Here is a 72,089-nt window from a genome sequence, read left to right on the forward strand (position 1 = left end):
CGAAGCACAGTTTTGGGAAAGACGTTGATGCAAGGCCATCCGGACACCGTTCTCGTCACTACTGCCGTTGCTCAGTGCGTTTCAAACGTGTGCTAACGATTGACTGATAGCGGTCCCATCTGCAGAAGACAATGTGTGAGCAGGCATGCCCTCATCATTTGGAGTCTTGGATATGTTTTGCTTCTGCCGACAATTGACGGCCGTTTGTTGGAACTCACGGGTGAATTGGAAAGGAGTGTGCAATTGGTGCAGGTAGTCATTTACTTGTAAAGATCGGTGACGTCCGCGTGGTCAAGAGGAAGTATCCACAAACCCGTTCGCCATGAAGACAATGCGGTGCTTGACGTCGTTCTCCAAAGAAGGTCGATGGAAAACCCCGGAAACCCAGTGACCCTGCAGAGACGGACAATCCGATGGCACTGCTCGGCTGTATCACTGAGTCCGGTTGGGGCAGCGGCTCGTGACGTCAGACAGTTATGGCTACAGACTTCGGCGTTGTGCCATGCGCTGCGGGTTCGTCTGCTGCGACTCTTGTTGCCAACTTCTTTTGGGTGGCGCTAACTTCGCTTTGATGTCCATGGACGTCGCTGGATTCTGGGTAAGGCTTACGGCCTTACTCTCGGTTTTCGACACAAGTACGTGCTCACTGGTTCATGTAGGTGCTGCCATAAAGTTCACAATATGACCTAGAGATAAATCTGGCGCCACTCTATGTGCTGTGTCATCATAGGATGGGAGTTTACGAAGCTTGTGTCGAATGCGTCTTGCCTTCAGGTATTATCATTTTCGCACGTACGTTCTGTTCTCACAATGGAGCTATCATATAATGTATTAATTCGTCTGTAATACATAATTCGTGGTTGTAGCAAAATCATTACCCTCACCAGTCTTTTAGTAGTAATCTGCAATTACTCTGTCCTGCGAGCCGAGGCTGTTTCCGTCTGTTCAGGCAGTCCGTTCTAGCGTGTTACGGCACAGTAGCGACTTCGTCGCCCGAATTCGAGCCGTGCTTATTGTACAATCGAATCGGGGTAAATAGAGCTGAATGCCTTAATTTCAATTCGTTCAAGCTACCGGTAATGTGCCAGTGAAGACAGTCAGTCAGTAAAACATGGCGACAGATATTTCGTTCGTCTTGAGCCATTCATCGTAGTCAATAAGCTGTTTTCTATAAGTTTTGGTTTCTGCATTGCTGGATTTATCAGATTCTTTATATTAACATCGTCCTTAGGGCGACTGTCAGTGCGTCTATCGTGGAGGTGTTTATGTCAGACCATAAGACAGGACCAGTCACATACCATGATACTTGACATACGAGCGCGTAACACAAACAGTGACTTAGGAATACCCTAAGTTCCTGTTTAAGCAAGGGCTGACTTCTGGCCTTGTTGGTACGACATATCTTGAGTGTTGAGCGCAGAATTGACCAAGACGGGAAAGACGAAGGGGACACACACAGGCGCTAACTTTCAATAAGACTTCAATAAGACATCATTGGTCCTATTGATGTGCCGTCAGCGAGGGGCCACAGATATGACCTGTGCCTCGTTGATCTTTGTACTAGATGGCCTGAGTTGGTGCCGCTCAGATCGTTGAGTATAAAGGCCACATGCGAGGCGTGACTTGAAGTTTTTAGTTGCACAGGTGTGCCGAAAGTGATCTGTTCTGATCAGGGCACAGACAATAAGTCACAAATGACAAAGTTAATGTTGGAAAAAATGGGCTGTTCACCTAGGTCTTCCACCTCTGAACACCCCGAGAGCAATGGTGTGGTGGAGAGATGGAACATAGTTCTCCAAAATATGCTGTATCATGTAATGGAACGCGACAAAAAGAATTGGGACAAGCTTGTCGCATTTGTGCTGTGGGCATATCGCGAAGTGCCACATGATATTACAGGAGTGTCGCCATTCAGGCTGTTGTATAGTAGAAACCCGACTGGGCCCCTGTCAATTTTGTAGCACACTTGGACGGGCGAAGTCACTGTGCCGGCAACTCTAAGGGACAAACCATCAAAGTACTTGCAACAATTGTGTGAACAACTAGAGCTTGCCGCGAGTGTGGCAGAGTTGACAAGCACTGCACGCCAGGGCAGATATGCTGAAGTCTACAATAGGAGGGTGCAAAGTAAAGAATTTAGTGTTGGAGACCAGGTACTGCTGTTTGATACAGGCAGGGCAACGATGACGGCGGCCAGGTGGTTGGGGCCATTCACGATAACGGGTAAAGAGCGGAAACACTCGTATCGCCTACAAATGAATGACCGAAAGTCCTCTGTAGTGCATGCAAATCGGCTCAGGCCGTACTATATGCTATAGAGTAAGCCACATTGGGGTGGTTTTTGAAGATGACGAAGAGTTTGGTGACCTGGAGTACGCGCCACAAGTGGTGTCCGCTGCGACTAGATAGAGTGTGATACCTTCCGAAAAGCTGGATCATTTGCATTCTGACGCGCGGAGGGACATTGAGGGAGTATTTTAGAAACATCGCTGTGTTTTTGATGGAAAGCCTGGAATGGCGCAAGTAGATCGACACCGCATTGAGTTGGAGGAGGGTTGTAAGCCCAAAAGGACATTTCCTTAGCGAGTGCCAGAGCTGGTAAAGAGAGAGGTTAGTCGGCAGTTTAGGGAACTTCTTGATCTGGGGCCTTGCCATTGCTTTCGACCCAGAAACCGAGTATGCGGGCCTGAGTAACCTCGGCTATGGCATGGCCGTCAACCTCTAAGTTTATGTCGCCGTTGCTTTTGTAATACTTACTGCGTATTCTTATGAGCTCTGATTTTTCCGGCGCGCAGCTGAGTCCACTATTTCCTGCGAACTCCGCCACGGCCGTCGCGGCAGCCTGTAGGGTTTGCTCTTTTAGCGCCAGCGACCCTTTCGTGGCCCAGAGAGTGATGTCATCCGCATACAATGTATAGCCAAGATGCGGGATTGCGTCGAGCTTACGAGCAAGTCTGCGCATGGCGATGTTAAAGAGCAAGGGGGAGATCACTGCCCCTTGAGGTGTTCCCTTATTTGGCATCGAGAACGGCACCGACCTCGTTTCACCTATCCCGATGGTTGCCGTCCGCCCAGAGAGGAAGCATTTAATGTAGTTAAATGTCCGCTTTCCGCAGCCGATTGCGTTGAGCTCTGAGAGAATGGCCTCGTGCGAAACGTTATCAAAGGCCCCTTTGAGGTCGAGGGCATGAAAGGCATGAAAGAAAAAGATACCCTCCGGCTTGTCCAGGCCTTGGTTATGAGCAGAGTGACGTATGGCCTTCCGTACCACTTGCTCGACAGAAGCGAGGAGAGCCAGGTGGATGCCCTTATTAGAAGCGCTTTTAAGGTAGCGCTCGGTCTACCAATGAGCACTCCGACCCAGCGGCTCCTAGATCTCGGTATACATAACACTTATGCTGAGCTAAGCGCGGCGGTCTTCATCTCTCAGAGGAATTGCCTAAGTGAAACTTCTGCAGGCAGGGCAATACTCACTGGGTTAGGGATCTCGCCTCACCCCCAGCACATTGATGAGGAGCTGGTCGACGTAGCCCAAGAGGTACGGAGTCAGATCTCGGTCGCACCGGTGCCCAAAAATATGCATCACGACTTCCACGCTGAGCGACGTAAGGCCAGAGTAAACTGGCTCCGAAAGCAGTTCGGGTCAACTTCTAACGTCACGTACGTCGATGCGGCCAGTTACGATTGGCAGAGACATGTAATTACGGTAGTCGACAACAACATGACGCTGCTGACGAGTGCCTCCGTGCGCACGACCTCGGTCACAAAGGCAGAGACAACGGCCATAGCCTTAGCCGTAAGGTTTCAGGAGCGCAAAGGCGAGCCGTCAATTATTCTATCCGACTCTCAGGAGGCCTGTCGGCTCTTTTTAACCGGCCGCCTTCCCGCTATGGCGCTCAGGCTGCTCACACCCAAACTCACTCGCCATCATCGGTTGATCTGGTGCCCAGGGCACGCAGGGCTCGAGGGCAACGAAAGAGCGGACGCTCTGGCTCGCGCATTTTGTAACCGAGCGGAGAATCCCTCTATTTCGTTGACCGTACCAATTCTACCTAGGGAGATTCTTGCTCACCAGCGTCTCACGCGACAGAAATGTGGTACGCCTCACAGATCCCTCACTGGGGAAGAGGCCGCTGACCTTCGAAAAATTCAGACGGACGTATTCCCGCATCTACTTAAATTACACGCGATACATCCAACGCTTTACCCGGCCGTGTGTCCGTGGTGCGGCGGCAGACCGACTCTATACCACATCTCGTGGGGATGCGATTATAAACCAAGTGATTTAGCTAATTTTCTCGGCAAACCTCTAATACCTGGTACGGAGCAGTGGGAGGCACAACTCGCCAGCTCGGACCCGGGAGTGCAGCTAGCGCTCCTGGATCACGTCCGGCGGGCAGCTAAGGCCAGTGGAGCCCTGGACGTAGGGCCCCAGCCATAGAAGCTCCAAGATCCCCCTTTCCCCTTTCCCTTGAATAAAGTTTCACTCTCTCTCTCTTGATCTGGGGCTTATATACCCAGTGAAAAGTGAATTCGCACACCCGGTTGTGTGTGTTGGTAAGAAAGACGGATCAATGCGCATGTGCATCGATTATAGAATGCTTAATGGTGTCACTCGGGTGGATGCCATTCCAATGACTAATCCGCGAGAGCTAATTTTCAGAGTGGGTCGCGCAAGTTTCATAACTTTGGTTGACCTCAGGAGAGGATACTGGCAGGTGCCAATGGACGCCCAAATTGAACACCGCACTGCATCTGTGACACACAATGGGCAGTACGCGTGGGGGTAATGCAATGCCGTTCGGTTTAAAGAACTCAGCGGTTACCTGTCAGCGGATGGATAATGCATTGCTATCAGCACACCAGGCTTATGCATCAGCTTACCTTGATGATATAGCAATTTTTCTTCGCGAAACGTTTCTTTGTCAAAGAATAGGTGAATGACTAGCCACTTTAATATTACAGCTCGCCGGTCTGATCTTTATTGCCGTTCACGACGAACAGCGGCGGACAATGCTTAGTCGTGAAGTTGTGTGTTCTGAACTTTTTTCTTCTGTTTCTTTCCTTTTGTTCCTTGCCGTGACAGAACTGTCGACTTGACGCGAGATTCAGAAAGATTAAGGCAATTAACTAAACGGTGATGTCTGGGAGAGGTGAGCTATAAAAGAATGAGAGAAAACATTTGTGCGACAGAAAGGAACGAAAACCTTAAACTGATGATCAAGACGCGACGATATGTACGAAGGTTCTGAAATGAGTTCCTGTTCAAGTAAGTTATTTTGCTAAAAGACTTTTTGAAAAGAAAAAAACGCCCGGCCTGCTCGTAACGCGCAGCCGTAAACTGGAGCAGCGGTCAGAAGGTGTAGGTGAGCCTTGCCGACGGGAGACAGACATAATTTTGCATTTGATAGAATTTAATGTAGCCATGAGCACCACACTGAAGTGCTGTCTAGGTCTGACTGATTAATGACGTTATTTATTTAATAATTTATTAATTAATTAATTTATTTATCTACTTATTTATTTTTAGAAAGCCCCCTAAAGGCCCTCACTGGGAGGGTATTACATAGGGGGGTAGGCAAAAAAAAGATACGATGCAATAGAGGCATAGCCAGCATGAAAAATTTCAAATATAACAAAACTTTCTTAAGTATAACGAAAAAGGCAACGCAATAACACAACACATATTCGAAATATTGAAAGAGATATTTAAAAACACAACGCAAAATAACGGAATAACATAATAATAGAATACACACACACACACACGCACACACACACACACACTAAAAAAAGGGTTGTTCAGAACAGAGCAGAACACTAAACCTGGTTATCATTTTTTAAAAGTTCAATAAATTTCGAAATGTTGCTTTCTATTGCAATAATTCGAGGCAACTGGTTCCATTCGATGATGGTTTTTGGAATGAACGAATTAGCAAAGGATGAAGTACGGCATGTGTTGCGTTTGATCTTGAGAGGGTGATCGCGGCGTGGAAAGATGGCTAAGGGTGACTGAAAAAAGTCGTCATGAAGCAACGGATGATGATAAATTATATGAAAAAGAGATAAACGGGCCAGTTTACGACGATGGGAAAGGTTAAGAAGACCTGCACGAGCTTTTAAGGCAGTGACGCTAGTGAAGCGAGAGTAATCAGAGAAAATTAAACGAGCAGCACGGTTCTGCAGGGATTCGATGTTATCAATGATATATGCTTGTTCCGGGTCCCATATGGCTGAAGCGTACTCGATTTTTGGGCGGATTAGGGTGATATACGCAAGTTTTTGCACATGCGCAGGAGCATGACACAGATTATGTTTTAACACACCAAGGCAGCGGTTAGCAGCTGCAAGAATGTGATTGATGTGACAGTTCCAGGATAGGTCGGATTGGGGGTGAAGTCCTAGATATTTGTATGATGTAGCTGACTCGACGGGCGTGTCGTTAAGTGTATATGTGGTCGGGAGGCGACTAGAGTTTCGTGTAAAGGATACAAGTTTAGTCTTGGAGTGATTTAGCTTCATTAGCCATGATGAACACCATGAATTGATGGATTCGAGGTCAGATTGCAGGGATCGGTGGTCCTGGTCACTTTTTTGGCACGATACCATAGGTCGGCAAAAAATGTGGAGCTCACTCAGACTCACTCACGAAACATATCTTACCCTTAGGGCTCACTCGGGCTCAGACTCACCAAACTTTTCCTCATTCGGACTCACTCGGACTCAGACTCACTATAATGTTTTTCAACCGGACTCACTCGGACTCAGACTCACCAAAATATAATTCACTCGAACTCACTCAGACTCAGACTCACGGCTCGATCTGAGTCTGAGTGAGTCTGAGTGAGTCGACTCATGAGTCCACCAGCCTATAATTAGCCTTTTTCTACCATAATGTCAATGCTCTTCAACGCCAATATCTTGCATAATCGGTGCGCTACTTAGCCCCTTTTGATCTCGTACCTTCAAATACGAGTTATCTGAGTTTGTAGTTCAATAAGGACCTTTTTATTGAAAGAGATGACTCACACGAGATATTTTTATCAGTAACTTCCCGTGAAAAAGTTTGCGGGGGGGTCAATGCACCTCCTCTCCCTAGGCACCTCCTCTCCCCAGCCAACATAAGACTGATAGTAATGCTGAAGTTGAGTAGACAGGACCATAGGTCGGCAAAAAATGTGGAGCTCACTCAGACTCACTCATGCAATATATTTTGCCCTTAGGGCTCACTAGGACTCAGACTCACCAAAATTTTCCTCAACCGGACTCACTCGGACTCAGACTCACCAAAAATTTTCCCAACCGAACTCACTCGGACTCAGACTCACAAAACTTCTACTCACTCGGACTCACTCAGACTCAGACTCACGTCTCGATATGAGTCTGAGTGAGTCGACTCATGAGTGAGTTTGCCGACCTATGCACGATACACAATGCAGTCGTCAGCGAACAATCTAATTCGAAAAGAAATGCCATTAGGTAAGTCATTCATGAATATTAAAAAGAGCAGAGGGCCTAGCACGCTCCCTTGAGGTACATCGGATGAGACCTGCGCCATTGAAGAGTTAGAGCCGTTAACGAATTAGTTGATTAGTTATTGCACGGTGTAGTACACGCTCGTGGGCAAAGATTATAATGGAACTATTAATTACTGAAGGTAAACCACTAATATAAATTAGAAATAGCAATGGGCTCCAATTTTAAATAATGGTGCTGCTACCTTGCACTCCCTGATGCTACTTTCTTTTCCGCGCCGCTCTCCTACTCCAGCAAAGGCCTTCGAACGATGGTTAAGTAGCCGTAACTGATATCACATCTCCTAACTTGGAATTACTGCCAATTCTCCTGGCACGTCTCCAGGACGCTTCAACGAGCCCAAACAAGCTCCTTGCATCCCCAAGAAAACTGCTTCCCTTGTGGCCCCGTGCAAAGGTTCTTGATCGGCATATGCTTAGACAATGATGTTCACGCTTGTAGTGGCTTTTTTGCATTTCTTTCCGCACGATAGGAAAGAGCTCAAAGTGCATAAAATTTTTTAAATGGGAATCTTAGTTGCAGCTTATTGGTAATAAGTTATATTTGCAGAGATTCTCTGGTAAAATTAAACAAGGATAAAAGAACACAATAAGCAGGACCGGCGCCACCTTTCAACTAGTTGGCGCCTGTCCTGGTGGCTGCGTTCCTTTGTCTTTGTTTAGTTTGAGCCTAAAAGCTTTCTTCAAATATGAATGGTGACCAAATAGCCCTAACCGAGATTCTGAGGCCCCCTGCACTTACGGCAGAAGCACCATGTGAGTAATGGCGTACTGACAGGTTCAAGTTTCCATAGACCTGCCTCCAAGTTGCCTGTCACCATGTGTCCCGATGTTTTCCTACCCTTGTATGGCGTCGTGCAGACAAAAGAGCGAACTCGGGCCCATCACTTGACACCCGGTTCCGGCTGTTCACGCGCCAGAACCCCCACAAGCCTTACTTCTTGGTCGCCGCAGAGCGCGACAGCATCCTGAACTCCACGTTCAGCGCAAAATGGGACACCAAGATATACATCCATGGATACCTCAACAGCGGGAAGCTACTCGCACCAGAAATGGTGAGTGCGCCGTTACAGTAGTTACAGACGCATTCATCCGTCCAATGAGTGAATCAGTCAATCAATCAATACGATATATTGGACATTCATTAAAGACGTTCGCAAGGGGAAAAATTATCGCGCGTTTGCCGTCTGACATAATTTGGTTTGGTTTCTTTGGTTTCTTTGGTCTCGCCGTCCGACGAGAAACCAAAATTATGTTCGTGCGCTGCACACGTAAATAGCTGGTTGTCAACATGATTTAATGAAGCGCTTGGGGTGCGACATAAAAGAAAAAAAAACCAAATATGAAACAGGGAACCGGACACCACAGGAGCGGTCTCTAATGTCTTTCTTATTTGTGTTTGTTTTTATTTTTCACTTGAATGGACCATTCAAGGGTGGGTAGGGGGGGGGGGGCGTTACTCCTAATTATCTAAGGAAGGCGCCTAGCCTGCTTCACACATTTACTCATCCCGTCCTTTCGTTGTTTAAAGTTCGGGGTTATGGCCACGCAGATGTTTGGCGATGACGGCGGCCTATTTTGCATTTTAAGTATTGTTTACTGCTCATCTTTAACCGCAGAAAGTCGGCGACCGTTGTGAGATGTCCATTTTCATTTTCGCATCAATTGCAAAGCTTGCTTGCTTTTGGACTCAGAAAACGGAGAGGGGGAGGGTGGCGTTGCAGTGAAACTTGCCCCCTCCTCTCCCCCCCCCCCCCTAATGGAGAACCCTGCGAACGCCTATAAGAGCGACTTCATGAAGTATTACCCGAATGGCCGAAGAACAAGTTACGCCGGCTGATGTCAGTGAAGCCATTGTTGGACGATCACTGAAGAGCATCCCAGTAAACTCGCTGAAGTAGAGCACCAAGTCGGGCTTCTTGAATAAAGTTCATCGTAAAGGCTTTTTAACTGCGCTGACAAACCTGGACATATAAGCATAAAGGAGGTTGGACATGCGCAGACCCACAACTGGCAGGTGTGAGCTTGCGTACGTCCAGTCTTCCCCCGTGTTATTTGTCCGTGTTCTTAAGCGCAGTTAAAGGAGTCAGGAAACTCGGCTTAAACTCGCATCACCGCCCGCACGCCTCTTTGAAAGAGTCAGTTTCGCAGCTAATCAAGTTTATTCAATGAATGCGACAGGAGCAAATTGGAGTGTTATACGAAGTAAGGCTAGGAGCTCCCTGCTGTAGCATGCGACCTGGCCTAAGGACGAAAAAAAAAAAACGCTGGCGTTGAAAAGTGAGGCCACTGCAGCGAGCGAAGCGACCTTCGTTCTGTCTGTGGCTTGAAGGCGCACACTTTGCGATGAAAATAGAGCATGCACAAAGTGAAGGCGCGTCTGAGCCGCCTGCTGATCGCGTCTGAAGATAGTGGGAGAAGGCACAATCTAAAGATTGCCGGAGGCTGAGCTTGTCCGTCCAGCTTGGACGCGCCAGCCAGGACCCAGGATGTTTTAAAAACCTCCTTGGCCAGGACCAGCCGCGTCCGTCAGCGTCCAGGCCGAGTCCCGGCCTTGGCACCCGCACCACCCGTGCACTTCAGCGTCTTCTTCATCTGGCGGCCAAGGTACGCAAGATATGCGGTGTGCACGACCGCGGGCGACCACGACCGCTCAGTGGAAGTACGCATTTATTGCCGGAGCCACGCAGCCCTCCTTCCGATAGCACGGAAAATACGGACGGGGCGTTTAAACTCTGCTTGAGCGGCGTTCGCCGACAGCGCTACCTGCGCGCTTTCACTCGCACATATACTCACCTCACAAGTAGGTTGCAGCTCTGTGCAGACTACCGGGCTGCTTAGCCAACAGAGCTAAAATCCGTCCCGATGTATTCATCCGCGCTGCGTCACCTGCTTGGCGCCCCCAGGCCGTGTGCGCTCACGCGCTGCGCGAGTGAAGCGAACAGACGGCATCAGCCAACGCTTTTGTCGTTTGTAAAGACGTTGCAAAAAAAAAAGAAGAAAAGAAAGAAAGGAAGAAACATCAAGAACACGGCGGCACCCGTTGAAGCTGGTGCCGTCCACCTCGAATTTATAATGTCATCATCGTGCGATGTGTGGCTTGTAGGTTTTAAACCCACCGCAGTGTTTGCGTTATATCACCTTCGGCAGCGGTGTGTAGAATTGTACACGTCAACTTCCGAGGCGCGTCACGCCCCGCGTGTTTCTTCAAATGGCATAAAACGCAGTGCGCACATTTGTGCAGGCTTCCTGAATAGACAGCTAGAAGTAATTTAACTTCACTGTGCTGCGTATTGCTGCAGAGGATCACTTTGCTGGAGCCACTACCATGTTCAACGATCGTTTGACGTGCCGCGTTCCAGGACCAACGTCAAGAGTATTTTTTTTTCTTTGCTCGAAACGAATACAACCAAAATAAACGCTAGGCCTGCGCCGAAAGCGCAGCACAGTCACAGCGAGAGCTGGAAGAGCGGTGTTTCTAGAGCCCGTTGTGAACTCTCTTGGGGCTACTAATAGAAGCACACTTGCAAGGTACCCACTACTCAAAAATTATAATTTTTGTGAAGTCGGGAAGCAACTACTACACCATTATTCATCATTCTGCGGAGAAGCCAGGTACCTGATACACATCTGTATACAAGACATTATGTGGACTTTGTTGATGCGGCGGCTGATGACGATAAAAAATATGGAATGGGTTGGAAGCTTTAAACGACCCTCTAGTTAAGTAATTCGCATTGTGTGACGCCCGGTCCTTTATTTCACTCTCCCGCCACGCTATATACCATACCTTAACGTGAGAAAGAGAGAGAGTGAGGGAAATAACTTTATTGAGACCATAAGGAAATGGATTATGGGGTCCTTATGGGCTTCCTCGGCAACCATACAAGTGCACTTGCGAGGTATCCACTACGCTATAAATCACTAATTTTTGTAGCAAGACAGAAAGGCGAGCTAGTTGGCACTGATTCATACTTGCATAACAGAAGCGCAAAAAGGACAAGGACGGGAAAGTGCACAACAGGACCCCTTACTCACAACTGGAAGCTTTATTGCTTGAAAAGAAAATATATACCTAAACTCGGCCTAACACTGCTTCCAGTTGTGAGTAAGGTCTCGTGTTGTGCACTTTCTTGTCCTTGTCCTTTTTGCGCTTCTGTTATACAAGGAGAATTTTTGTGAAGTAGGGAAACAATCACTATGCCACTTTTCGTCATTCTGCGGAGAACCGTGGTACCCGCTAAACACCTGCAAGGCATTATTCACACTTTATTGATGATGTGCCTGATGACGATGAAGAATTAGGGCAGAGGCCTTTGTAATGGGTTTCAAGCATTCAACAACCCACTCGTTGCGCAATTCGCTTTGTGTGACGCCTTGTTGCTATTTTACTCTTCTACGACGCTACATTAAATATGGCTATGTGGTTCATTCCCGACATGAAGCCTGTATAGGGCCTTTTTGCAAGGGTTTTTCAAGCACCCGCATGGCTTTTTGGTAGAACCATATGCGTGCGCAGAGGGGGGGCAGGGGGGCGGTCGCCCCCCCCCCCCCCAGTGACCCCAGAAGAGGGGGCGCAATGCCTAGCCCATACATTGACTTAAGAGGGGGGGGGGCGCCGCGATGAACCTTCGCCCCCCCCCCCCCCCCCTTGAAGGGTAACCCTGGGCACGCCTATGGGTAGAACACCGGGCTCCCACGCAGAGGGCCCTGGTTCGAACCCAGTTCCATCCCGGGTATTTTTTCTTATGTCGTTTGTTTTTCCTATTTCGTGCGATTGCGGTTACGGACACCGGCGGCGGCGGCGGACAACTGCGGCGCCAAAAACGGCCATTGTTGTGATCTCATAACAGCTTTCGCTGTTATGAGATCACTTCTTTGCTTTTGTGCCTCTCTGGCTGGTTGGCCATGAACTTTGAGGTGTATTTGTGTGTGATCCGCGTTTCTGGAATATTCGGCATTTAATCTGATCAATACAAAATTTTCTGGTTCGCATCGCATGCCAGCGCTTACGGGAAAGCCTTCGACCTTGTCGATTGCTCTGTGAAGGATCTCTTGTTTTTCGCTAGTGGAGCATTTGGAGGCTAATTGCGTTATATCATCCGCATACATTTCTTTGCCTAGCTCGGGTCCCTCCTTTAAGGATAGGGCAAGCTTGCGCATCCCTACATATTAAAAAAAATAGAGGGGCTAGAATTGAGCCTTTTTGGGTTCCGCGTTTGAATATTGGCGTTAACGCGGACTGTGTCAATCTGGTGCCGATTGTAGCCGTTCGGTTTTTAGAAATGAGGTTGTATAGTTGTAAGCTCTTTTTCTCCACACCAAATGCTGCGTAGATTCTCGAGTATTGTTCAGCAAGATATGAAGTCGAAATCTCTTTTCAAGTGAAGCTTGTATTGACTGACCTGTGAAGCTAGTGATGATGTTCTAAAAAACCCTCCTCAGCTACAGCTGGTGCAAACCAAAGAAATGATAAATACAACTAAGTGAATTTTCTTTCCGGGTTGGGTTTGAACCCGAGTAAGAGGAAGAACCATAGAACCCGATCATGTTTGAACTACCCTTTCGGAAAGTTTGTACTCATGCACGATGTCAGAGAGATCGGTCCAAGGTTCGGTAGGTTATTGGGCTCTCCCGGTTTTGGTATTAGTATTACTTCCGCTTCTTTCAATTCGCGCGTCAAATCTCCATTGGCCCATATTATTTCGTTGAAAAAGTAGACATAACAGATCTTATGGTCGAGGTCCCGATTGTGAAAGGTAGCAAACCTCTCTCAAGTTTCGAGCCATGTTTTGGGATCTTCAAGTAATGACCGATGAAAAGCCGGTGGCTCCCTGGGCTGGTGCGCCACGACTGCCATAGGTGACCAATAGATCGTTCCTGTTGCCTTGTTGGTCATGGTTGTTGTCCTATCTAGTAGACTTCCGTACTCCGGGTGCAGTCCGTGTAACCGGCGGCTCGCTCGATGACCCGGGATGGCGTTGGTGTCTTCTTTACGGCGAGGGCTAGGCTCACAGCTTGTAGGGGGTGTGCAGTCTATGAATGGACAGGCATTTCCACCAGATGTCACGCCGTTATGACGGTGAAAGAGGCAGTATTCGAACTGGTAAAGATTGAACTCCTTATTGACAGCACGCAGAAAATGAAATAACACTCAGTAAAATGATAGCTGTAAGCACCATACGTTGTCGGTAACCTGATGACTTAGTTGAAACATTATCGGAATTTATGGATTGGGCATCGTACATTCCAGCGTTATCGCTGGTGCTTGCGTAAGTTCCAGAATATACCTTACTGGCGTTGTGCGAGGATTCTCATTAGAACATTCGAAAACGCTCCAGAACGTTCTCTTAAATTCTGGTGCGGCCGGCGCCGCGCGACAGCGCTTGTAGGAGTTTTAGCCAGTAATACAGTGCCACAAAGGAAAGAAAAAAAAACTAGTACGCGTGGCAAAAGTTTCTGCAGGGTTAATAAAGAGGTTACAGGAGCCTTTAATATGAGGCAACAGGGATCGCAATGTGTTACCAAATCATCAATGCCCCTACTTGATAAAGAAGTGTGGTGTTTGGTAGGTTATTTACCTGCGGTGCAAGTACGTTGTTACATAACTGAACAACTCACAGGTCACCATGCGGATTTGCTGGATTTGCTGCTGGCGACGGTGCGCTTGTGTTGGTAGTTTTGGCGTATAATGTTTGAGTTTGGCTAGGAACAAGTATCTGTTGGTAGTTAGCGCCTGTCCTGTCTAATAATGTGTTTTTTTTCCACCTAGTTGGCCATACCAGCAGATCTTACCAATTACTTCAAAGAAAATATTGTTTTTTTTGCATTTGTATAACACTGCGTTTATTGTATTTTATGCTATAGAATAATGTTGCGCGCCTTCGTTACATGTGTGTTGCGTATTTCTAGGACTACGCCCATTATATCTGAGCAGCGGTGTTAACTATCATTAATGTAGAACATTTTATTGGGCTAGTTGGTGCATGTTTAACGGAAGGAAAAGGCGCCATGTCACTTCTAATGTTCGTCTCGTTTGCGCCTTTTTCCTTCCATTAACTATAATTTACTCGGACTTCCTCACTGAGAGCTCTCTCGCGGTGCCTCTCGCTGCACACAAACGAACAGTGGGCGCGCCGGCGGCAAGAGTTTGATAATAAAATAAATTGAGTGAAATAGGGCTGAGTCCATAATTTCCTGAAAAGTAAGGTGGTTTCTGTCTGACAGGTGGTATTACCGCGTCTAGCGTTCTTCATACGATGTGATGAGGAAGCGTCTACTGTCTCCGCGAGTACATCCGCATGGTAGGCATGCGCATCCACAGCACGAGTACTACGCCTCGTTACTCTGCGTCGCGCAGGAGCTGAAGGACCGGTTCCTTGTTCGTGGCGACTACAATATTATCATGGTGGACTGGGGCCGCAAGTCTCAAGACCTGTACGGCCGCGTGGTGAACCTGGTTGTTCCTGAAGTGGGACAGCAGCTGGCAGCCTTCATCCGTGTCGTGCAGGTAGTACGCTTCGCGAACATTTTTGCCAACTGGCACGTATGAGTGTGATGCGAACCTTTTTCCTTCTCTCAAAGAGAAATATTATAATCCCACCGTTTGTAGCATGAAGTTACTAGGAAGTCAATATGACTTCCTCGGGAAGAAAGGTCGTTAGTCGGCGAATAGTTCATTCTTGCCCTGAAATGGAACAGCGGAACAAACCGCAACGCGGTGCCAAATGGCAAAGCGACAGTCCTGGAAAGGCCTTGATCCCTCGTTTAAACCAGGATGTATTTTTGTGAACTAAGAAGCTTTCTTTGTGTTCACACTGGGAAATTTACGTGAATTTTTCTGTAATTTCACGCTAGACGGGTGTGGAGGACAATCATGTATTCGCTTTCTTGGGGCTTCGTAATGTTTGTTAAATCCTCGTTCAAGAGCTGCACCCGTGTCTCTAGTAAAGTGGCTGCCCTTTCCTTGCGGACGACGATTGTGAATGTGTCCAGGAATGCGGCACGAAAAAATCTAATGTTCGAAATTTGGGTTCTCGAGTCAGGTTCTCGAGGCGGACGTCCTTTAGATAGCAATAAACATAACGCAGCTTCTTTTCAAAATCCCAGTTGTTGACGGCGGCGACTCGTTCGGATGACTCCAGCCAGCTTTCCAGGTCTTGAAAGGATGATTCGCGGAAGGTCCGCAGCTCCCCAGTCAGGACCGTTGCAGGTGATACAGCGGCCATCGACGGAGGAGTTGTTTTTGTCATCGTGGCTGTTGCGTTAACGGATAGGGGCCTGTGCTCCAGGTGCAATTCTTGTATTCTGCGACTAGCTCGATTTTCCGTGATGGTTTTGGTGTCTCAACCGCGGCGTGGGCTTGTTGTCCGGTAGGTGAACGCACATGTACCGCCACCGTGGTTCTAGCGGTGAAGAATACAGTAGTCAAACCGATAAAGGTTGAAATATGTATGGGTAATCTGTGCTCAACAATACAAGTAAGACTCACGGAAGAGCAGCAGTCTTATCGACTGGGCTGATTGGTGCATTATTCAAGGGAACAAAATAGCGCTTTGGACAAAACAAAGTGAAGACGACATAGAAGGCGCTCACTAAAAAACGGGTTATTGCAAAGCAACTGCAATATATAGGAAACAGGAATCTGCGCAGGCAAGAAAACGAAAGCGGAATACGCGCATACATCAAACAGGCTATACAGCAATCATATATCATATCGACCACTTTCTGAGGAAGCTGTCGCACTAATTTCAATCTAATTTCACTGATATGATGGGAAATGAAGCGCACGCTTGCACAAGAACACTATGATGTATGTGAAATGCTTGGCTTATCTGGCGTGCGCGCTGCTGACCGCGCACTTGTCAAAATGTCTAAGGCAGTTCCACCCAGAGTTAAAGGGATCGACAACTGATTTTTCTCGACGCAGTTTTTTACGGCGCGACAGGAAGCCCACCCTTCGTAGCGTTTGTAGCTTCAGTGGTTTATCCGAAAAGCACGTAGTTATTTTATAAGCAGTATTTTTTCGATCTGAAAGGCTCCAAACACGCATGGAGGCTTGCTCCAGCAACGCTGAGAATCGATAGCGATGCCGCTAGCCCTTGCGAAAGCTGTCGTTGTTCTGCTTTCGCAGGAGTTACTTTAACTATGCTTAACCACCTTTATTTTGAGCTTTCCAACCATTTTTGAAAATAGCAAGCTGTTACAATGAGATGTGTGGCTTTATACACCTTCCCGGTATTTGTACAGCGTTGTGTGCGCCTGCGCCCAAGGTTGCCTGCGCCTGTGTCATGGATGGCTTGTCCCGGCGTCGTTACTCTCTCGATACACGAGCCAAGCCAAGTAATCGAAAACGTAACTGTGCATATGCACGGCCGCACCGAGTAGCAGCGCGCGTCATTTCTGAGATGAAGTGTAGGTAGCTAAACTATGTCGCTCCAAAATCTTAGCGACCTGGAAACTGCGTGCACGGTTGCATGAGCACGCTGAAAAGTTGCTCAAGACGCGCTGACGAGCATGGGATCATTACGTCACGCGAAGGCAGCGCCACTTTAATGCATACTACTAACGCAGGCCTATATGTACATTATTATGGAGTAATACCTTTTAATATAAAGAAACGAACAATATTTCAATACTAACAAAAAAATCGTCAACCGCGCGCAGTAATCAATGGTCACGTGGCCGTCTTCATCGGATCATTCATGTTTTTGCCGCCAGAGGTGCCACAGGTCATTTTTCGCGACTTTCAGTTCAGAAATAAAAATATAAATCCATCTCATGAAAAAAACAGGGTTGGTTTGAGTCAGTGCGACGGACAATCTTTACATCAGTGGAGTCAACTCATTTTATATTCTGGGCAGTTGTCGGTCCCTTTAAAGCTGTACGAACGGCGGATCATTGATTCGCCTATGTTGCGAATCAATGCATCTTGCGTTTATCTGCTCTTTTCGTGTGATTATGCGATGTTTGATATCCTTTTGCGTTCTTTTCTTGTGATTATCTGATTCGTTTTGCGATTATCAATTTTCTGTTGTATGGTTTCCTTTCCACTGTTTTAAAGACGATGGTCTTTCTTGGGATACTTGAACGCAGAAATTTTCGTCTGTCTGTCTGTCTGTCTGGCTGTCTGTCTCTCTGTCACAAGATTCAGCCACCCGGCCAAAGTTTAAGCACTAACTGAACTCCCAGCCATCTTGAACTGGTAGCTGCGTTCATACTTGTGAACATTGTCGATCAAAAAGCAAATATTACGCATATCTGAGGCGCAACATCAATACATAACTATTAGGTAGTGTGTTCCTTTACTAGAAAATACATAGATACGTAATTCTAAAGACCATAGTGTTTCTTAGGCTGCACTGAAAATGCGACGCTATGCACGAAAATGCCCTCTGCCAACGATATGGTGCTGCCACCTGGCAGTGGCCTTGGGTTCTGCACATGCTCATGTTTCCCGACGCCACTGCCAGATGACGTCCATATCTCACGCAGCGCCTCTATTTTATCAATGCCAGCCAGATGCGGCCGATTCAACATAGAGTAGGCGCTGTCTGAGGCAAGGCAAAACATAAATAACATAAATGGCAGAAGACTATCGTCTTTCGACGACATTTGCAGCGAAGCACGCAGCGCCAATTTTTTTCTACTGTTTGCTGCTCTGAGCGCGGAGCGTCTAAATCTCGAGGTCGCGGGATCGAATCCCAGTCGCGGCGGCTGCATTTTCGATGGAGGCGAAAATGCTCGAGGCCCGCGTGCTTAGATTTAGGTGCACGTTAAAGAACCCCAGGTGGTCGAAATTTCCGGAGCCTTCTCATAATCATCGTAGTTTTAGGACGTTGAACCCCAACAATCATAGGCGTGCGCAGGGTTCCCCTTCAGGGGGGTCGAAGGTTCAAGCGCCCCCTCCCTATTAAGTCATAGTATGGGGCAGACTTTGCGCCCCCCTCCACCTAGGGGAATAGGAGCTGTACAGTTTGATGAAGTTTTCTGTAGCGTGTGCAAAGACAGACCGAAATAACACACATGCACACAGACGGCGCTAACTTCGGACAATGTTTGAGCGTGTTCTTTTGACCTGTCATTTACTCGCGCTACGGAAAATTTATTTGAAATGCAAAACCAACAAGGCCACATTACAATTCTTGCGAACTGCACCGTACACGAAAGTGTTGATTGCTCAGTATTCTTAAATCAGGGAGGAGATATGTTCAAGCAAATTGAAAATGCGTTGCTTGGCCATGTATCATTATGTACTAGCTGAGTGTTCAGTTAGACGAAATACTAACGCTAATACGAATAATACAAAACTATGAAAAATGCTTTCCGAGTTTTGACGGTGCTAAAACTCGATGATCGCGTAAAACTTGACAAAAGCTCAACCTGAATTGCGAGCGGGAGTGTCAATAGTATAATAATAACTGAGGTTTAACGTCCCAAAACCACGATATGATTATTCGAGACGCCGTAGTGGAGGGCTCCGGAAATTTCGACCACGTGGGGTTCTTTTACGTGCACCTAAATCTAAGCACACAGGCCTCAAACATTTTCGCCTCCATCGAAAATGCTGCCGCCGCTGCCGGGATTCGATCCCGCGACGTTCGGCTCAGCAGCCGAGCGCCATATCCACTAGACCACCGTGGCGGGGCAGGAGTGTCAATAAGCTGAGATCAATTAACACGTGCGAAAGCATAGGGCGGTCAAGTGTGACTGCGTATGTGAAACCGAATGAAGCTGTGGTATGAAAACACGAGAAAGTGCATGTGAATGCGAAGGGCGGTAACACCAGAGCGCCTTGGTGCGACCATGAATAAATTGAAATAAAAAGTATGCAGAGATAAGGCACATATCTGCCGAATCGTTATTGTCACCTGCTTCTAAGTGACGATAAGAGTGAATAGCTGACACAGACACGGCCATCTTCACTGACGTTGCGGCCAGTTATCTATGTTCCTCATTCTGTAGAAATAATGAATAAGGGGAAACAACACTTGTGTGGCTTGCCTCCTCAATCATTGCCTTGAATCTATATTACTCTTATACGTATGGTTCGTGCACTGTTGGTATTATAGTCTAAGCTCTAGGAAAAGCAGTGTATATTGACATTATGCCCCAAAGAGGTATGAATAGAGAGCCTTTCATTTTTAAGGACGGCCAGTCCCGCAAGAAGTGATGAACCGCAGCGCAACTACTGAGACGAGGACGATAACAAGGACGAACAAGGCACTTCTTTGTTCTTATTTTCGTCATAGACTCGATATTTGCTCTGTGGCTCACCATGCATCCCCAAATCGCCCAAGTTTTCACGTTATTTCACGTAGTGCAGTGTTTCTTCGGGAAGTCGTTTCTTATTTGCAATTAGGTTCGAATTAGAATCACTAAGAAATGGACGAAGTGATGTTATGGTACACACCGCCGCACAAGGTATATGTTTAAACGTGGTTTCAGTATATGACTACGGCACGTTATTGATTTATGAACGAAACTCACCCGACGTAATGAAACCGTAGAAGAGAGAAGTTCAGAGGAAGAGGAATACTTCAAGTGTTGAAAATCGATCGAATCGGAAATATCGCTGGAGCCAACGTGCGGACAAGGTGAACTGTCTGCTTAGAAACCAACGAAGACCTTGTCGAAATCTCGGTTCCAGGGACATTTCTCGCTCGACGATTTTTCAACCTTGCCAGCAGTGTCAACTGCGAGCACACATTGCCTTGTGGTGCGTTCATTTTACTGTACTGGGATTTTAAAAGTATGCATGGGTCTGTTAAGTTTTCGCAGGAAACACATGATGAATACGTATTTTGTTTCTTTGCAGAACGTGACAGGGGCTAGCTGGAACAGCTTTCACCTGATTGGCTGCAGCATAGGAGCCCACGTCGCTGGCTTTGCGGGGAAGTACCTCAACGGTCAAATCGGACGTATAACTGGTACGCAAGAATAGTTTAGCCATTAGTAAAGCGGCTTACGTGGGAGCGCGCATTTCTGCGGCACTCACCATGGCGCTCCTTGCAAAAAAAAAAAAAAAAAAAGGTTCGAAGAGAGAACGAATATGAAGAACAGTAGAGAGGCAGAGAAAGTGTTCCGGTATTTTTATACTTTATTCACGGCGGATGAAATGAACTAGGAGCCTCACCAGCAAGCATACGGAGCATACGGCTGGCAGTGTAAGCGGTATGTCAACAAAAAGCGTTGAGCTAAAAGTCAGACAGTCGGTAAGATTTACTGAATAGCAGGGATGAAAAAAAAAGTCACGAGGAATTTCCTTTGGCAAGTTGTCTAAGTGATGCGTACGAAGTTGCGGCAGTCCCTGGAACGCCGTTTTCGGGCGGCATCGGCCACGGCCGGGTTAGGGGCAAGGCGCGACGCTTACGCGCACGTCTTCCCTCTAACCCGGCCGTGCGTGTACAGCGCGCTCATTTAGGTCACATATGTTGAATATTTTGGAAGCGTTGATGAGTAACGCAGTGGCTAAGACACTCGCTTTCGAAGTTCGAGGGTCCGGCTTCAAACCCAAACATCGGAGTGAAAACTTATTTTCCTTCATCAGTGGCACGGGTATCGAGTGTGCTATCCTTCCAGACCACCCTGTCAAGCGCCGGTGAGAGTTGTCCGCGAAGCTTCATGAAAATGAAGAATATCAAAATGCAACGAGTTAAGGTAATGTATACATGTGACAGAGTGGAGATTAAGGTATGTCATAAGTTAAAATTGGACTCATATAATTAGTGTAAGTTAGTATAAGCAGCAATTACATCTAAGAAACCTATCGGATCAGGTTCGTTGCGGCTCCTGGCAGATCAGATCTCAACCACGCGCTTCTCGGCAGCGCGCGTAACGCAAAGGTTTCCATAGAGCACGCCAGCGCAGGAGATGTGTGTAGGGTGTTCCAGCTAAGTAAAGCCAGAGTTTAAAAATGTGCCGATGCACTTTATGACGACACGACCAAATGCGTGTTGCGCACTGGAGTAAGTCACAGTATTTTCTGTGCTCTGCTTAATTGCTGAATTAAGCAGGATTATTTAACTCCCTTGTAAAGCAATGAAGCTGGGCGAAAAAATGCAATTGGAAAGTTGCAGACAGGTAATACACGGAGCGCCATTTCCAACAGTGTTCATTCAGAAAGACCACAGCAGATATACACCGCATGCTGTCGCAGATCATCAATATACAGTCGCATTCAAGTAGAAAAACTGATTTGGTGATATTGAAATTGATGCCATGCTAACACACTTAGCACCTGCTTCTATAGTTCTGTTCGCTTCAGTGATTAATCTCGCCCATTTATCGTGGCTTCTGGCGACTACACAGCCGGCGCGTAAATTCGGACTCCACTGCAATCTCAGCTACAAATTGCCAGGTGGCCTTCTCTGCCATTTCTAACCTTGTGCTGTCTCAGTCTATCCTTCGGGCATTGTCCAGTATGGCTTACGTACCACCTACCACACGACAAGGGAATATCGTCGACCACTACCGTCTGGCAGCTGACATATTCATCTTCGTGATTTACGATGCAGGCTGGAGCTCTTCGGAGACAAGGGTTATTCATCCTGCAGAGCCTTGAAAGCTTTCATGGGGCAGAAAAGGCCACCTTTATATCAACGTGCTTAGCAATATTTTTCACATTATGGGACACGCGATGGACATAGGGAATCACGGCTAGCTTTACGTTCTCCTGAGGCGGCTCTTGAAAAAAACTTAGAAACTCAATGAGTTCGTTCAATGAGTGTGAGTTTTACAGTTACTCAGTCCTTCTCTCTGCAGCTGACCGGGGTTCGCAGTTTCGCGCCGCTGCCGTTTCGCTTGCGATTCCCGTGCTCAAAACGTAGCATTTGCGTAACCGCTGTCGGGCGAGCTATTGCAGCCGTTCGCTCCGTGCGGATTGCATGGAGCGAAGGGGCCGCGAGCCGGGGAAAGACCTGCCAAGGTATACGTAAACTGGTAGCGAAACTACCATAGAAGCCCATGGGTCAAGTAGTTGGCGGGTCGTTGCCACCGTCGCCCTCTACGTATTGTGGGCACAACTAACAGATAGCAAGCGAAAAATCAAAAATAAAATATGACGTCATAACCGGAAGCGGTAGCGATGTCGCGCATTTGCACTACATGGCGCCAAATTGGAAATGTTTTTAAATTGCTGATCTTTTAGATGCCTTTGATAAATACGCGATTTTATTGCGTCTTTACGGCTCGCCAATGGCGTGTGCGAGAGAAATGGAAGATCAACAAGAAACACTAGGAAAGCAAGCTTGTTTTATCATACATGAAAAAATCACGATACAACGGCTCACCGAGCACAATAGCACAATAGTCGGAAAACTCACGTTGCCCAATCGAGGAAAACCACCGGAGCGAGACAGCACCCTTGAAAGTATCACTTTGGCAGCCTTAACAGTGCAGCGTTTCTTCGTTTAGCGTGCCGCATTCAGCGTCACGAAAGGCGAGGACACGCCGGCTGTGCGCCAGCGAAAGCAGTCTTCAGTCACAGGAGCGGTTACCTACACCATTCTGTGAGCTTGTTTAGCTTCTCTCAAGTGTCACGCTAGTAAAGAACTCATAGGCCAATAAATAACTTACGGAAGATACGCTCAAAGCCACAGCACAAAAGCGAGCGATGCCTCGTAGACCCTGCAATGCGCTGAGCCCACATAGCAGACGGCGTGCATACGCCCCGCATTTCTGGCGCTCGACCAAAAAATATGAGCGAGTCAACTATTTAGGCAAGTGCCACATAAACCGTAAATTACATTGATAGTTGACTTTCACATGTGGCAATAGTTTTCGACCAGTTTTCGTTCCAATTTCTTGACCGATGTGAATTGACCTTGCACCTGCTCTTGCAGGGCAAGGTATTTGGGCTTGTTGGTACACCATTTGAACAGCTAAATAGCGCAAACTTCAAGGACGAAAGACAGCAGAATGCGACACACACAAACGCTAACTTCCAACTGAATTTTATTAAAGAAAACACACGAATGTAAAAGGTAACCGCACGCCTGCGCAGCTTCACATCCACCCTGCAGGCACCCTGCAGGGCAGAGGAGAACCCGCCCTACTACGGTGCCTCGATAGCAGCGCCGCCGCTCACAGGGTGCAGACACCTTTTGATCCATCCCGGGCTGCTTCTTCGCGGGGAGCCATGTTGGTCCGAAAGTGTTAGGCGGAGTGCAGTGGCTGGCAGGTTGACGGGGCTGTAAAGGCGTTGGTGTTTAGGTTTTTACATCAGTTCTTTGACCAAACACCATGAAAAAAATTTTTTTCCGAGCTTGCTGACGCGCATACCACCAGTCCGTTACGAAGGGGAGGCTCGTTGCATCCTTGTGCCCATCAATTCACGTGGTTTATGGCCTAAAAACGTCGTACTTACCGTCTGGGATTAAGAGCTCTTTTTCTCGATGCTCAGAGTACATGCTCTTAGCATGGAACCTAACCAAACGCGGAGTGCATTATGGCTCTTCTAAAACGCAGGTCTGGACCCCGCCTCTCCACGCTACAAGAATCTGCCTCCGCAAAAAAGGCTGTCACGGACAGATGCCCAATTCGTGGATGTCATTCACACAGACATCTACGGCGTGGTGCCCTTCGGGGGCTTCGGTAAGTTCTATGCATGAGACGCCGTGCTGCCGTCGCGTGAGTGAATCGATTTCTTGCAGGTGCTGCTCCACTCATTCTATAAACGTTCGTGCTTTGCATTGGTGGTAATGGAAACTTCAAAAGTTCGAAGCATGTGATATGTTCAAAGGCATTGTACTTATACGACGCTTACTGGCGGAATGCACTATACAGGTTGTCCTACGCAACTTTAGCCAACACTTTAAAAATAAAAGACGACCAGGAAGTGAATTGAGCTGAACGCGTACCATTATCACGAGCCTATAGTTACACAGCGAAACGGAGCGCCGCGTCGGTGCTTCTTAGCATAACTCCAACCGAAGATGTTTTATTAATTCTTTATTGGCGTCTATCTAGAATTTCCGCTCACGGACAACGCACATTTTTCGCTGACGACCAACGACGCCGACACCGAAATTTATGCGAAATGAGCTCTCTAACGCTGTCGTGTTAATATCAAAGCAGCCTGAGCAACCATAGGCTAATAGCATGCGTTCAATTCGCTTGCGACGTGCCTTTCATGGCTCAAGTTGCGCGGGACAACCTGTATAACCACCAGTAAAGCTTAACCTAATCCCGTTGTGGTAGCCTGGGGACTAAGGTGTTGGAATACTAAGCTGGAGGACGCGGGTTCGATTACGTGCCACGGCGACCACGTTTCGACGGGCGCGAAGTGCAAGAATACCCGCGTATTTATGTTGAGATGCGCGTCAAAGCATCCCAGACAGCCAAAATTAACCCTGAGCGCCCAACTACTGCGTACTTTAAGAAAATATCGTGGTTCTGGCACGCAGAACTCCGAGAAATATACCTATTATAGCGCAACGTAATATCAAATGAGACGTTTCGCTTGAAACACGAAGTAGATGCGGTGACTTAGAGCAACTTTCGTCATGAGCCCATTTTATGGCCGCTAAAGCGCGAAGACCACTCCCAATAATCTGTAATTTGTTCTGTACTGCGTGAGCTCATCCGATTTTATGGGGGCCAATTGCGAAGTTTCATCACCTCAGCTAACCCTCTGCTGTGTTTCTCACGTCTTGGTATCCATTCCGTTTCTCTCACTGACCATCTCTTGGAAAAGGGGTTGCCAGCGAGTACACAAGAAAAAATGTAACGCATCTCCACGAAGTGAATGATGACGAGTGGACGAAGCTATGTCCTAAGGTCCATAATGTCTACGTTGCAGTCGCAGACTAGTATAATGGGCTTGTGCTTGTAGGAGTTTTATATTGTTGTGTCACAATTATGATTGATGTTAGTGTACTGTTCAACCTTTTTTGTGTCTCACATATGTTACCTGAGTGCTGCCCCATGTAATGTAAATTGAGTGGCATAAAGTGACATAAAGCGTCGACGACAAAGCTCGGTCCTAAGTCCATGATCAACACTTTTTGTGCAAAATTTTCTCATACAACGGACGAAACAGACACGGACGGGCGCAAGGTTCATAATGTGTACGTTGATGTCGCCGACTAGTATAAAGAGTTCGTGCTTGTGGGTGTTTTATATTGTTTCGTAACCATTATGATTGTTCTTCTTCTATTGTGAAGCTTTTTTTCATTCACATACATACATATGTTTCGACTATAGCACCGGTTTTCTAACCACCATGACAGCGGATAGGGAGCGTGACGACAAAACTAGGTCCTAAGGTCCATAATTTCTGCGTTGAAATCACCGACTAGTATAAAGGGTTTGTGCTTCTAGGTGTTTTATATTGTCCTGTCACAAATATGATCGACAATAGTCCATTGTTAAACCTTTTTAGGGGATTTTACACGGTGCTGTGCCGTGAGCACGGACACCACACAACAGACAAGCCTAGACCCTAAGGTGCTTCGCCCCTAAAAGGCGTTCGACAAGGGCGAACGCTGACTTTCAACTGTGCTTTATTGGAATGTACATTGCTGCACAAAACACCCTAACCATGCGCGTCCTCATCCCACGACACGTAAAGTTAATACCGCGTTTTGCCTACCCGCTGGGTGGATGACAATGACGTGACACATGGTCCACGACAAGTGTGGAATACGACTTAAGAGCAGCCGTAGAATCAGTCGATCCCGCCAATGTATTTGCCAAAGGCTTTTGTTTACACTGACTGGAGGCGTAAACACGCTGATAACTCCTATATTTGTCGAGGTGACGCATCGGAATTCTCGACAACGACTTCGCCTTTGTTCAAGTTCATGGATTATCGACTGGCTACTAAACGAACAGACCGGAGTTGCAGGAAAATTTTTTTCCGCCGTCGCTTCCAAAAATTCTGGGCCAGAAGCTTTCTGAAGGCATGTCGACGAATGTTATCCGGTCGCTCGAGTTGCCGTCAACCTCAACCGCGTCGTATTTCACAGCAGTTAGCCGATGTCCGACGGAGATTCAGTGGAGTCATAGTGCATGGTTCCGCTTCGTCTGTCCTAGATATGACTAGAGGCCTAGAGATATAACTGATTAACGTGATAATTTGGCCGTGTTGCTAACCCATCGTCAATAAAATTTCAACAGCGCGGAAAAACACGAACGGACGAAAAGAGTGCTGACACGGACAAGTGCAATCCGTGTCAGCTCCCTTTTCGTCCACTCGTGCTTTTCCGCGTTGTTGAAATTTTCTTGAAGAGGCCTAGAGATGATTACTGCTTCGATCTCTGCCATCACTGTGGTAACTTCTTCGAAGTTCAGGCAGCCTCGGCCGAGAACCTTACACAGCGAAGTCTTTACAGATATGCTCAGTCGCTCTCAGCATCCACCCCACCAAGGAGCGTTGGACACTGTAAACTTCCACAGGATGCCGTTGGCGGCGACATGGTTCGCCACGTGGTTTTCTGCGAACATGTAAAATAGTTTAAATCCACTGACGTTTTTAGAAAGGTGCTCTTGTTGTCCGAATAGATAAGCCTGGACAGTCCCCTTCGGCCGACAAACCGTTTCAAGCATAACAGGAATGATTTAGCTGTCATGCTACAGACGAGCTCGAGGTGAGCGGCTCGCGAAAACAGCACACGTGAATAAGTACTACGCAGCACTTTGCGTCACCATGGTATGTGCGTGCGAACAGCGGGCCGGGGACATCTGGACTGAGAACCTCGAAATGATTCATAACATCCAAAGGTATAGCGCATACAAAAAGAGAGAAAGCGAATGACACATACACAGCGCTGACACATAAACACACATGCACATTAAAGCCCGCGGTTTAACCTCAGTTGAAATGGTTCCTAGGCGTTATCCTGTGACTTGGCAAAGGAGCGGTTGGAGCACTTCCTGTTCTAGTGGCGAACCGTTTGCACACATTGCAACTGGGCATAACGTTTTTCATCAAGGTACACCCTCGACAAATCCAGCAGAACTCTCTGAGCTGGGTAAGCTTCTCTCGTACACCTCTGTGTAAGACTTTTTGCTGAGTTCTAATGACCACCAGAGTGGAGTAATGATGATTTACTGGGAGAATATCGAGTGTTTGTCTCCTAGTGGTGAATTCAGGAGTGATAAGCGTCCGCCGACTCTGAGAATTTCGCCGGTTTGTATAAACGGGCGGAGATCGGCACTGCGAAACGTGGGTTCTAGTGGCCGTCCGCGTGTTTGGCAGTTGAGCTCCGCATAAAGTTATTGTTTTCTGACGTGTTTAACTGAGTAGTGCTCCGCCAGCAGGGCCTTCTGCCACCTTCAGTTGGCTAATTTCTTCTGGTGTGTGTCGGCAGCGGTCTGTGAATCTATACACACAACATGTGACTCGCAACAGGTGCTGAAACCTGCTGAAACGCTCGATGCGTGCAACCGGACTGAATGTTTCTGTGGCTTTTACTACTTGAACTGCTGCTGTCTTTTTGTCCATTGATCGGTGTAGCCGGTCTGGATTATGCCGTACATTGAGCTGAAAGTCGCCTCGCCTAATGCCACTCCTCGCATTAGTAAATCAGGTGGGTTCTCCAATACTGGGAGATATCTCCACAGGTACGATTCTGTTCTGCACTTAATGTCCGCGATACGATAAGCAACAAATTGCTTCCATCTCGTGCAGTCTCCTCGAATCCTCGGCCATACAAGTATAGAGCCGGTCCACAGAGTGAGTATTAGTAAGTCCCCTGCTTACGTCTGTCAGCAGTCTTGCGCCAACGAATGCACCTAACACCTTCAAGCGTAGTATAGCGTCATTTTCTTAATGGGACCACACATGCCGTAGAGATGGGTTCTGCAGCCATTGTTGTCACAGCGTAGACTCCTGCTGCGTACGCAGCTGGGCTGCCATCGCAGAATGCATGCAGCTGCATTTAACTTGGCAGCTTCCTTCCTCCGCCGAGAGATTCCTGTTTCCTGCAGTTGCAGAAGCCGCCCGACTAGGCCTTCCCATTCGTCTCGGAGGTCCTTGGGCAGTTGCTGGCGCCACCTTATTCTACGTGTCCCGAGTTTTTGGAACAGTCCCTATAGCAGTCGTGTACGGTCCAATGATTCCCAGTTTATCAAATAACATGTACACCACTGTTCGGTCTACTTTCGGCTAGTGTCGTGTAATGGTGCATAATGTTGGCGAATCGGTAGCTATACTGGCTCCTGTTGGCTGGTGGTATTTAAGTGTTGGCTAACGGTCACTACTGGCGTTGTTTGCTAGTCTTGACAACCACTGGTTGCTTGAATTGTGTTAGCTAACGCAGGCTACTTCTTACTTGCTAGGAATTGCGAAAGATTCTTCTAAAGCAGCAATGAGTCGCTGCTTTAGAAGAATCGTAGTCGTCCACGTAGCCATAAATGCCCGAAGAGTCAATTAAAACAGCACAAATTCGGATGTAAATGCTAGGTAAAAATATGTCTCTAAATATATGAGCAATGAATGATTCAATACACATACCCTTGAGTTGGATATAAAGCTTCCCGCTGTGGTTACTGACTGTTGAGCGAAGATAAAGCTGTTTAAAAGCGTGATGAAATTCTCCAACTTATGCCTGCTGAGCCCAGAGATTCTCGTGCGCCTATTCCATTGATTTATTAACATATAGCAGCCAAGAACTTATCATGGGCAAGCGATCAAAATGGATCCTCAATATCGGCACAAAACCCGTTGGCGGTATTAAAGCTTTTTGTTGCTGACCTTTTTTTTTGCCATTGTATAAAGCCAGTATTTTCTAACTAAAATCTTCAGTTGGGAGTTCAGCACTCGTCTTGTCTGTGTTCGTTTTGGATTTCTGTCCTTGTCTTTTTGGCGCTGCTTCAAGTTACGTCAAAAACAGACAACGGGAAATGCGTACAAGCAGGTAGTGCTTCTAATGAATTGAATGTTGACTGCTGTGAACCATGCACAGAATATGCGGCCGCCACCGCGTATTCACATGCAGAGATCTGAAAAATTGCAGCTCCTTTTACAGTAACGAGGTAGATGGTTCAGGCATACAGTATTGTGCTTGTCAAGGTTACGTCAGTAATCGCAAGCTGCCAACATGAAAAAAGCTGCCATTCTCCACGTCGTAGTTGTGAGTACACCTTAGGCGATAGTTGACGCATCAACTCGATTCACTTGCATAGGCTCATTACAAAACAGCCGTTGAGAGCTTTATCACAGCCACGGGGAGCGGGACAAGAGAGACACAGGAGACAGAATAACTTCCCATGCTTTATTGGGCGTACAATAAACAACCTCAACGCTAGAGCACAGTGCTGTCTTTTTAAGTGCTGAGGAACGCAGCGAATATTGGTAATAATGAAAAAGTTTGGTCGTTACGTGACCGCCTGCGTAGCGGCTTGACGCTTCTCTCTCCTCGAAAGGACATCAGCCGCATCTACGGTTAAGATTTGTGTCCACTGGAAATATTGTTTCTGCAATAAAAACAGCATTACTTAAAATGAAAGCGTACTGCGAAGAAGCCAACTTCAGAATGGCTCTTTTTACATATCTTGAATGTACTGATTTACAGGACTGAAGGAGCCGATCGGCCACATCGACTTCTTTCCCAACGGCGGTGACAGGCAGCCAAACTGCTCCAGTGAGTCTTGTTCTACTCATCACAATGCCCGCCCCTACACATGCACGCGCGTACACACAGGCACATACGAGATGCATGCACGAGCTCACGCACACACGCACGCATAAATGCGTGCGTGCGTGCATCTACGACGCACAAAAATTGGGAAGGGGCGAAGCATGTAGGGAAGGGTGTGTCAGCTCCACTAACGTGAAACCTGTGGACGGGCGAAGCATGCAGCGTGCGCCGGTAATTCCCACCGCAATATCACTGCTAAAGGGCAATGAGAGACAGAAGAAAGATTAGACACAGAGACCCGCAGTCCGCTTATAGTTAACGTGCAGGCTGCCGAATCTTTATTGTTCAACAACACATAAGAGAAATCTCCCACCGGCACTACATTGCAGGTCAAGATCCAGTGCCCGTATATACGGAGTGGCAGGCGAATGGTTGTGCAGCGCGAGCAGTCGGTTTTTTCAATCAACTCGCTAGCAGACGCTGCCTGCGTCGGCGTTGTCTCTCGCGGGCGAGGGCGCGTTCTCGTTCCTTGCGAGCTGGTAGTTAAGCGTTCATCGCAGAAAGCGCGTTTCCATAGTCAACGCGCGCCGTTCGCTCTCTCTCGCCACACGGCGAGCGCTGAGGCGGTGGCGCCTTCTCTTGCGTTCAAGCAAATGGACTGCGCTAAGCAGACGACGATGCACGCCGACAAGCCTAGACCCTAAGGTGCTACGCGCAGGCACGCACAGGGAAGTAAACGCAGTCCTTAGCTAGGTCACTGTAAGCATTTATTTACTTGAGATCGCAATGCATGTAATATGTATTTTTATCCTCGCGCTTGTTTCACCTTTTGTAGATTTTACATCTTTTTGCAGTGATTTTCAGCTGAGTTATTTAATATTAGCTATCTCAGTATCCAGGGCTTTCCAACGTCGTTTAGGCTTACGCTGTTCGAGCAATGATTCGTTCTTTACTGATACCCGTAGTAAGGATTACACGAAGGTGGTAAGGAACATCAGTGCCAGTGATGCTATAAATAAGAGTCTAAGGAATGGCGGCTGGAGTAGCGTTCTCTCCACGGCACAAGGGAGAGAAAAGTGCAGATGACGATTGCTACAAGCTGCGCTAGCGCGAAGCGTATGCAAGTCCGCGCACAGCATGTCACAGCAGCGTTGGTAAAAGAATCGAGGACGCGGAGTTAAATATTTGTCAGACAACTGACTCATTGCTTTGAGACTGAACAGAGAAATGTGCATTTTTTTAGTCTGCCTCAAGCTCACATGAATATTGGAAGTCCGCGAGTGGGAACCGAAAGTGACCGCAAGACCGGAAGTGCCTAACAGTCATTCTTTTCTCTTTCCTTGCTGTTTATTTGGTCACAAACCGGACATCGCACATCATACGCCGTTGCAGAATGTGGGTGAACCAGGCCTAGCACTTCATTGTCTTCGATATGCGACTCGCTTGCCTCTTGCAGGGGCGGATCTTCTGTGCGAACACTTGCGTTCGTACGACTACTACATGGAGACGATTGCGACGGCCGCACCTTGCGCCATGGTGGGCTTCGTGTGTACGGACTGGCCATCCTTTGTGGCTGGTCGCTGCACCGACTGCGGGGCGCGCAACGACCGCTGCCTGCGGTTCGGAGAGCCCGCGGTGCAACACCGGGAGCTGAGTGACGCTTCGCGCTCGCTGCTCGTCTACCTGCGCACTGCCGGGTACTACCCGTACTGCGGTGAGGGCCGACTTGGGGTCACGGTGTAAGATATATACTTTTCAGGTGGGCGGGGACACTTCCTGGCTTGTGTGCGACGCGCGTTCGACCAGATAAAGTACCAATGGCGCGCATCCGCTGCTCCGGTGACGGCAACGGACATCTATCGGCGGGACGATGCAACTGCAAAGACAATGTTTTCTCTACCGTTGGTATGGCAACGGACGTTGTCGGCGGCAACGGCGATGTCGCCCGCATGTCGCGTTTTGCGCTCGCGAAAACCAGGGCGTGCGTTTCCGCTTTAGTTGCTAGCTTGCCAAAGCAGCATCCCCTGACTAGGAAGTTCACATTTCCTGCAAAATGCCGGTTCCTAAGGCAAAACGTTTTGGTCTTGGAAGTTGCGTCGACCCACCGATATGTATCTGCTGCAGTCATCGGACCATTGCGGCGTTGTTACGTTATCTGGTCGATCGCGTCTGGCGAGTATCCTCACCTGAAAAGTGACCGTGCGATGTCAAGAGTTTGCAGCGTTTTTTCGGAATTACTGCATGCCACCGTGCTTTCATAGCACGCTGCGCAGAGCTCACGGTTCTATTCAGTGAATTAGTCCGAAAAGCCGTGAGTGGCTGTGAACGTTAGCAAAATGTATATTAAAACACTGACCAGTCCAATGGCTGAGAACCTCCCCGACTTAAACAAGCCGTCTGTGCTGCAAACAGACGGTAGGGAGTATGGCCTCGGCTCTGCCTTGCTACGGGATTTCGAGGGTGCATTGCGGCTACTTGCGTTTGCCAGTCACCCTAACGCCAGCGGAAAAGATTTATGCTGTCACCGAGCGCGAATGCCTCGAGATTGTATTTGAACTCAAGAAATTTGACATGTACTTGGACGCAGGACTTAAAGTAAGGGGGGGGGGGAGCGTCTGGGGGGCTCCAATTTTTAAGGAAGGGATCGACCCCCCCCCCCCCCCTCGGCAGGTCAACTGTAGCACTGCGGCACCCATTTGAAAGGCGCTGGAGTTGATTTTGTTTTGGTAATAGTCCTTTGTGCGGAGGAATTATAGGTCTCCAATTCTTTAAAATAATAATTTAATCGCAATTATTCCGTCTACGGGGCATCAGCAAAAAAAAAAAAAACATGGTTGATTCCTCGGTCATAGGAACGCGTCTTTACAAAATGTCGTTGAATGTTCACTTTCTATTGATGTAAGATAGCTTGCACAATGTCTATTGGTGTTTGGCAGCTACAGCACCGTTTAAAGTGGATGCACCCACGTTTACGCTTGATGGGACATCTCAGTCCCGGCGAATAACGTCCTTCATCAAGGAAGAGACAAACATTTGTAGTAGCTGTAATAATTAACGATGAGAGCGTAATCAGAGACAGCCTAACTAACTTGGTCGCGCGACCGATGCCAGTCGCAGGTGTGAATGCGCTAGTGATGCAGAGCTATCGGTAAATTGACTATCGATAGTATCGATAGTTTCTTTGAAACTACCGATAGTGTAAACAAACTATCGATAGTACTACTCTTGATAAACTACCGATAGTCGAATCGGTAGTACCATCGGTAATATTACTAGCGATATTACTGCCACGCCTGTTTATCGCTTTGTTTTGATGTATTCGGGTTTCACCCACAGACTGTTATATGTGTTTGACGCAGACCACGCCGCAATGTTTAAAAAGCTTCGCGATTGTTTGACATTTTAAGATTACGCGCCGGACGCGAATATTCAAGTTTATTCAAGAGCTTACGTGAGCACCAGCGATAACGCTGGAAGGTTTGATGACTGATGTATGAAAGACGAAGCGTTCCACCGGTTATCAGATTACTCGACGGCCGGCGATTATTCTCGCCGCAATCAGTGCGCAGCGTCTATCGCTTGTATTTTGAGTTTTGATTTTCTGGGCTCAAGTTCGACCAAAAAAAAGAGCTTCGTATTTCCCAGTCTTACTGGAGAATTCTTCACCGCCACAACCACGTGACAAACTATCCATAGTGGTGCGAATAACGATGCTGTTGCTGGCTGGCCAAATTGCCAAAATATTTGCGATAGTTTACTATCACATTCGCTTAATTTATGAGCAAATTTTTATGGAGATAAATTATTTGCGCAGTGAAAATGGCGGCATATCTCCATCAATAAATTAATATTTAAAAGCAACCAGTTACATCTTACAATTAGCAAACTTAGTTCTTGATAATTTTTTTGTTTTGAAATCATCAAATGCAATATAAAACTCAAGCCGCGCAGTTCTACCCCATGTAACGGCTTCCTTTCCGCTACAGCCTGCTCCTCCGCCTCCGCTATGTACCACGCGCGCGGGGAACCAAATTTATTAGATGCGAAGCAGCTTTTGCTCGGGGCTGTGTCCGTAGGTCCGCAGTTCCATTGGCGATCGTCCGCTTTCTACCACCTATTCGCGGCGAGATCGACCTATAGGTGGCAGCGCCGTCACCCCGCTAGTGTGGATACTGGTTTCGTGTGGTGTGTGTAGAAGTGCACGGGACTTCTGTTTTCACATCGTGATTTTGTGTTCCGTACCCGCAGAAAACTCTTTGTTATCGATGGTGAGGTTTTGTTTGGTGCCAAAATGCCGCACATACTGCACAGAGCTAGGGATAAGCTTCCATTTTTATCCCACCGACGCGGAACGTCGCCGACTGTGGCTCGTTAGGCTTCTTAACGGCAGGACGCCTTCCAAGTACGCGATGGTGTGCAGCAAGCACTTCGACGACGGTGCATTCGCATTCGCAGACGAGAAAGAATGCTGAGTAAGCGATTACTTCGCTAATGTGTACATTTATAGGCTTGTTGCTGCTGTGCACTACGAGCGTGAAGACTGTCGCAGTACGCGAACTCTCGGGGAAGCTTCCCTGTGCTTTGATTTTCCTACACTTCCGCAGGAATATTAAGCGAGAATCAATCGAGAAAGAAGAAAATTAATTCATGGAATTTATTCTTTGTCATTCATGTACCGTCTGCGCTGTGAATGAAAAGTCCGTTCGCGCTTGGCTATGAGTCTGTTTAAACGAGAGTCCCCGAGCCCTTTTGTAGTTCGCGCATGTTCCATTGTGTTTACACGGCCGCGAGAACAGTTCTCAGTATTCCGCAGGGCAAGTACGTGCACCGAAACGCGGCAAGTCTGTATGCATGATCCGGTACATAGCAAAGGGTATCGTTTTATGAGCGCTCACACGCCACGTAAGTGATGAAAATGCGCGAGCGAGTTTATCGCCACTGCTTGTCTTGATGAATATATTTTTCTCGCTCGCTCTCTTTTTTTAAGGGTTTTCGCGGAAGAGATTGAGGCCTGACGCACTTCCGACACTGAACTTGCCACAGCGCATATTTGACAGGCATAAGCTACCTCGCAAGTACACGGGTGTCCTTGTATACATTTCGCCACAAGTTATAATTGAGCAAGGCAACACAGTTTTGTGATTTCCGTGTCATTCCATTTTCTGTTGTGTTTAGGGGATAATTTAAGTACCGAAGTGTCAGACGTGACTTGACAGAAATATTTCTCTGCCGTGGGACCAGGACCGTACACAACTAAAGCTCGTCGCGTAACCTATAAACGACAGTCCCGAAGTTATACACCTAACCACAACGCGCAAGTGCATGAGAGCCTTTTTTTTTAACCACCGAACCGCTAAAAGGCTATATTCACATGAGATTTAATACTTCTCATCTTTAGGACAACGCCAAGTGCACTTTGCAAAGCGCTTGAACCACAGAGCGGCACCTACACTGATATGACTCTAGTGAACGGACGGTACGACAACTACACACAGCACTCTCGACAAGTGCACTCACTGATCCTATTACAGTACATATAAAGCCGATCAAGGCCAAATGCTTCTTTACATGTTGTTAGGCATACGTACGAGCGGTTAAAGTTACACCAACGCAACGGACCAAACCACCTTTTGAGGCCCTGCATGACGTACGCGCACATGCAAACACAACGCGGCTAGCAGACGACGCATGGAGCAATCCACACTAGGCGTGCTTCAGCCAGTAGCCGCCAGGCGGAGACTCCGCTCGATCTCGCGGCCAATAGCATAGCCATATGAGTGCGCGCTTGCGCCAAGGAGAAGTCTTCTTCCTCTTGTTCTTCGACCGCCTTGACGATGATACGTGCAGAGCACTTTAGGGGCCCGGGCTGCTGTATGTTGTCCCAGCTTGGCGTAACGCAGACAAAACCAACGTTACTAGAACAAACTCAGTTTCAAAGCTCCGTATCTCCGCCAGCGGAGGAGGGTGGTCCGAACGGCGGTCGCGAGAACTAGCGGCGCTGCAGTTCCGTCTTGCGCCACTATCGGCGCGTCGTCTGCTGCCACGGCATAACGCTGCGATGCGCCGCGCAGTTGCTCGTGGCATCTGCGCGCCAGCTTTCTTATTGTACTAGTTAGATGGATGCTTAGGTGGATATGCATAAGGTCATCTGTATGCATTGGCCCGCGTGCGTTGTTCATTGATTGGCTAAGAATCGATGTTCGGTCTATATTGCCACGTCCACTTCTTGTTTTATTTTGATGTATTCAGGTTTGACCAGCAAGCACGGTTATCAACGCTCGACGCTGTCCGCGAAGCAGTGTTCGAGAAGCTTTGCGATTGTAATAGATCGTTTTGGTAAGATTTCGCGCTGCACGCGAATGTTCCAGCTTTGTCGAGAGATAACGCCGCCACCAGCGATATCGCTGGAAAGTTCGATAGCGCCTGTATAAAAGCCGACGCGCTTGACTGCTTGTCAGTTGATCGACGGTCGACGCTCTGTTCGCCGCTATCAGTGTATTGCTGTAGTTTGACTTTCAGTTTCCCGGCCAAAAGTTCGGCCAAGTAAAGAGTTTCATCTCGGACCTGCTGACTGCTGCCTTCGTCGACTTCACGACCCTTTGAGAATATTTGAGCTGTCTATATTGCGCTTAATTTCCAAGCATAGGTGTTTCTAAGCGAATGAGGGTTTTCAGAGTATTTTTTATAACTATTACCATAATTTTAGCCGCTGCCGTCTTATCTAGATCAAGAACAACCCAACACATTTGTAAAAGCCCTTATAGTGCACAAAGAAGCGTACTTACTCGAGATACAAAAACGTTCTAGAGAAACAGTACTCATGTTTCTACAATTTATTGAAAAAAACTTTCTCGAAAAACATCACCAATGCTTTGCAATGTTTACAAGACACGTTTTCGCGACGGTTAAAGGGATACTGACCCTAAATCGGAAAATTTTACGAGAACTCGGTAAATGAAACCTCAGTGTGCGATTACATCGAATAGATGTCTTCTCTGAGCAATTATTTCAGCGGATTGTTTTTTTTCCCGTGTCTCATCTTTCTACGTCGCATCCTTCTTCGCTGCCTTAAACAATTCGAACAGATCGGCCGTGATGTGAGCACCGAGCAGTTATTCGCGCGTACTCTGTCGCTAGAAGAGTCGTCAGTATTCAACTTCAGTTTTTCAATTTCACCGAGCAGATGTTCCATGCCCGCAGCACTCCTTACACTGTACGACAGCCATTTGCGTTTCGTGCTGTAGCCGTTCACTACGCAGTTAAATTGGCTCGTCAACTACAATTATCTTTTGCACAAGTAAGTCTCCCTTCCCGAAGCAAAGTGTGGGATTAGGCTAGTTGGTATTTCATTATTAAACTGCTCAGCGCAAAAAATTTGACACAGTACACATAGAAAAGACGAGGACCAGCGCTGGTCCTCGTCTTTCCTATGTGTACCGTGTCAAATGTTTGCGCTGAGCAGCCCGTTCCTGAGCTGGCGAGTGTAAAATATTCCGCACATCTTGTTCAATACCTCGTCGTAAAATCTCTAGAATATCCACTGCTTCGAAGGCATAGCGACAGCTGACAACTGATCGAATGTCAGTGTGATGCAACTCTCATTCTCGGTAGCGTATATATGCAATCGCCTGCCTTTCGTTTTGCTGTTCTATTTCTGGCGGCTCCTCCAAATTGGGCACTGGGCTTTCGCGGGACGCCGTGCGTTTTGGGGGGATTTGCGCCTAAACCCCCAACATTTTGGCTTTGAAATGTGGGGTGGAAGTGCTGGGAACAAGCGCGGCACGGCACCTGGCGCGAGTTCCCACTTTCCACGAGGGATCAAAACTTCTTGTCCCGCAACGACACGACGATAGTGCTTTACAATGTCGACACTCTCAAAATGAACGTCACAGACCTTGCATTTCGCAGTAAGCTTTCTATCTTTGCGATGCAAAGCTTGAATGGCGTAGGTTCTTTTGCAGGTCCGAAGAAGTGTCGTGAAGCGGAGTCGTCGTTGCGGTAGCCGCTCTTGCAGCCCGGCGCAAAGCAAGTCGGCATACCGCTGTGAATCTGTTCGCTCTCGTTACGCTTCGTACATAATGCACGTGTATTCGTGCAAGACGCTAAGCCTGGTCAAGAACAGTCGCAAAAATGACGAGCTAACAAAGCGCAGACGATGCTGCAACCCACGTGCGCTCGTACATCGGCGGCACCGATCACAACAAGCGCCAGCCGCGGGAGCTAGACTAAAGCCTGCTAGAGCTAGACGTGACTGCAGCGCCACTAGTTCTCACGACCGCCACGCGGACCGCCTCTCCGGCGGAGCTTTTAAACTGAGTTTGTTCTAGTAACGTTGGACAAAACCATGTGTGCTGGCACGCGCTAGCGCGTTCGGGCCTGTGTAAGGAGCTATGTAAGACGCTGTGGCCTCTCCCCCTTACACTCTTTCAGCAATCACATGAGGGCCTCGGGGAACGAGATTCTGCGATGAACCCGCGTGGCGTACTTCAACAAGAGTTCAGGATGCGTAACAGCAACAGCAACTACAGTGAATCATCATGGTGTGCTCCACTTGCAAGGACGCGTTAACATCGGGCAAGGTGCCCGTGATGGACGGAACTTGAAGTCGACCCATGCGCTGCTTCGCATCCCCGCATGGTTCCCTTTAGTGGGAGATAATGTAATTTTTTTTTCTGCAATGAGTTCGCGCTGTTGATTTTAAATTATCGATAGTACTTACTATCGGTAGCACTATCGATAGTATCTTTTACCATCGATAGGTGACTCAACTATCGATACTATCGATAGTGCCATCGATAGTTCTTCACCACTAGAATGCGCCTTAAGAGTACAGTGTTCGGCGATTGGAAAGCGGTACTTGGAGCGCGTGGCTGCTGGCGGTGAAGGTGACAGTGAAGGCTCTTGTGAGAGATGGTGAATGCGTCCGGTAGACAGCTGTTCGGTCCGTGGTTCTTTGTGGCACCGGCGGAGCGCCACTTGCAATGGCTACACAACACTGTTCATGTGCCGCGCCGCGCGAGGCGGTTGTAGCTGGTGGGCGTGCGTTACGAAGGATTGCAGTGCTCCGCCGGCACCATCGAGAACCACAGCCAGAACGACTGCTTACCGGATGCAGTCACCGTTCGTGAAGAACGTTCTCGCCCTCGCCGTCACCCTCACCGCCAGCAGCCACGTGCTTCGATTATTGAGTTTCAGTTGCACTCTAAGAAAAAAAGAGTATGCGTGACTCTTCGAAGAGTTCTGACTTGCCACGTATAGGGCTCTCTTTAAATAGTCACGGTGACTCTCTTGGTGGGTGAGGATTGGCTCGCTCCAGGAGAGTCCCCAGACCCTCTAGGAAGAGGGGAAAGACTCCCATCCGAAGGATCACGTTACCGCCTATAGGGCGACTCTTGCCGGTAACACTCCGACGGGGGTCAAGTGACCCACACCGAAGCGTCAAGCGACTCCACAAGTATTTTAAGCTACTCATTGGACCCTTGCTCTACTTTTGCGCGACTACTGTTGAAAATAGTGGAGTATTCATTTTAAGCAAGTCCAATAATACTTGCCTTTCTGTTCAGCGACTGTAAAAAAAGAATAGTCCAGTTTTAGCATTATTTTAATAAAACTCGTCAAAACAACACGTATTTTCCAGCAAAGTTATATGGAAAGCACGAAAAGATGGTCTGTGATTTCCAATAAAGAAGTTTCGGTATTCCTCATATACATGCTTGTATGAGTATAGCCAACTAAAATGTGTGACTGTGATGTGCACAGTGTAATATGGTGATAAATAACCAGAACAAATCGGCATCATGTTTCTATATTTATTCCTTATGATTAGGAATCAATCAAAAAGTGGTGACGGCTGGAGGAATCAGACTTGTGGCTTGCTAGGTTGTCGCTCCTGTTCAGCCTGAGCACCATGAAAAACGGTATCTCAAAAGCAGAACGTGATATTATGATGAGAAAATGAAATTGCAGTAAAGGTTTGCAAAACCTACACAATAAGCGGTTCACACAGACATAATAAAGGCGAACAACAAAACAACAAATGCAAACAGGCATGGTATGGAACCAAGTTTTTTGCCGTTATCGTGTAAAACAAAACATGCAAATAGTAGCTTTTGTAACACGTTACTTGGCGTCAAACTTGCAGCACAAGACGATGTGAGCCTCTTTTAAACAACAAAAGAAATTGGTTTAGGCTCCTTTGCGTGGATGCCACTCACCTCTTTTCCTACGTCGTCTTGTCCAACGAAAGGAAATGTAGGACCGACTGTCTCGTTGACAGGGCGAACGCCGCTGTTGATTTTCCCATCACGAGCGGTGAGGCGCCAGACCAGAGCGGCACCTTCGTTTCCCCGAGTGTGGCTGTCAACTGGAGTGAAGAGGCGGGAGAAGTAATCCGGGATTCTGGGAATAACCAAAACACACACATTGATTATTTGTATTTAAAACCACCCTTTGTTCAACACACCGTTATTGTACACACTTCTGCCACGAGTGTTTCGTCCAAATTTCGCAACAAAAACAAATTTTCCCGTAAAAGGCAGCGGGAACCTGGTTTCGCAATAGGCACTGGCTATACACGAATGCAGGCACTTCTTTTCTGAGAAATCGCTTCAAAATTTGGTTTCAGAATAAACACGGCTTTGCGCCGGCATATCCCGACACCAAAGCACATCCTCCGGCAGTCAGGGGCATGCCGTGAGCGGTTACTGACCGCATGTTTTACAAACGCAACCAATCCTTAAATACTCATATGAACACATGCGAGTACGATGGCCCGAACGACAAAAGCGCGTGCGTATGCCGTCTACGTCGAGATGAGACATGCCATATGCTAGAATTACCGCACATAGCTCCCACAATCACGTACACTCACTCGATTCTGTTATAACGCCCAACGTCATCGCAGTGTATGCAAACCACGAAAACAGCAAACAGAAATGAGGGAAAAAGAATGCACGGCGGCGGCCGCAACAACGCGCGCCGTCGAATGTATGGAGCTTTCCCGCCTTACCGGCGAGACGTATCCAACTAGAATGACTACCGCGTACGTTCTGGAAGCACCGTACTCTATCTGCACCTCAAACTACCCGTCTTTAAGCCAACAAAAAAAAATCACAGCATATCCACGGAGTGAATGATGATGAGTGGGCGAAGCTGCGGAGGTTCATCGGTAAACCGTGAATCTTCCGTGAATTCTGCCCAGTACATCATCACCGACGTGAGATCGGGCGCGTTTATACTAAAGGTTCGATGAGAGTTATGACGACTTGCAGCTCACTTTAATTTTACATGTACGCTGTGAATTTTCATTGTTTAATCACGCACAGGAGAAATCGCACACCCGCACTACCTTGGAGGTCAGAATCCAGTGCCTATATATAGGGGGTGGTCAGTGAACGGTTGTGCAGCGCAGCGGTCGGTTTTTTCAATCAAGACGCTGCCGCGACGCTGCCTGCGTCGGCGCCAATGCGCCGCGAGGCAAGATAGGGAGGGGGGAACCGTAGGAGAGGAGAAACATCTGGCGTCTTTCGTTAAGCAGCTGGCGTCTTTTCATTTTGCTTTAGAAACATCTGGCGTCTTTTCGTTTTGCTTTTAGAAAACATCTGGCGTCTTTCGTTGGTTTATTTTATCAATCAACGGCGTTTTGAACAAAATTTTTATTGTTTAATCACGCACAGGAGAAATCTCACCAGGCACTACCTTGGAGGTAAACAATGGCCGCTAATGGGAATGAGAGACAGAAGTCGGCTTTTAGCTAACACTTACACTTCTACTTCTACTAACGTTTCCTACTGGAACATGCCAATGGCTGCTAATGGGGAATGAGAGACAGAAGAATTCGGCTTTTAGTTAACGCGCACGCTGCGAATTTTTTATTGTTCAACAACGCACAGGAGAAATCTCCCACCGGCACCACCTTGGAGGTCAAGATCTGGTACTAGCGTTAAGACTGGTTAGGCACTACGACGGGGACGAACGGGTGCCGCTTTAAGGAGCTGCGCCCCTAAAACCATTTGTGATGAGGTGCCCTGACGCCGCTTAGAATACGACGAAGCGGCGCCGAAAACGCGCAAGCGCGCACACTGAAATAAGAGTGTTTGCCCATCCTGAAGAATTCTCTGCACGTGCCCGCGCGGCGCGAGAAAAAGAAGAGAAAGAACAGGCCACGTCGGCCGATCAGACGGAGCCAGAAGCTGCAGCAGAGAAGACGCATTGGCTTGGTCGGACGTCAGCGTTCGAGAGGCCAACATCTGTCGGAGGGACCTGGTCGAGCGTCAACGCCCGAGGGACCTCGCAACGACAGTCTTCTGTCCCGGCGCCCAGCGGACGCAGAGGAACCTGCGACATCCCGCCTGGCTTCTCTCGCACAAGACCCACAACGTAGCCACGACCGCCAAGTCAAGGCCCTTGGAGTGAGCGTGGCGTTTCACTAACTCCTTTTTAAAGACGCTTCGCGTGGTTATTGTCTTGCTGCGCTTTGTATTTGGGTTGTTTGTGTATTTTTATGTCAGAATATATGTTTGTGTGCCGTGCCAGTTGCGTCCTCTTCCTTGCGGCCCTCACAAGCGTCTCTGACACCACGCATTAAACCTGCTCCCCGAACCCATATCGTAACACCATTATATATAGAGCGTCTGAGCGTTCTGTACACAGGCATTTTTTTGACGTTCCCACGCGCGGAAGCACGCTGCACACTCAATTATTATGAAGTAGACTAAAGTCCATCTCAAAACGACATCTTGCACATTCAGTAGTGCAGACACAACGTGCGATCAGCAAAAAATGACCCGTGATAATTGTTTGCATCGCTCACTATAAGGGAGCTTGCACAGCAACGCGCATAACGGTGGTAACTCGTTAATTGACAGCTTCATTTGGGCATCCGCAACAGCCCTGCAGACACAGGCTGCTGTTGGAAATGGCTGGCAGATAACTTCCGCAGAGCTGCTGCAGACGCCCAGCTAAGGCTGTTTAATTATTACCTACGAAAGCAGTACACTCACCGTTAACTGGCGCCCGTTGTCCGTATCCGTAGCACCATGAATATTCCGCCGTACAAGCGTCACTTCGTGCACGGAGCCGGCGTCAACACCACCGAAGACGCGCATGAACAGACACGCAACCAGCGCAACCAACGCAACCACGCAACGCATTCCAATAGACGAGGAGACTGAGAGAGGAGGCAGAAGCGGCGCGCCACCCCGGCGCCGTTGTGGCGCGTTGTCTCGCCTCCGTCGGCGAGCCAACGCGCCACAACGGCGCCAAAGGGCAAGCGCACGATATGTATAGCGTATACGGCGGCGCCGCCAATCGAAACGCACTTCAGGAGAGTCCCGTAACTCCAGCCGAAATGCTAACTCTCTTTCTCTGCCTGTACCTTCCAAAAGGGGTCAGATGGACACCCGAAAAGAGTCACGCGGCCGTGACCCTCTTTTGACTCTTTTTTTTCTTAGAGTGTACTGACCACTGTACCTCTTGCTGTCTAGATGGTGAAACATCACTCTGAAATGAGGGGGGTGACTTCAGCAGCGAGACCGCGTGCTCGACGAGTTAAGGAGGTAAAGCACTCATAAGAACTATTGCTCGTAGCTGTTGTTAAGAACCTGTTGCAAGTAACAACCAATTGCTCGTAGCTGCCATGATAGACGTTGCGTCGTCCGATTTATTGTGCAAGCAATTCATAACACGGTAGCTAAGCAATAACACAATTGAAGAAGTCATTCAGGCATCCTTTGAATTCTGGAAATCTTGCGTGACAGATACACAATGTGGTTACGAGGCACGCCGCCTAGAAGGGACGCCGATGAACTTAAACAAGTAATGTTCTTAGCTTGCATCTAAATCTAAGGTATTTTAACACGAAAGTGTTTTATGCCGGGGTCCACCATGGCTCTACTATTTCCGTCACGGATATGACGTTGTAAAATATAAAGATTAACAGTTGGCAAAGAAAAACCAGGAGAAAAAGTTCCGTCACCGGGAGTCGAACTTAGACCCCTCGCTCCGGAGCGCGGGGCGCGAAACGATTCGGCCACAGACGGTACGTTCTTTGCCATGCTAACGGCGGACTATTTATATACACCATTTGCCGGTGGCGGTACTCGGAGATCGGTGGTACATCAGCTTGTTTTCGTTATCACTAGCGAGATGTCGCGAAGGGCTCGAGGAGCGCGCTTTAAAGGTCGTCGCCCCACGCGGATGAGCGCGCACCTCTACAGACGTAGTCGCTCGTGGGCGGCTTATCTCGTGATGGCGGTGGTGTGTACGTCTTGTGCTCTCACCGCAAGTTTGTGTTGAGAGCACGAAGGTCACTTCGTTCACCGCAGCGGCCGCTTTTGCGAAAGGAGCGCGCTGCTCACACAGAAATAAGTTACAACTGTGAAAGTTAGTTCGCGCTCATCCTGTGTTATGTTCGTTCCGTGCTCCTTTTCCGTGTTCCGTGCTGCAAGTTTCGAGCTGCTTGCCCTTCTTCAGGTGACATTGCAATTTGTTGCTCTAGCATTCATTCCTTCTCCCTTGGGGCGAAAGAATGCACAACAAACGCTCAACTACGTCTGTGAAGACACATTTCACTTTCGTGTTATACCGATTCACATGACAGATGGATCAGCCATGTTTTTTTTTCATTGCAGCCGCATATAATTGCGACCGCGGTGGCCAAAAAACAAACTTCTTTTCTCAGTGTGTCCTTAGCAGCGCGGCACCTAAGTAACTAAGATACCATGGCTGGTCAAGTTGAAAACAGAACAATGCAGTTGCGCGAAAAACAACATACGTTTGCCGGAAAAGTGCCCATGCTGTTACCCTTGTTTTGTCTTTGCCTTTCCGCGCAGTTAACTGCTGCCACTGAACGGCACCACATAAAACACAATAATAATTTTTTGGGTTTTACATCCCGAAGCCATGATATGATTACGAGGGGCGCCGTAGTGCAGAGCTCTGGTACGTTTGACCACTGGTGTTCCTTAACGTGCACGTGAATGTAAGTACACGAGCCTCTAGCATTTGGCCGCCATTTAAATGCGGCTGGTGCGGCCGGGATTCGATCTCACGACCTTCGGGTCAGCAGTCGAGCGCCATAACCGCTAGACCTCCGTGGCGGATGGCACAAAGACACAGGGACACAAGAAACGGGAGGACAGATGAGCATTCGTCATTCGTGTCGTTTCTTCCGTGCCTGCGTCTTTGGTTGCTGCAATTCACGAGTACCTTGTACCATCAGAACTGTCAGGTGGGCGAGTTGGTGTGCTTCCAGCTTGAACGAATATTACTACAACAAAAACGAGGACGAGAATAGAAAAGACAGACTACAGCGCTGTACAGACTACAGACAGACTACAGCGCTTGTACCAATTAGCCCAAGCAGGCAGAATGCTCAATCCTGGCGTCGACAACACAGCGTGTACCACCAGTTGGTTATTGTAAGGCATTCTAGTAGCTCAAGCAGGAAGGCAGACTGCGCAAGGAACAAATATCTTTGTGTATCATGTGTGTTTTTCCCTGCTTCATTTTTGGATTCTTGAGTCGCAAGTCGTCCCAAAAACAACTAGACTTTGTCACTACGCAGTGTACCACTACGAGGTGAGGTTGGAGGTGATTGCTGATGTGGCCAGGCGGTATAGCCTGCACAACTCGTCGCTGACAGTCACGCTGGGACCGAAAGTACAGCTGCACGTACCTCTCGTCGTTGATGCGTAAGTGCCACCATAACCTTTACTGCTTATACCAGTCCCTTCCAGCTACGCTTGGCTGGTTCAATGCGGCCCAGACTAGGACATGGCGTGCGCAACATTGGCGGCAGGAAACCGCGCTGTTGTACACAGGTAGAAAAAGGTACCATACGCAACTGTGCATATTACTATCGGAGGTGCTATTGCATCGGGTAGTAGGCACGACGAGTCGCTGGTGCCAGGTTACTTAACACTGTTTCACACGATTAGCATTATTACGATACTTCACAGACTTCGCGGTATCTGTCTATCCGTTTTTCTGGCCACTTGGGTATGTGCTGTTATGATGAGGGTCATTCGTCTGATGTACCGCTCTTCAGCGAAGCGCTCGTGCCTATGGATGTGGGTGTATTTCTCCTGCGTTGGACGTCATCGAAACCACGCCACACGCCCAGCGGAGCAGCCACGGCCGATTGCGATGGTCATGCACAACTTAGAAGGGAAAAGCTCCGGCAGATCCCACGCATTGTGGAAGTCGATATGCGAAGCAGTCAGTGTAGGCAGGTCACCGAAATTTTTTTGCTTTTTTTTCACCGAAGTTTTTTTGCTTTGAACAAAATGTGACGAGGTGTATCGACGTCTTTGTGCATTTTAGATAGTGGGTGTGCATCGTGGGCATGCCTGGCAAAAATAGGGAAGACTTGTATTAATTGTATTAATTCAATCTTGTATTAATTCTGCCTCTCCTGTACTGATTAAAAATTCATGGAAGGCTGACAGTACTCACACAATGAAAGCTAAGGAAGCTTGGCGAAAAACACTGCAGAACACGCAGCACAGTATTATGTCACGAAATATAAGAAGAAACGACGGGCCTAAACCGTGCAACAATCTGCACACAGTTGCTACCTTGCTACTTTGGGTAGCAATGTAGTACTTGCTGCCTTTAGCGTATAGTGACTACGCCCAGTTGCACCTCGACGTACATTTACTAGCTTTTCGCTATATACACACCGTGGGAGCCCAGCAGTTAGCTTGTGGCATTGCTAAGCTAGAGGACGTATGTTCGGTTCCCGGTCACGGAGGCTGGATTTTGATGGCAGTGAAATGCAAGAGCACCCCTTTACTTAGGTATAGCTGCATGTTAAGGGATCCCAGGCGGTCAAAATTATTCCTCATTACAGCGCGCCTCAATCGTATCGTGGTTTTGGCTCGTAAAACCCCAGAAGTTATTATTATGAGCTTTTTGCAGCAAATTTACTAGTAGTGGTATCCATTCAATAGTAAGTTTAGTATTTTGTCTTGCATTTTGTGTATTAGGGCTTGTTGTGGTGGTACAACGCGGCATAGACGTAATATATTGGTTATTTTAATCTGGTTGGTCAAGAGTCCTACGTTACGTCACCTCGCACACCTAAACAGATTGTACGTTATATATATATAGGCGGAATATTTTATTTATTCATCCCAAAGCCTAGACTGCTCGCAGGCACCAGCTACGTTTCCCTGAGGTAGGGCCATAAATACTCCTGGCACCGCTTATGAAGCACACGCGTGACGTTGTCGTTTGCGTTACGTATGTGCACTGTTCTCATTCGTGACCATTTGTGTATAATTACTTGATGTTATACCGTAATGTTGACGCTCGTAAATTACACCATTATAAAAACCGGGCGAATCGTGAGGCAAAATGATCGCGGTGATTACTTGTTCTTCGGTAGCAACCGTTACTACCTCTATTATACTAACTAGTAAACGACGGTGAGGGTAAGAACCGCCCCTAAATGTGGCTGTATCGGCAAGGTTAGTAACGGTTACTACCCTTGCCGTTGCTAACTGCACTTACTAACAGCTCAGTGACATATGTGAAAATTAGGTAGTAAATTGAGATTAGTAAGTAATACAACCTTTTCTTCAAGAGTGTATTGTTACAAAAGCGGATAGCCAATAATACCGCCACAACTGTCGTTACGCCGACGTGACGCTTATAGGGCGTCTTTTTCCGAAGCAGTTTCAAGCCCTGGCGTGGCTCTGTGGTAGAATATACTCGACTGGCACGCACAGTGCCTGGGTTCGATTCCGGCTCGAACCATGATTTTGGTTGTTTTCGTATGTTAGGATAGTTCGCTTACTGACAACGCCGCCGACGCCGGCAGCGGATTTTCTGCGGTATAGTTCTCTTAACGCTGTCGCGTTAACATTTGCAATGTTTCATTGTGAATCACTTGTGGCGCATACTCGCATTCTACGGGCCGTAGTATGCGGGTATGAGCGACAGCCCGTAGAATGCGGGTATGAGTGACACGTGACTTAAGGGAAAGAGATTCGTGACGTACAAGATAGGCATATCACGTTATTCATGTTATGACCTGCTAGTTGTGTTCGTCATACACTCAAGTCAACCTATGCTAATTTTGGCATATATCATTTCATTTTATTGTTTTCAACATGTTACATGTCAATGGAAGGTACGGCTAAAGGCATATTAACTGCCTGACAATGGCCGTACCACCCAAGCACTGTACAACAGTTGCGTGAACGTCATTTAGGTATTATACAATAAAAATCGGATGTATTGAACGGGGGAAGAACTTGGCATAGCAACATTAGCGACAGTTGATAAGACACACAAAAAACAATTCAATCACGATTTTTTTTTTACAAACATCGTAATCCAGCGGCGAAAGGCAGGCTAGTTGGTACATAACTCAAAAGGCGAATAAACAGCGCGAACACAGGACGAAGGAAGGCGACACGAGGATGGACACTGACTGCCAAATGAAAATTTTATTGAAAAAACCAGTATGTATAGATACATGAAAGCATGAAAAAAGATTAGGTTACAATTTTAATCATGTGCGTAACGTCAGATAGCGGATTTACTTGTGTAAAAGATCAAGCGACGGAACGCTTACACATAGCTCCCCGCTATGGTAGATATCAAAGCGTCGAAGATCTCCCTCGCGCGCCTTCGACGATAACGTTTAGGAGAACGGTGATTTGGGCAAGTTGGTTGGTATTCATCTTAAAAACAGCGCAGACACACGAGGACGTAGACGAAAGAAACAACGGGATGGGAGTTGCGAGTCAGCGCCTGTCCCGTTGTTGCTTTCGTCCTTGTGTGTAGGCGCTGTTTTCAAGATGTCTGACGATGATCTTTCAGAAGGGCGACGTCAGATAGGCTGGGTGTGCACCTATGCCTGGCACAATGCGTGGCAAGATTGCTTCCGACATCAGTCTTTCGACATCAGTGCTTCCGACATCGAAGCCTCTCGCTGATGTACCGCCCAGTCCAGGGGCGTAGCCAGAAATTTTTTTCCGGGGGGGGGGGGGGGGTTCAACCATACTTTATGTATGTTCGAGCGTGCGTTTGTATGTGTGCGTGCCTATATACGCAAGCAAAATTGAAAAATTTCGGGGGGGGTTTGAACCCCTCCAACCCCCCCTTGGCTACGCCCCTGGCCCAGTGTTTCCCACGTACACCCCGCCGCATGAAAATGGAAAAATCTTGCGGAATTCGCTCTTCAGGTATCCGTGTACCATTGCTTGATGTACGAATGGCACGTGCCGTTAACCATCGCGGCGGCAAGGGCGCACATCAAGCAAATACCACAAAAACTGCACACGCCGGCCAACTCTCACTTCCATGCAACGGTGCATACGAAACTTTGCATCAAGGCCGGCGGCTTAGTAAGCAGGCTCCGATATGGCGACCGCGGAGCACCACTGCTGGCGCGAAAAGGATGGAGGAAAGGGAGGGGCGCACTCCACACGGCTGCCAGTGGTTGCTTTCGTTATGACGCACCGTCGACGCTAGCGCCTAGAGTGCCTTCAGTTGCGGCCCTTCAGGCCGAGGTCAGGAAGTGGCAAGACGGCGGCGCTGACGTCATTACGCGTCCCACAGGAGCGGCTGTCTTTCCGACTACTGGTGGAGCCTTAAAGTGGCTATATCTTATAGTATATTGCTTGCGATTTGTTAAGTATACGTGTAAAAAATGTAGATTTATCTTTCTGCATTTAGCCGTGTATGTTGTAGCAAGCTTGAGGTTGTAGAGCTTATCAACTTTTGAGTATCTAATTTTTTGAGAACTCTGTTGTGTGGTCAAGCCATCCAAGGTCTCCCTTGTGTCGGAGAGCTTGTTTTTGAAAGACTGTCAGCTTAAACATGTTTGTTTTGCTTGTAGGGCCCCACCATAATAAGTAGTAGTATAGTTGAGAAAGTATCAGTGAAGCTGATGTTTTAGCCAAGTGAGGACCAGATGCCAAATTTTGGAAAACATTGGAGATGCAAATATGTAATTTTTTATGTGATGAGTTCAGTTCAAATGTTCTTCCAAGAAATCTAAATACAGATACCCGTTCAATCGCACAAGCATCAAAACAAAGAGAAGTGTTAGTGACATCACGGTTTGTTACAAGGTTTGAAAAATTGGGGGACGCTTCGCCATCAAGAGCAGAACGCGATAGCGTAATCGGGCCCCGTGCGAATCACGTTCAACTGTGACGCAAGGAAAGGAACGTTTGCGCGCGTAACATTGACCATTTCAAGCTATCCTAGAATGTCTACTGCAAGTGCAGTCGCGAAGTGCCCACCACACCATAATTCTTCCGTTTGCAAAATTGGCGTAGTACCCGCTACGTGTCCGTACGGTGCCATGCGTACCTGCGCGGCTGCACACTTCGCAATGGCTGGGCACCTTTAAACCACCCACTCGTTGCGCAATTTACATGTTTTGACGCCTGGTACGATTCTCCGATTCTGCCACGCAATGTTACATGCGATAAGACGATTCGTCCCACTACATTTTATTTTATTTATTTAGAAATACTGTTAACCCTCTCTTGAGGGTCATTACAGGGAGGTACGACACACTGTATAAATAAAGTAGGCCCATAATTATACAAGTTACAACAATAACCAAGACGTACAATATACAAATACATAAAAACCCTCTTACAACCAAACGAAAAGGTACATTTGAACTCCTGTAACAATAAATAACATTCGCAAAAATCTTTACGGTAAATCATATAAATGTACATCAAGTAGGTGCATAAATTTATTGACATCACTTGGGTTTACTACATCACTCGGTAACCCATTCGATGCCTCAATTCGCGCAAAGTGAGACTGCAGCACTCGTCTATGATTTACCCTCTCGCTTCGTTTCCCAGGTAGTTGTAAGTAGTCGTTTCTGTTAATTTTAAAACCACCTTGCATTAATTGAAAAAGAAAGTTTTATCTATTTTGATGTCTGCAATTTGCAGTGTCTCCAGATCACATAATTGTAGCATTTCTGTGAGCCAGTCATTCTTATATTTTGAACATATAAAGCGATCCGCAAGCCGTTGTATTCCGTTATGGTTTATTTACCAATACTTTCTGGTGAGGACTCCGGGCAATACTGGCATATAAGCCAGTATTGTATAAGCGCGACCGTATAAGCGGTCGTATAAGCGTTTTAAAAGCAAGAAGTCTTAACGTCCACGCTTGCGCCCTGTTGTTTTTTTTTTGTATTAAATATAACTTCTGTGAAGCCCTAGAGCAAACATTATCAATATGTATATGCCACATTAGGTTATGCGTAATTGGGAGACCTAAGTACTTAAATGAATCCACTGTCAACTAGGTTTGATTGCCCATGCAATATTCGAATGGAATTGTCACTTTTTTCGTAGAAATGTGGGTAACAGTTGACTTGGAATAATTGATTTGCATTCCAGAAGCTTGACACCACAAGTGTAATTTCTTCGGGCATTGGGCAATGTTTAGCAGGTCATTCCCACTAATCACTCGCGCATAAATTAAAGAATCATCAGCAAACAGTTTGACCTTTACAGGAGGTTTTGCTATATCTGCAATGTCAGTGACATATAGAAAAAATAACAAGGGCCCAAGAAGCGAGCCCTGCGGTACTCCTGAAAACATTTCCACTGAACTAGACACACAGTCTTCAATTTCCACGAATTACTTCCTTCATCTAAGTACGCTTAAATCCAGTATAAGTTGACTGAGTCCAGCGCAGCGAAGCTTATTCAGCAATCTCTCTTGAGGCACCTTATCTAAAGCCCTAGCAAAATCTATACAGATGACAATTTGTTCTTGCAAATCTAAAGCTGTCGCAAAGTCGTGGATCGTTTCAATAAGCTGTGTTGTGTCGATGAAGGCGAAATGGTAGAGGCCCGTGTACTTAGGTTTAGGTGCACGTTAAAGAACACCAGATGGTCGAAATTTCCGGAGCCCTCCACTAGGGCGTCTCTCATAATCATATCGTGGTTTTGGGACGTAAAACCCCAGATATTATTAATAAGCTGTGTTGTAGTTGAGACTTTACTTCTAAAGCCATGCTGATAGGAATAAAAGTAATTTTTATTTTACAGAAACGTGACAATATGTTTGACTATGACACGTTCTAATATTTTGCAATTGACGTAAGTGAAACCGGACGGTAATTATTAGCGGACAACCGATCACCACTCTTAAACACATGGACAACTACAGCTGTGCGCCAGTCACATGGCACTGAACTAGTACAAATGGACTTTTCAAAAATGATTTGCAAGTATAATACATCCACTCCGCATAACACTGCAAGAAAGGGGTGGGTGTTTCATCAAGTTCACATGCTTTTTTTAGAATCAAGAAACAATAGGCTTTTGAATAATCCTTGTCGACTGATAATAATGTCTCCCATCGGTTCAGATAAGTAACATATTGCCACGTGGTCGTGATGTCGACGAAGACAGCAGTCGGCGTTTGCAGGATGAAACTGTTTATTTGGCCGAACTTGTGGCCGGAAAATCAGAACTAGCACTACAGCAATACACGCTGTATAATGGTAGCGGCGAACAGGGCGTCGTCCGTCGATCAACTGACAAGCGGTCAAGCGCGTCGGCTTATATACAGGCGCTATCGAACTTTCCAGCGATATCGCTGGTGGTTGCGCAATCTCTAGAATGAGCTCGAGCGTTCGCGTCTTGCGCGCTATCTTAACAAAATCATCTACAACAATCGTGAAGCTTCTCGAAGAATGAGGCGCGGTTTGCGCTGAGCGTTGCCGACAGCCTTTGTGGGCGAATGCAGCAAAAGTGATCAGAAACGTACGTGGCAATGCCCCCCTCTAAAAAAGCATCGTCCCGATGCTTAAAAACAGAACATGAATACATGCAATACTTAACGAAAACTAAGCAGACAAACATTAGAGTCCTTAGGTGCGTTAACGAGCATAGTACGGTTTAAGGCGCACCACGTGCACGACCTCGGGTCGAGCTCGGCGCCTCTGAGAGTTCGTGATGCCGTCGGGGACAACCTCGTAGTCGAGTGCGCCGAGACGTCGAAGTACCTTGTACGGTCCGAAGTATCGTCGAAGAAGCTTCTCGTTCAGTCCACGTCGTCGTATTGGCGTCCGGACCCAGACACGGTCGCCGGGCTGGTACTCCACGAAGCGTCGTCGAAGATTGTAGCGACGGCTGTCGGTGTGCTGCTGGGTCTTGATGCGCAGGCGGGCGAGCTGTCGAGCTTCTTCGGCACGTTGTAAGTAAGCGGCGGCGTCGAGGTTTTCTTCGTCGGTGACGTTCGGTAGCATGGCGTCGAGTGTCGTCGCCGGGCTCCTTCCGTAGACCAACTTGTACGGCGTCATCTGCGTCGTTTCTTGGACGGCCGTGTTGTATGCGAAGGTCACGTACGGAAGGATGGCATCCCACGTCTTGTGCTCGACGTCAACGTACATGGCCAGCATGTCGGCGATGGTCTTATTTAGCCGCTCGGTGAGGCCATTGGTTTGAGGGTGGTAGGCAGTGGTCCGGCGGTGGCTTGTCTGGCTGTACCTCAAGATCGCCTGAGTTAGCTCCGCTGTAAACGCCGTACCTCTGTCGGTGATGAGGACCTCTGGGGCGCCATGACGCAGAACGATGTCTTCAACAAAGAACTTCGCTACCTCGGCAGCACTGCCTCTAGGTAGGGCCCTTGTTTCGGCGTAGCGGGTCAGGTAGTCGGTAGCTACGACGATCCACTTATTACCGCTAGTCGACGTTGGGAACGGCCCCAGGAGGTCCATCCCGATCTGCTGGAACGGTCGCCGAGGTGGCTCGATCGGCTGAAGAAAGCCCGCTGGTCTTGTTGGCGGTGTCTTGCGTCGCTGACAGTCTCGGCATGTCCTTACGTAGCGCGTGACGTCGGCGGCAAGGCGCGGCCAGTAGTACTTTTCCTGTACTCTTGCCAGCGTTCGGGAAACACCGAGGTGTCCTGCTGTCGGGTCGTCGTGCAGGGCCTCGAGGACTTCTGGTCGCAATTCTTGAGGCACCACGAGAAGGTACTTGGCTAGACGTGGCGAGAAGTTCTTCTTTTGGAGAACGCCGTTGCGTAAGAAAAACGACGCCAGTGCTGGCTTGAACACTTTCGGAACGACGGCGTTCTTGCCCTCGAGGTATTCCATGAGGACTCTGAGTTCCGGGTCGGATCGCTGTTGTTCAGCGAAGTCGTCGGCACTTATGGTTCCCAAGAAGCAGTCATCATCCTGGTCGTCTTGCGGCGGCGGGTCCACGGGGGCACGAGACAGGCAGTCGGCGTCAGAGTGTTTTCTTCCGGACTTGTAAACGACGTGAATGTCGAATTCTTGCAGTCGTAGGCTCCACCGTGCGAGGCGACCGGAAGGGTCCTTCAAGTTAGCTAGCCAACACAAGGCGTGGTGGTCGCTCACAACTTTGAAGGGCCGGCCGTAGAGGTAGGGGCGAAACTTCGATGTAGCCCAGATGATGGCCAGGCACTCCTTTTCCGTTGTGGAATAGTTGATTTCTGCCTTTGATAGCGACCGGCTAGCATAACTGATGACCCTCTCCAGCCCGTCAGTCTTCTGCACGAGGACGGCGCCGAGTCCTAGGCTGCTTGCGTCGGTGTGGATTTCCGTATCGGCGTCTTCGTCGAAATGCGCTAGTACTGGAGGCATCTGAAGGCGTCGTTTAAGTTCTTCAAATGCCTCGATATGCGCAGTTTCCCACTTGAATGGCACGTCGGTCTTCGTCAGGTGCGTTAGTGGCTGGGCTATTCGTGAAAATTCCTTGACGAAGCGTCTGTAGTAGGCGCACAAGCCGAGAAAACGGCGTACGGCCTTCTTATCGGTGGGTGGCGGGAAGGCAGCGATGGCAGCTGTTTTCCGCGGGTCCGGGCGAACACCATTCTTGCTGATCACGTGACCCAAAAACAAGAGCTCCTCGTACGCGAAGCGGCACTTTTCAGGCTTCAGGGTGAGTCCGGAGGTCTTGATTGCTTGAAGTACAGCTTCAAGGCGTCGAAGGTGTTCGTCGAAATTTGAGGAAAACACAACGACGTCGTCCAAGTACACAAGGCACGTCTGCCACTTGAAGCCGGCCAGTACTGTATCCATAACGCGTTGGAAAGTCGCGGGCGCCGAGCAAAGACCAAAGGGCATGACCTTGAACTCGAACAGGCCGTCTGGTGTTATGAAGGCAGTCTTTTCTCGGTCTCTCTCGTCGACTTCGATTTGCCAGTAGCCGGTCTTGAGGTCCATCGACGAAAAGTACTTGGTGTTGTGGAGTCGATCTAGGGCGTCGTCTATTCGTGGGAGAGGGTACACGTCCTTCTTCGTGACCTTGTTCAGGCGACGATAGTCGACGCAAAAACGTAGGGTTCCATCCTTCTTCCTCACTAACACCACAGGTGACGCCCACGGACTCTTGGACGGCTGGATGATGTCGTCGCGTAGCATTTCGTCGACCTGTTTCTTGACGGCCTCGCGTTCTCGCGTCGAAACTCGGTACGGGCTCTGACGGATTGGTCGGGCACTTTCTTCTGTTATGATGCGATGTTTCGCGACTGGGGTCTGTCGAATTCTTGACGACGACGAGAAGCAGTCCTTGAATTGCAGGAGCAGGGTTTTTAGCTGGTCTTGCTCGTGCTTCGGGTGGCTCGGGTTGACGTCGAAATCTGGTTGGTTTCGTCGATTCGTCGAAGCAGGTTCGGTAGCATCGAAGAGGGCGAGAGCATTGCTGGATTCCACGAATTCGTGGATGTAGGCGACCGTCGTGCCAATGTTGAGGTGCCTATATTCGTGGCTGAAATTTGTAAGCACTACCTTTGCTTTGCCATCACGCAGCTCGGCTATGCCTCTTGCGACGCAAATCTGACGGTTGAGAAGTAAGTGCTGATCGCCCTCGATGACACCTTCAAGGTCTGCGTATTCTTCGGTGCCGACGGAAATAATGACGCTGGAGAGAGGCGGAATGGTGACGTGCTCTTCTATCACATTCAATACGGGCTTTCCTGGCGTCGTGTGTGTCGGCAGCGCTTTTTCTGAGGTTAGTGTTATTGACTCAGATCTCAGGTCTATTACGGCACCGTGTTCACTTAGGAAGTCCATCCCAAGTATCACGTCCCTGGAACAGTGCTGCAGGATAAGAAAGCTCGCAGGATAGGTTCGGTCACTGATGCTGACTCTTGCTGTGCAGACTCCAGCCGGCGTTATCAAATGACCTCCAGCAGTGCGGATTTCAGGACCTTCCCAAGCAGTCCTAACTTTCTTCAACTTCGCGGCGAATGACCCACTGACGACGGAATAGTCGGCCCCAGTGTCGACGAGAGCGGTAACGTTGTGTCCGTCGAATAGTACGTCGAGGTCGCTAGTCCGCCGTCTTGCGTTGCGTGTACGTCGCGGTGTCGGGTCACGGCTACGTCGGTTTGCACCGCTGCTTCCGCGTTGCGTCGTCAGGTCTGCTTCCACGGGTCGCAAAGTTTCGTCGTCAGGACGTCGTTCGGCGTGCGGCGGAGGCTCGGAACTTCGTCGCCGCGTCGTCGTCGACGGCGGAGGATCTTCAACGTTTCGTCGTTCAGCAACCGCACCTCCATCGGTTGCTGCCCTTAGTTTTCCGGATACGGGCTAGGCGACCGACCCCGGTTTGGGCCAGTGTACTGCCGGCGGTGCGGTGACGTGTAGCGGCCGGGCGACGGCGAGCGGGAAGGTCGTCGTTCTTGCCACTGTGTTCCAGTGAGGTAGTCGTTGATGTCGCGCGGCCGTTCGCCTGGCTGCGGGCGCGGCGCGTTGATAGCGAATCCGCGTAGTCCCATCTGTCGGTACTGTCAGCGGCGGTACGTGTGGCCGGCCTCCCCGCAGTGGTAGCAGAGCGGGCGGTTGTCAGGGGCGCGCCAAACGTCGGTCTTCCTCGGGGTGTAGTGCTGGCCGCCAGGTGGGCGGTAGGGCGTCGATGATTGCGGCGGTGTCTGGCGACGGAACTGCGTCGATGCGGTGTCTTGACGCGGGCGCGGCGGGGGAGCGTAGCGTCGGGCGGCAGCGGCGTAGCTCAAGGCTTGCGGCTGAGGCTGTGGCGGTTCAAGGGTGCCCAGCGATTGCTGGATTTCTTCTCGAACGACGTCTTCGATGGAGTCCACTTGAGGCTGGGGTGAGGGCAACAGCTTGCGCAGTTCCTCTCGCACGATCGCTCGGATTGTTTCGCGCAGGTCGTCGGAGCCGAGCGCATGAACAGCGGGGCTGTCTTGGATTGATCGGCGATTATATTGGCGGGTGCGCATTTCGAGCGTCTTCTCGATAGTCGTGGCTTCTGAGACGAATTCCTGGACGGTATTCGGTGGATTCCTCATAAGTCCAGCGAAGAGCTGTTCCTTGACTCCTCGCATGAGGAAACGAACCTTCTTCTCTTCAGGCATATTGGGGTCAGCGTGGCGGAACAGCCGGGTCATTTCTTCCGCGAAGATGGTCACGCTTTCGTTCGGGAGCTGAACCCGTGTCTCCAGCAAGGTTGCGGCCCTTTCCTTTCGAACGACGCTTGCAAACGTCTGCAGGAAAGCGCTTCGAAAGGCGTCCCAAGTTTGAAGAGTGGACTCCCAATTCTCGAACCAGGTCCTTGCTGCGTCTTCAAGGTAAAAGTAAACGTGACGCAGCTTGTCCTCGGAGTCCCAGTTGTTGAATGTTGAGACCCTTTCGAAAGTCTCGAGCCAGGTGTCCGGGTCTTTGAATGACGACCCGCGGAAGGTTGGCGGCTCCTTGGGCTGCCGGAGCAGGATCGGCGCAGGCTGCACGGGGTCGGTCATTGTCGCTGCGTTGGGTGTTGTGACCTGGGGCTGCCTGGTTTGTTCGGGAAGGAGCCCGTGCTCTGGCTGCAGTCCCTTCTGCCTGCGGCTTGTTCAACGATCCGGGTTTTCTTTGCTGCCGTCCTCTTCGCGGCTTGGGCTTGGGTCAGCGCTTCGCGGGGGCGTCCGGATCATTGAAGAAGCAGTACCTCCACCAGATGTCACGTGGTCGTGACGTCGACGAAGACAGCAGTCGGCGTTTGCAGGATGAAACTGTTTATTTGGCCGAACTTGTGGCCGGAAAATCAGAACTAGCACTACAGCAATACGCGCTGTATAATGGTAGCGGCGAACAGGGCGTCGTCCGTCGATCAACTGACAAGCGGTCAAGCGCGTCGGCTTATATACAGGCGCTATCGAACTTTCCAGCGATATCGCTGGTGGTTGCGCAATCTCTAGAATGAGCTCGAGCGTTCGCGTCTTGCGCGCTATCTTAACAAAATCATCTACAACAATCGTGAAGCTTCTCGAAGAATGAGGCGCGGTTTGCGCTGAGCGTTGCCGACAGCCTTTGTGGGCGAATGCAGCAAAAGTGATCAGAAACGTACGTGGCAATATTACGCCCTCGGTTTCAGTGTCGCATCCGCGTCTTGCAAAAACTGACTGAAGAAAAGTATGAAGACTCTGTGCAATATCAACCCATTCTGCGTCACAATTTCATTTCCGCGTTTCAGCTCCTCAATTTTATCGCGCCTACCAGACATATAAAGCCAACACTTGCTGGGCGAAATGTTTAATAAATGTACTCAACAGGTGACTATAGAAAGCGCACTTAGATTCTGTCAGGTCTTTCTTAAGTTGCCTTCGTACACGTGCTATTTCCTCGGAGTCATGCTTTCTTCGACGCAGTCTTTTCATTTCTTTCAAAAGCCACGGATGTGGCTATTTCGCGCAAAGAAATCACAAGGGGAGGGTTAAGGGGAGCGCGAAATAGCCACATCCGTGGCTTCTGAAAGAACATGAACCGACTAGCCCAACAACGTGTGCTTCTGCAGTCTTTTCAGCTTTCAAGACGTTCTTATAGGCGTTTTTTCACGAAGCAGTTTCTAGCACTGGCGTGGATCCGTGGTAGAAGACCTGCTTACCATACAGAAGGCCTGTGTTAGATTCTCAGTCGGACCGAAGATTTCTTGTTATTTATTTATTTGCATCTATTTCGAATTTTCGCTAACGGACAACGCCGACCTTTTGCTCGCAGCCAACGACGGCGACGCCGACAACAAAATTTATGCAAAGCGAGCTCTTTATAGCGATCGCGTTAAAACAATGTATTTAGTTTTAGAAATATTTAACTAAATTTGGTTGAGTGACAACCAAATCAGCAACTCATGTAACCAGTCATTTGACGCTGTTTCTAAGTCAGCTAAATTATGATCACAGAAGAATAAACTGGTATCATCGGTGTAGAGGAGCATTTTAGGTGTGAGCTGTATATTTACAATATAGTTAATATAAATGATAAAAAAATAGGGGACCCAAAACGGACTCCTGGGGTACACCGCACTTTTCTTCCTGCAACTTTGAGCAAGCGCTGTTATGGCTTACGAATTGAAATCTACCTGAAAAATACCTATTATTAAGATTTAAAGTAGCACCTCTAATTCCATATAAAGGAAGCTTTTCAAACAGTATGTGATGCCTTACAGCCGCGGTCGGCAACTTTTTGAGGATTAGGGCTGAGTTGCGTGAAACCGAGATGGCGGGGGCCACATGGCAAAGCGGTGGGGGGGGGGGGTGTTTTGCAGGCAAAGAGGAAGACTTCTGCGAATTGGCAGTAGTGTACCAAACTGGAATAGAAAGCATGCTTATTTTCAGCACGCATGGCACAAGTTTGCAATTTACAAACGTGTTACAAACAAAAAAAAACAAAAAAAACTCTTTCAGTACGTTTTTAGGTGCTAAACGTACTTGCCCAACTAGCAAATATCTACATTAGGTTGCTCACTGACAGACGCAGAAGTTCGTCGGTTAGTCGGGAACGCAAGTTTGATTTCACGAACTTCATTCTCGAGAAAGTCTGTTCGCAGACGCATGTACTGCCGAACACTATTACGATGGCCGCTGCTTGTTTCTTCAAACTCGAAAACTTTGATTCTGTAAGGCCAGCGTGAAACTACAGAGTGTATTTCACATAAAATGCGTCTTTGAGCTCATCGTCTGTCTACATAGAGCCAGTTCCAACTGGTACATATTCCCACCTGAAAAGAAACTTGTCTAAAACAATCGGGTGCTACTCGAATGTTCTTGAAAATCAGAGAACCTAACTTCGAGCTCCCTCTTTAAACCCCGCAATATTTGAGGGAGTTTTTATGTGGGAAGCGGTGTGTGCTCGTATCTCCCACAAAGCTTTTGCAACAAGCGACGTGACAGAGATTAGACTCACTAGCCTGGTGTGGGAAAAGGTCTAGTTTCACCTCAAAAGCCTCAACGTCTGCGAGCATGCCGGACACGGGTTTTTGTTTTCCTTTGATGAAGGTCCTTCCCTGACTCAGTATTCCCACAAACAGTCTTTCTTCCCCCTTTTTTGGATCTGCGCAAAGAAAGTGACGACGTAATCTGGCTAAGTGCGAAGATGGCGGACACTGCAAAATGAAAGCAATCTTTCTGTCTTCCTATCTAACCCCATTTTAGGTCAAAACTGCCATATTGGTCTTTAAGAAGCAAGTGACAATGGGAGCGGGGGGGGGGGGGGGATTCAGACGTCGTGCTTGGGTATGCAGAACTACTAGTCTGGCTATTTTCATATTACCAGGAAAAGTCTCTGTAACCAGCGTGCTAATGCATATATGATAATGCGGGACACATAATAAATATATCAGCAAACATGAATGATCAGGTCTCGCTTCAATTTTATCTAATCCGGCTGCACAGTCTGTTTTCAGAGACTTGATTAAATTAGTGATTTCAACTACAGTGCACGGGTAAAGAAACATAGAGTTGGTACTGCCAGATGATACATATTCACATATATTCTTTGTAGACTTGCTTGTGTGAGTGTTATTTGTAATACTAGCATGCCAAGTTAGGGCGACGACCACGAGAACGCCCAGGCGTAACTATAGATAGATAGATAGATTAGATAGATAGATAGATAGATAGATAGATAGATAGATAGATAGATAGATAGATAGATAGATAGATAGATAGATAGATAGATAGATAGATAGATAGATAGATAGATAGATAGATAGATAGATAGATAGATAGATAGATAGATAGAAACGACCAAAATGCTTTTGGTTCGCTAAGAAATGCTTCGCTTTATAAATCCTGGCAGATACTATGCACTTTGGGAATCGTTGTTACCCGAAGCAGTCAGAGAGGAGCTGTCTATGCCGCATGGTTTAGCCTTGAGCAAAGCGTCACGATGCGATTGAAGTCTGCGTATATTAAGTAGTCGTGTACATGACATGGGTTCGCCAGACAAGTCGGCCACGCTGTGGTGCCCAAGGGTAGCTTATGCTACGATGTATATAAACCCTACGTTATACTCCGATGACAGTGCATTGATGAGTAACTCAGGGTACGAAATGCAAAGCATGATAACTGAATCGGACAAGGAAAGCAGAACGGCAAGGCTGAAAATTAATATGCAGAAACCTAAAGTAATGTTCAACGGTATCAGAAGAGAACGACGCTTTGGGATGTGTAGCGAGGCACTAGATGTGGTAAAGGAATACGTAGATCCCCCATAGTGGGTTGAGCTATTCCCCTAACGAACCAACCAATACGTCTGATTAAAGGTAGTGACCACAGATCCGAACCATGAGGCTCAAGTAACGAGAAGAGTAATAATGGCGTGGAACGCGTATGGCAGGCATTCGGAGTTGCCATTATCACTCAAGAGAAAAGTATATAGCAGCCGTAGGTCAGTAGTACCTACCTATGGCGAAGAAACATGGAGGCTTACGAAAAGGGTTCAACTTAAATTGAGAGAGAGCCATGGAATGAAAAATCATAGGTGCAATCTTAAGTGCCAAGGAGAAAGGAGGTAGGGTTGGGGAACATATGCGTGTTAAGGACATATTAGTCGAAATCAAGGAGAAATAGGCATAGGCAGGGCATGTAGCGAGAAGGCATGATAGCCGCTGGTCATTAAGAGCAACAGACTGGATTCCAGAAGAAGGAAAGCGCTCCAGAGCGAGGCAGGTCGTTAGGTGGGTAGATGAGAGTAAGAAGCTCATGGGGATAACTTGGCTGCAGCGAGCACAGGACCGGGTTAATTCGAGAAAATGGGGGAGGTATTTGCTGCAGTGAGCCTAATCAGGCTGATGATGATGCTCGGACGTAACATAGGCACTCACTTTCAAGCGCAGAATGTTCGGGTTTATGGAGGATAAATGCACGGCGCAGCGATCTGACTTGCATATCGTAAGGAACGTTCGATGGTGTATTCCTGCTGAGTTGAGCAACGCTACAAAAAATCCCGCACTGTCGACGTTTATTTCATTGTTGCAAGTGCTGTTGGGAGTATGCGGCTGCAGTCAATATTAGGTGACTGGAATAGACAGTTAACCAACATTAGCCAGTTAGAGCTAGCATTACTGGAACTAGCTAGCACTAACTGGTATTATCCAGTTCTTGCGAACATTACGCAGCATCAGCCACCGCTAGCGAATATTAGCACCCCCTGGCTGACAGTTAGCCAACATTAACCAGTGCAAGTCAACTCGAGCCAGTACTTGCTATTATGTAGCAGCGGCGGCATCCATGGTGTTGGCGAGCACTTCGCCAACACCAGGAAGCACTGAGGAACAGTATTCGCAATGCCCACGAACTATAGGTGGCGCGCCGTGCTTTTCAAGATGGCGCCAGGAGGAGGGTCAAACCGTTTGTTAGCATAGGAACAGATAGGACGTGCAAACGTGCGGCCCGTGCCACTTTCACCGGATGAAGTCATGAGCTGCGCTGAAACGGCTATGAGACTAAAATACTTTCCCAAACCACGGAAAGTTCTAAGTACTCGCCACCTAATTATTTGCTGCGGTGTGAAAGGTTATATTTCAGCTCCGTTACCGTGCATAACGATGCTTCGAGAAATCCTGTGCGTGCGACACAAAACTGCATGAATTAGAATTGACGTATGAGCTGAATGGCACTCCGAGGTAGTACGTACCGAGCCTGCCTGACGGATTTGAGGCAGTAGTAGGCCGCCAGCGAGTAGCGCCATCGCTGCTGCACGGGACCACACGTTTATAACGTGGTGATGGTTTGCAAACATAATACGCCGTCGTCATTACTTGCCCACTCGGGAACGCGGAGTTACGTCTTCAACGGAACACAAGCATTTAACATCCCATTCAGTAGCGCTTGTGTCACAGTCATGCTGAGACTCTAGCCGTGTGCAATTCACTTCACTCGCATGTTGCAGGTTCGATCAGCACGATCGATACACGAATTTTGAAAAGAATGCACACGTATGCTTTTCGCAACGTCGAAGAAGTTAGCCGAGAGGCGTGGATTGTGGCCGTGACTGCATGTTCCATCGCTCTAACCATTTCGCTTCGCTGGTAGAGCTAGAGCGTGTTGGCGGCATACGGCGCTCCATAATATCCACAATAATTGTGATACATGCAATGCACAAGAGGTACTATGCTTTTATTTTGATCTCACTCAAGGATATTCTACATTAAATACAATCAAAGTGACTTACGAGCGTGAAAGAACATTAACGCACGTGGCGACCTGAAGCGCAACTCGTTCCTCGTGAGTTAGCAGCTGGTGGTTCACCGTCGCTGTCACTCTCGGTGCTTTCAGTCTTCTACGTCCAGTGAAAAATCCTCGTCGTCAAGATGGTTTCTTTCAACATCACTGCTGAAAGCAATCTGAAGAATTTCCACCGCCGAACGACTTCGACCATTCCGCGTCACAATGTTTACAATTAGAGAGACGTCTGGGCGCGGAGAACATTTTTGTTTCAGACCGGTCAACAAGCAAATCGCTTGCAGTGTGCTGCCACCTATCAACAAACGTACAAAAACAAGCGGCGCAGCGGTGGCTATGAAACCCAACACACTGGCGAAGAACGGCGTGGATGGAAAGCGTTCGCTCCACGAAAGGCGTCGAGCAGACACGTCCTCGAATGATTGAAACGTCGCTCGCACGATTCGTAACAGCGCTTTGCTGACAAAGGATAGATGCCATATTTTAATGTATCGCCAACTTGAGATCGGTCAGTTATACAAGAGCACATAGCGAGCCCGCGCGATCTCCCGCGTACAGTGTTATGGGACTCATGCACTACAAGAAACACTCAACTGAATATGTCAGACGATAACATTTAACTAACATACGTGGCTACAGAAAGCCTCGCGAAGCTGATGGTATATGTGTACGCTCTGGGCTAGCATTGAAAGCGCGAGTTGCCACGTATTTTCACGAAAACTTCGCGTCTAGCAAGAACGAATCAGATTTCTCGTGTCACGGAGGGCCCGGTTTGTTCACTAATGCAGGGAACATGCAAAGTCGTAGTGTTCCTTTCTTGCCAACGCGTTAACACTGAGGCTAGCAGAGCCGAACAAGGGAGCGACTGCGTAGTAGTGCTGCCATTTTGTCGTCTACTAACCCTCCTCGAGAGGACGCTCCTGAATTCCGCTTGGCGGCGCGACAGTCTATGGGCATTGCGAATAGCGGGCAGTGGCGAAACTTGGCTAGTGCTGGATAAGATTATCAAGCCAAAATTAGCACGAACTAGCCAACAACACGCGATACTTATTAGCCAACACTTAGCCATCACTAGGCAATATTAGCAAGCACAAGCCACCACTGAACCACCAGGGGCAGGCAGCACTAGCCAACATTAGCAAGTACTGTTACCACAGTTACGCTTGTCATCGTAATAAACTTAGCAAATTTCGGTGAACTGTCCATTAGAACCAGAGTTATATTTTAATAACTGCAACGAACGATAAGACATGTTTCTAATCACTAGGCATGTTCTTCCGAAGTGCTACTGCTAAACATTGGGCCATATGTTTTCCATATCTAGTGAATGCCCTTGGTATGGTATCATGCTATCGCATCTTCCTTAAATCAACGCAGCTTCTTTTGCTATGTATTTAGTGGTAAATGCACGTTTTTCACGCAACTGAAACTAAAACTAACGCAGTGACGCGCCGGAGCACAGCGGTCAGCGGCGGGGTGATGTAGGCGAAGTACTGGCCGACTTCAAGCTGCACCATCCGGCTGTGCGCAGCTATGCACAGCTAGCCACGAGCTTGGAGCCGCTGGATGCGCTGCGCGAGGTCACCGTGGCCAGCACGAGGGGGGACCACTACGGCAGCCTTGAGTCGCTGGTCAACTTTGTACACATAAAGCCAATGAATCACGCTAGTCAGAGGTGAGCAGTTTTTAAATAAATAAATAAATAAATAATATATATATATATATATATATATATATATATATATATATATATATATATATATATATATATATATATATATATATATATATATATATTCATTCATCCGTGAACCGTCACACGCTTCCCTCTCCCCCCAAGAGAGGGTCAAATTATTGGGACAACAGTAACGGCGTAGTTTGCGTAGAGCTGAGCTTTCCTTTGTTTGGGTGCCAAGGTATTTCGTAGAGTACCAGCTCACCAACTTGAAGATTTTGTGGCAGGAATGTTTTGTCATAATTCATCTTGTTCTTCTCATGGTAGGCGAGCGTGTTCTTGACTGCATTCTTCCTTGCATCTGGCACACCTTCCTTTGTCGTGTCTAGAAAGGTCTCGTAACAAGGTGTATACGTTAGGTAGAATGGTGGATATCTGGTTACTTCATGTGGGGTTCTGTTATATTCTTGAACAACGTCCGAAAGATGTTTGACCCAAGACTTCTGTGGCTGTTCATTCATTTTGCACTTTAGTCTTATCACAATGCTCTGATTCGTGTGTTCGTTCATGTCATTGCAATGAGGGTGATGGGAGGACGTGAATAACTGGTGGACGTTGTTGCGCTTTAGGAACTGCTTGAGCTTGCCTGCAGTGAAAGCTGGTCAACGATCAGAAAGGAAGTTCTTTGGCTTCCCTGCAGCGAAGATGGTGGCGAGGCACGAAATGTATGCGTCACACGTTTAATTTTTGTGAGGAAACGCCCAGACATACCGAGTAGCTTGGTCTATCGCCAAGTGAACAATTTCCTTCGCGGAGTCGTATCCCGACAAACAACCTATAGTTTCCATCGCCAAAAGATCGAAGGGCTGTTCTGCGTGTGGTAGCGACTCGAGCGATCCGAATCTCTTGGTTTTAGGTTTATTGCATCGGTGGCATATGTCGTAGTGTCGGACGTAGGATGAAACGTCTGTGATGATTTCGGACCAATAATAGTGAAGTGACAACAACCCCAGAGTTGTCTTTACTCCTACGTGTCCGAACTGGTGGTGTGCTTTCTGCAGAAGTTTCATTCATAGCTTTTAAAGAACGTAAACTTTGCGAATTCCTTTACGTGTCACAACAGTGACCCCGTTTTCAGTAGTGTACTTGCAGCGAGGGTGATCATCCTGGTAACCTCGGAGTTCTGGTAACGAAAGGAGATGAACTACAAGACTCCGAGAAAATGCATCTGCCTCGATGTTTTCGCGCTGCCTTTTTGGTGTCGATGTTGGCGTGATACATAGACAGCTTCAGAGACCATCGAAACAGACGGTCCTGGGGATTTTCGATGTTTTTCGGTCACTGTAGGGCAGCGTGATCGATGACAACAATGGTCTTCCATGGAGATAGCAATGCCACTTCTCAACACTATAGCTAGGCATTCAAGCTCTCTTATGGCAGAATTTAATTCGTGCGTTAGTAGCTTGCGCGAGTGATAAGCGACAGGGTGTTCTTTACCATCATCATCACATGCTTCAGGACTGCGCCGATGCCGACGTGAGATGCGTCGCAATAAAGTACGCATGGTTTCTCGCAAGAAAATATTGTTAAAACTGGCTCTTCGGTCATACGATTTTTCATTTCCTCAAAAGCTTGTTTGCAAGAAGCGTCCCATTCCCACGGTGTGTCCTTCTTCAACAATTTTGCAAGTGGGAAAACTACATCACTGAAATGTGGTATAAACTGGCGGCAAACGTTGGTGGTGCCGAGAAAACGCTGCAGCTCTTTCGCAGTTCTTGGTCTTGGGAATCGCAATACCGCTTCTATATTGCTCCGTTTAGGCGATACTGTACTGTGAGACACCCTGTGACCCATATATTCAATAGAATCTTGGGCAAAGTGACATTTCTTTAGCTTTTGTTTGATATTCTCCTTTTTTAGAGCTTGCGGTAGAGCTTGGAGGTGATTTAGGTGCTCATGAAATGTGTCGGAGAAGGCTACGATATTATCAAAGTAATTAACGACGTTTTTCAAGTTATGTTTTCTTATGACTGATTTGACAGCTCCTTAGAATGAAGCAGGAGCTTTCCTCAAACGGAAAAGCATAAGAAGCCATTCATAATTGCCGTTCGGCGTGACGAAAGCTGTTTTTGGGCTGTCGTCTGGGTTCATTTTGACATGCCAGTAGGCTGATGTAATATATAATGCTGAAAAATATTTCCATTTTCCCAGGTAGTCCAGCACATCAACGATGCGGTGGATAGGTTGGTAGTCAGGCACAGTGAGAGCAATAAGCTTTCGGCAATCAATGCATAAGCGAGTACGCCCGTCGCCTTTCTTCCCTGCAAGACTAACAGGAGCTGCGTATGCTGAAAAAGAGAGACGCACTACACCTTGCTTCAGAAGTAAGTCCACTTGCCTGACAATTTCCTCTTTGTCTGCTGGGAGCATCGATACGGTGGTCTGTGAATCGGGACGTTGTTGCTGAAGGCGATGCGATGTCGTTCATCCGCAGTACATCCGAAGTCCATCTGAAACTTTGAGAAAATGTCCTCGTAACTGTGAGGCACATCTCTCAAAGCAACTTGTTGCGACGTCGGAAGGTGCGTGACACCAAAGCACTCAAGAGGGGATGTATCCTCACCGAAGACGTACTTTCGATTTCCGAAGGGGGTGTGCAGAACTTCGTTGTCTTGAAGCAAAGTCATGGTGTTAGAATTCAGTGAATGGTTGAAAAAGGAGGCGTTGTCCAGGCCTAGCAAGAATTCAGTCTTCATTCCTTGGAGAACGTGTGCTTGAACTGCCTGCTTTATCTTCCCTATTTTCAATTGTATGTGTACGCGGCTCAAAGCTTTTGTTGTTGAGGTGACTTGTTGGACACTGATGCATGGATCTTTGAGCAATTGCAGCTTGAGTTCTCTGAACACAACGTCACTGATATAGGTCAACACAACGTCACTGATACGTCACTGAACACAACGTCACTGATACAACTCTGGATACAGTGGCCCCTGTATCCAGAGTTGCGTTCACCAAGTGTTCGTTCACACGTGCACCAAAACGTATTAGTGCAGCTATGGGTCGCCCTCTTCGTTTCCCTGGTCGTCAGCAAGAGCAGAGATCCTTTCACGATGTGGGCACTCATTGTGCCAGTGAAGCTCATTTGGCAAACCAGCATATGCACACTGTCGGCACTCACTACGAGGGGTGCGCATCGGTCCTGCAGGCCAGGGGCGTAGCCAGAAATTTTTTTCGGGGGGGGGGGTTCAACCATACTTTATGTATGCGCGTGCGTGCGTTTGTATGTGCGCGTGTATATATACGGAAGCAAAACTGAAAAATTTGGGGGGGGGGGGGTTGAACCCCCCCCCCTTGGCTACGCCCCTGCTGCAGGCTTCCATCGTCGATGAGGCTCCCGTTGCACAGGTTGCTGCTTCGACGAGCGTTGGGAAGCATGACTTTGGACGGAGACTTCCGCTTGGAATGAAGCAGCATGCCACTTGGCTAGGGTATAAAGCGTCAATCCAGTGAGACGCCTTTCGATCTCTTCAGGCACGCCGTCGGTCAAGCCTGATGTTATATGAGCGTCCTTCTGTTCTGCGAGGCGACCAAGGCGCGTCTTTTCCTCGTAGTAGTGCCAGCTGCGTTGTTCTTTTCTGAGTCCGCAGTGTATGAATTGGCGGAATGGGTGGCCTATGGGCTCAGCAAATCGCTCTTTCGTGCTTTGTTTGATGCCTATATATATGTAGTCGAGGAAATGAACGAGTACACTAACGAAAATTGCCTATTTTTACTCATTTACGTTTCGGCCGTGGCACGGCCAAAACGTAAATGAGTAAAAATATGCACGATCGCGGCGCGCGATCGTGCTGCCCATATCTGGCGCTTTGCCAAGCAGACCGATAGAGACCGTTGGTCGTTGAGCCGGAAGACACGGCGTGATATGGATGATGTTGTCTTTGTAAAGAAAAATGTGACGAAACGAGAACGTGCTCTGCTACTTGAAACAAAAAACTGGACCAAAAGGGCAAAATAATAATAATAATAATAATAATAATAATAATAATAATAATAATAATAATAATAATAATAATAATAATAATAATAATAATAATAATAATAATAATAATCTTTACTTCTCCTTTCGAAAAAAAATAGTACATATATTAGGCCTACCAAAGCCACATAGGGCTTGCACAGTGCCTGGCAGTAGCGGAAAACACCAGTAGTCTGAAGTCATGCATTTGCATATAAAAACAAACAGCAAAGGAGAGAGAACAACCAACTTTTAAGTCTTAAGATAATAAATAAATAAATCGTCTGAGAGCTTTTTTTAACTTATGTTTTGTCCGAGTGCGCTGTACACTTGGGGGCAACTTAATAAAATAAAGAGGAACGTATTGCAGTGACGTATTCTATTTCCATACCTTGTGTGACGCCTGGGTACTAGGAAGGGATCCTTCCATTCCAAAATACAAGTATGTGTGGCACAACAACGGTCGGGTACTCGTTCGCAAAGCGGACGGTGAACAGGAGGCGGTGATTTCCACCGGGGATGATTTAGATAAACTCGGCTAAGAGTCGTGTGGTTTGCTAAAGCTATGGCAGGTGCAAACGTTGATACCTATGTATCACCCCAATTATGTAAGCAATGCATCGGGAAAGCGTTCCTAAAATCATTTAAATGCTTTAGCCTTATTATTCGTTCCGTTACAAACAACAAACCCGATCTGTGTTTTTTTCCTTGAACAACTCTGATTTTCATTTTATGCAATATCATTAACAGAAATATAGTGTACGGACGATCTAGATGTTTTCTGCCTTCCATCTTACAATACTTTTTATTTAAATCGTTCCTATGCACGTGGTGGCGGTGTATGCATCTTGATTAAGGAAGCATTTACTTGTGAGTTATTACCCGAACTTTCAATCAACACACATTACTGTGAAATGCTGTCGATTAAAGTAGACAACATAGTAATAACTGTCTGCTACGGTCCTCCCAGTGGTGCTGTATCTCCTTTTTTCCAGCAGTCTTGAATCAATTGCAGAGTTTATTAACGAAAATCGTTTTGATTTTGCGTTTGATGGTCACCATAATATTAATATGATGAATGACTTTTTGAAGGAAAAGCTTGATCTTTTACTCATGATGAATGGCCTAGTTAATGTAATTATTCTACCCACTAGGATAACTCAGAATTCCTCATTTTTAATCGATATATTTTTCACAAATATAAATTATGCAAATGTCAAAGTTGGTGTTTTCGCCTATCATATCAGCGACCTATGTTTCTGTGTTGCAAGCTACGTATACGTAGTAAGAGGCCCAAATTAACACATCTTGTGCAGAAAATTACAGAAGATAATTTATCTGGATTTCGCAATCATCAATTATCGCAGTCAATTTATCTGAGTTCCTTATCCATAAGAAATATAGCTGGTAACATAGAGGAATACTATACCATTAGTGAGAGCGTGGCAAGTGTTATAATTAAACTTAAAAATGGTACAAGATGAAGGTGGTACAGGCCTACGCACCTACATCCAGCCATGATGACTATTTAGTTGAAAGCTTCTATGAGGACGTGGAATCGGCAATTAGTAAGTTAAGAACACAGTATGCTGTACAGATGGCCCACTTCGATGCCCAGGTAGGCAAGAAGCAGCATGGAGACCAGACAGTGGGGGAATATGGCATCGGTTCTAGAAATGCCAGAGGGGAGTTATCCGTAGAGTTCGCAAAACGCAATAATATACGGACCTTGAATACCTTCTACCGAAAACGGGCGTACCGCAAGTGGACGTGGAGGAGCCCTAATGGCGAGAGTAAGAATGAAATAGACTTCATACTGTGCGCTCACCCTGTCATCGTGCAGGATGTGGAAGTGGTTTGCAGGATACGATGCAGTGACCATAGGATGGCAAGGTCTCCAATTCGCTTGAGGAAGGAACTGATTATGTCATTTTATTTCTTGGGATCTAATATTGAGTGCTTTGGAATTAATCTTACGCGAGTTTGACGCATTTTCAGGCAGTCCATCATAATTCGCACCTGAAGGGGGTATCGCCGAAATAACCGAGGTACTTGTCGTTGTTAGCACTGAGTTGGTGAAAGAAGTAGAAGTTGTTAAAGCGGCTCCAGCAGATTCTTCATCAATTCTTGTGAATCTCGCAGGGAACAGATCGAAGGCTCGAAGCTGTTCTGCCCCGTCGGCGGCACAGTGCTCCGTCAGAGGCCTTCCGTGCTCACGCTCACCGCATGCACGGGCGCCGCTTGACTGGGACGAGTGCACCATTTCACAGCGGCCGGGTGGTCTGAAAAGAAGGATTTCGTCATCGGCGACACCGGACTGGGAGGCGTCACAGCCGATCTTCGCGACGAGTAGAACAGTGCTTGCCATGCTTCGTCATTTAGATACTGTGGAAGAGCTTCCAGTGCGTAACGTTTATTTATGGACCACACAGAATAGGATTAAGTAAGCTTTCAGCGGGGTAGTGTTATTTCGCAACACTGCCATTACGTCATACAGCTGGAAGAGAGAGCTTGCTGCTCCCGCCGTATCGCAGATAGAAACTTCTTGGGCTTCGCGCGCTGAAGCGACGATATGATTTTAGGCACGACTGATTGGAGGAGGACTAATTAATGTTGGTCACCTGGGCCACTAACTCTTCACGTGCGTCGAGACCTAAGTACACTGGTGGTTTTGCATTTGGCCCGTCGAAGTGCGGCCACCGTCACCTGCCATCGAACGCACGTCTCCTAGATTAAAAACGCCATCCCGCCAGGCTTATTTTATTGCCCTAAGTAAGCATCGTTTTATGGTTTTTAAATTAGTAGGTATCGACTAATCAAAGAACACGTGTTGCTCGGCCACGACGGCC

At 47.8% G+C, this 72,089-nt stretch overlaps 2 protein-coding genes across 2 annotated transcripts in view; both read left to right on the forward strand.

The window, feature by feature from the left end:
* The first annotated feature begins 527 nt into the window (after positions 1-527).
* Positions 528-45,814, forward strand: LOC119404026 (pancreatic triacylglycerol lipase-like). The gene is made up of 8 exons (XM_037670653.2): positions 528-635; positions 8,397-8,590; positions 14,896-15,045; positions 20,353-20,464; positions 24,003-24,128; positions 30,053-30,121; positions 31,575-31,832; positions 45,684-45,814. The coding sequence occupies exons 1-8, from the start codon at positions 572-574 to the stop codon at positions 45,812-45,814; spliced, it is 1,104 nt and encodes a 367-aa protein (XP_037526581.2). The 5' UTR covers positions 528-571.
* A 15,837-nt stretch (positions 45,815-61,651) lies between these two features.
* The window catches only part of LOC125760003 (uncharacterized), a 10,787-nt gene continuing 349 nt past the window's right edge, over positions 61,652-72,089 (forward strand). The window contains exons 1-3 of the mRNA XM_049419550.1: positions 61,652-61,662; positions 64,995-65,225; positions 71,383-72,089. The exon at positions 71,383-72,089 is cut by the window's right edge and continues 349 nt beyond it. Coding sequence (XP_049275507.1) covers positions 61,652-61,662; positions 64,995-65,225; positions 71,383-71,485 — 345 coding nt within the window. The 3' untranslated portion in view covers positions 71,486-72,089. The remainder of the gene's footprint in view (positions 61,663-64,994; positions 65,226-71,382) is intronic.

The sequence above is a fragment of the Rhipicephalus sanguineus genome, chromosome 9 (genome assembly GCF_013339695.2).
Source record: "Rhipicephalus sanguineus isolate Rsan-2018 chromosome 9, BIME_Rsan_1.4, whole genome shotgun sequence".
In the NCBI taxonomy this organism is placed as follows: domain Eukaryota; kingdom Metazoa; phylum Arthropoda; class Arachnida; order Ixodida; family Ixodidae; genus Rhipicephalus; species Rhipicephalus sanguineus.

What these genes read in the sequence shown, in the direction of transcription:
- LOC119404026 (XM_037670653.2), top strand. Translation starts at nt 572, where the DNA reads ATGTCCATGGACGTCGCTGGATTCTGGGTAAGGCTTACGGCCTTACTC. An exon ending in CCTTCATCCGTGTCGTGCAG is followed by an intron (nt 15,046 to 20,352) that starts GTAGTACGCTTC and finishes GTTTCTTTGCAG; the next exon opens with AACGTGACAGGGGCTAGCTG. An exon ending in TCAAATCGGACGTATAACTG is followed by an intron (nt 20,465 to 24,002) that starts GTACGCAAGAAT and finishes TCTAAAACGCAG; the next exon opens with GTCTGGACCCCGCCTCTCCA.